Raw genomic sequence first — 69,937 nt, 5'->3', positions numbered from 1 at the left:
GACGAGAGGTCCCGCACAGCCCCGGCAGGTCTGGGCTCGCTGCAGAGCCCGAGGAAAAGCCAGCCGCCGTCCCGGCACGGGAGGAGCCGGCTTCGCTGGCTCCCCGCAGAGGCTGGCGGCGAGAAGGGCTCGTCCCGCGCCATCCTCTCTCTAAGCCACGAGCAACACGCAGGCACAGCGCTACACGTCTGCGGGATTGGGCAGCCTTTCGGCAGCTGTGGCACAGTTCTTCGTAACTCCTAAGGGGCTAAAAAATACGGAAAACGAACCGAAAAGAAAGAAGCAGCAACTAGCTGGAAGTCTATGGCAAAGCAAGGAGCAAAACCTTTTTTTTTTCCAAGCTGCCAGATCCACAATCATAGAATCATTCAGGTTGGAAAAGACCTTTAAGATCATCCAGTCCGACCGTTAACCTAACACTACCAAGTCCACCACTAAACCAATCAAGGGTATGAAACAAAATGCAGTAAAAAGCTCTGTTTTTCCAAGGAAAGAGCACACTGAAAACGTAGCTTTGCTGGGCGGTGGCGGACACCCAATGCCGCGCCTGGGCTGTGCTCCGGGCCGCACCCCACGCCCGCTGCGGTTGCTCTCCCGGATTCACTGCGCATCCGCCGAGCCCCACCACACGCGTGCCCGCCGCTCCCCCGCATGCCGCCGCCGCGAGGTGGCTGCCCCGGACACAGCGGGGCCGTTCCCGAGGGACGTTCACCACCCCGCTGCTTGCAAGCCATTGCTCGATCCATCGCAACGTGAACGACGCCGCTCAGCGCACAGGGATGTATCTCACGGTGGAACGTTCCCTGCTACCTGCACAACGCTGTCGGGCTGGAAAACAGGCTCCGTTTCTGAACGACAATGGAAAAATCCCTAATTCTCCAAACGTGCCCAAGTCCTTTCTGTCCCCACACAGGAGCACGACCCCGCTGCTCAGGTGAGCGGCTCCAGCCCATTCAAAGCACCCGGTGGCACGAGCGCCGGCAAAACCACCCCGTTATTGCTGAACAAGCTTTGGGCTGGCTCAGGCCGATGAAACCTGGCACAATTCCGTCAGCTCAGGATGCGGCTTCGTGTCCGGTGAAGGGCAGCGAGGGAGGGAGCCCTTCCAGAGCCACCACCTGTGGCTGCGGTAGCTGAAAGACCTCGGGGCGAGACGGTGTGGCCGTAACGCGGCAAAGCTCATGAGGGAACGTGTCTGCAAACACCGCGCTCGCCTGCTTCTTTCCCGGTTTAAAACATCTGCTCAATCGGTCTATTCCGCCAAAATATGACTGCGCGTTTTCCTTTCTTTTTCTTTTTGGCTTTCATCAACGGTAGGGAATGAAATAACCACCGTTCATTTCTCTTCACTACGAAAGACTGCGGGATGCTGGGATCCTGCCCTGGAAATCACCGCATTTGCAGCTCCGGCCCTTCCCTTCTCCCTTCCCTTCCTCCTGGCAGTTATCCCTTGGTGTGCTTGGCATGCATAGGGATGGGAGGGTTTCTCTGATAAAGTGCAAGTGCTGTTGGTCCTTATAAATAAGGGAAGATTGTGCATCTACTTTTGTTCCCCGGTTCACCGCTCATCTCTTGGTGACCAGGACGTGTCCTTCTGCAGACTATGGGGGAAGCTCACGCGCGTCCTGCTGTCAGAAACCTGCTCCCGTCGCCTGGGGTCAAAGCTACTCGCCTTCGCTCTCTTGCCCTGACACACACACACACACACAGACACACACTTCCCCCTCTGCCCCCAGCTCCGTGGGGAATTTCCCGGGAGCCGGGTGCGGGGCTCGGCACCTTTCCATCACCGGCACCGGCGCTGCCCGCGCCGCCCTGCCAGCCCCCGGCTCCGCCTGACGACTCCCCTTCAGGCAGCGGGTTCCAGACATGCAGAAATACAGAACGATGCTTCAAACGCTCGGGAACGAGGGAGTTGGGATACATTTTATGATGTCGAATTGCTATCGAGGCTACACGGGAATACCCACAAGCACTACTGGGTGCAGCCAGCACGTACAAATAAATAGGAAGATCAACGGGTGAAGCACAACAGACGTGGCTCCCGAGCTGGAGTGGATTGATGCCAGCGAAGTCAAACAAAGGAGGATTGAAATACTGGGCCGGAGAGGGTAATTTGCAGGGGCTGCACCGTTTACATCAGCGAAAGACAAAAGCCCCAGTATGCTGAGACAACGGATCGCGCTGGAGCGCTTGCTCAGAACCTGCGCTCCTTGCACGGGTTTTGGCTGCTCTAGCGGCACCCGGGGGGGAGCGGCACCCAGGATGCTGCCCTGCACACCCGCTGAGCGGGGGCATTTGTAATCCAGACAAGGTAACACGCTCCGCTTTTAATCGCACCCCGCCGCATCCCAAAGCCCCCTCAGCATGCAGGTGAGACTGGCAGGACCCCACGCAGCACCACTGTGCCTCCCCGTTTCGGGGCAAACCCTGGGACACCCCGCGGGCAAACACAGCCCGAGTTTCCCGGGGAAGGCAAAAGCTTCGGGGGTTGCTCCTCTAGCGGGACACTGTCCCTGCCGCGAGGCATCCCGGGGAGGCATCCCGCCCAATGCCCCGAGAGCCGGACACGAGAGCTGCCCAGCAGACACCCCTCTGCCCGGTGCCCAACCCTGTCGCGGAAAGGTTTGCTCTCGTGAAACACAAAAAAAAAAAGCAGATCCCCGCTCCACTGCAGAAGCCTAAGGGGACTCAGCCCTGTTAAATATGCCCCAACACCAAAACCCAGCCCGGGGGGCGCGCATGTCTGCTGGCACCTACGCTCACCCGGCTCAGCGCTGACGAGAAACCACCTTCGCAGAAGGTACGGCTTTGGTTGTGGACTAAAACCTGGCCAGGAGCAACAGGAACCCCCTCCTCCTCTCCAGCTGCCGGTCACCAGCGACCCCGGGGCAGAAGGCGCCCGAGGCGATGCTCGAGGCTCATCAGAGTCGCAGGGAACGTCGCCAATGCCTTCGGAGATGTTTGGTTCAGGTCTGCAGGTAATCGCCAGGTCTGGCAAGGAAGACTTCTTCCCAGGGCAGCTTCCAAAAATTCAAGAAAAATAAACCCGACTGTGCAATTCCATCAGGAAAGGAGAGAAAATGGTACAGAAACAAGAGACTGCACATGTGGCTATGCACTATACCAGAAGTTTCTACTTCTTTTTTTTCTCAACTGCACACTCATTATAATAAAGAAATGGAGCCAAATGATTAGGGAATGAGTAGAAAGGTGTATCTGGACAATTCTAAAAAAGGGCTAATAGTTACGAAGGGCAGCTTACAAAAAGAACTGGAGGACTTTGGTCTGAACGCTGCCATTGCTCCCACCCACATAATGTTGAAGCAACCCAACCAAGACCCGTCCCAGCGCCTGATGTGAAGCAGACCCTCGCACGACGCCATACGGTGCAGCCGCCCAGGAACCCTCTGCAAGCTTCACCTTGGCGCGATCTACGTGGGCAAACCGGGGCTCGGAGCAGGGCGCGTGTTAAAGAGCAGAAGCAAACGGTGGTGGGACACCGGGCACGTTGGGAGGGGCACGGCATGGCACGGCACGGACTGCCACACCGATGGCAGCACCTGACTCTGCAGAAAGACTGGGACAGGGGGGCTTGCAGGTAGGCTGGCGTGCTCGTCAGCACCCACCAAAACCACCCACCCCAGCAGGAGCTGGACGGGTGATGGGACACGTTTGTAGAGCAACACACCAAACCGGAGTCAGCGGAACCCTACTTCCCCGGCAAACTGCTGGGCAGAATTCCCTTTTTAATGCTACTAAATGATGCCCATGGCTGTGGACAGTGGGCTGCACCCTCTCCCGCCGTGGCAGACCCAGCCAAGAACACGAAAGCAAAGGCAGAGGCTCCCCGGAGCTCGCTGGCCTTGGGCTGGGTCGGGAGGCAACCGGCTTGTTCCTTTCTTGTTCCTCACAAGGGGCTGAGCAAGCTTTGGTGTCATGGTCAATTTAGAAGCCATTTTCAAAAAAAACCTCCCACATCCCACTCCTGAAATTTAGCCTTTGTGCTGAGAGAGGCCCATCCTTTGAAAGCCCATGCTTGAAACCGTTCCTGGCCAGCCCTAATACAGCAGGGACCACAGCGCTGCGAAACAAAGGACGGGCACAGCCTTTTGGGCTTCTTCCTATCTACCTTGACGATGTATCGGGCTACAAAGTCTGGAAACACCAGAAGACTTACCAGTCTTCACCACCACCTTGCGCTGCTGCAAGCTGCCAGGAGCCGGGGGACCTGCCTGCCGCGAGCTCCCCGCTCGCCCTGCCCGCGCCGCAATCCGCTGCCCTGCTCCTGGGAACACAACGGTGCACGAGCACCGCCTCAGACACGGGGCCCGTGGGGAGCGGGAGCCGCCCTGCGCACGCAGCATCCCGCATCGGGAAAGGGGCTGGCAAGGGCCGAGAGCCCCGTGAACGCCGGGGCCGCCGGGAGCTCCCCTGCTGCCCGCTCCTCTCGCCGCGGCGTTACGCTTCCTCTGACCTCCTACAGCAGGACCGCGCGGCGCGAAGCTGACCCAGACGCATCCTTCTAGCTATAATCCCGCCATCTCTTCCGGAGCTGGAGGAGCCACGGGGCAGCGCAGCCACGCACTCCCTGTTTTTCCAGAAGCCTCTCTCCCTCGCTCACCGCCGGCAGCCTGCCGCGCCGGCAGCACAGCGCACGCCGACGCCAGCCCCAGCCGTCCCCCACCGCCCGCTGCCATGGTCCAGTTGCTTCGCTGCCACTGGAGACGCGTTTCCGAAAAGAACCAAAACTATATATATATATATATATATATGTATACATACATATATATGTTTATACATACACACACACACGTATATATATGTATATATGTCTACCTATATATACGCATATAGGTTTCAAAGGCAAGCTGCCAAAGTAGAAAACATTGGTTCACCAAGTTTGCATTATGCATGTTAAAGAAATGAGACTTTTAGCCCATGACATCTTCTTTAAAAATGAGTATTTAAGATCTTCAAAAATTGCTACAGTACAAAAAGTGTTTGTGTGTGTATATATATATTTTTTTTTCCTCTCTACATATATTGTATGTATGTATGTATGCGTATGGACCGGGATGAATGACCCCACCAGAAGAGACAGCCCACTCGTCCTCCGCAATGTTTCCAGGCGTTATCGACTTAGCTTCGGCTTCTCGCAAAGTCTTTGCATCGGTACATGGCACATAATGGTATTATTGGCACAGGTTCAGAGTCACAGTCCACGTCCAGGCTCCAGGCGCTCAGTCCTTCCCTCTCAGTCCCTCGCCGGTTCCTCTTCCTCCACGGGATTCTTTGCTCACGCTCTTTTCTCTCTCCTCTCCAAAAAACGCACTCTTTGAAAAACGCAGTTACCTATAGGCGTGTTCATTTTTATAAAAATATATTTGGCCCATAGAACGCTGCTCTTTGAGTCTCCTACTGGTAAACAGAAATGGTAGGTACAGGTAACCCATTATTTTTTTATATTTTTTACAGGTTCACCAATGGAATCCTGTTAAGGACGAGAAGAAAAACAAAGATTAAATCATGGCAGGGAAACGCATCATGACCCGCACGGCTTCTCCGACGTGCCCAGGAGCCCGCAGGCTGCCCCCTCCTCCCGGCAGCGGCAAGGCAGGGCTCGGGAGCAAACGCCGACGGCAGCGGGCGAGCGTCCCGGGGGAGCGGGGCACGGAGGGAGCGGGATGGCGGTGACCCCCCCCTCCCCAGTTGCCGGTCTGCGTCTGGGACTGGGACCGCTGCTTCTGCCTGCCCGGAGAAGCCCTGGCCTTGCCCGGCTCGCCTGGAGCCGCGTTTCGCGGGGCTGCCGCCTGAACGGGCACGCAACGCTGGGACGGGGACGCTTTTGGTGAGCAGGGGGAGTGACTGAGAGGCTTCTGCGGGCCTTACTGCACCCTTCGACCTTCTCAGGGCGCCTTGCACAGCGTGACTTATTTCTGAGCATCCTTGCATTCTGGGGCTTTGCATACTTGGGCTAAGAGCAGCGAGTGCTCTGGCAGATGAGAAGACGATGATGAGTACTAACAAGATTTTCTCAAGTTAAATGCCCTAAAGAAATCAATAGAGAATTGGTTACGCATCAGAACCAGAGCTCCTATTGAAGTTCTTCTTATGCTATTTATTTGCCGCCTTCTGAAATACCTCTCCCTACGTAATCTTTAAACCTTTATGCAATTACTCCCCATCGCTACCGTGCGGCCACTTGCTTTACGTGTATGTGACTTTACGTATAGCGATACGTGCTGTAACACAGCTAAGCGTGCCCGAGACAGCTACCCACGTGCGGGCTTTATATTCAGCAGATATACACACGGCACGCGCAGGAGCGCTGCCCGTAGCGTGCTCATGACGTACACGCCCTCATCTACGCTATGACCTCTGACTAGCTGGTTATCAGCATCTAGAAATGCAACATGCTTTACGTTCAAGGGTTCTCTCCTCAACATTATTTTTAAGCAAGATGCCACCTCCGAGAAGAACACTGAAGTCTTAATTAGCGAGACAGATTTTGCAGAGCCCTTAATCTCCTGCACCGGGGCTGTGCTGGGACCGCCGCTATTCCTCCAAAGACAGGCCTGGATTTTTTATGATGACTCATTATCTGTTAATGTTAATACAAACCATTTGCTGTTGTTAGGCAGAACGGGGCCATCACAGCAGCTGCTTGCCGTGTTCAAAGCAGGGAATTACCATACAATACTGTAAATTTTAGCTGCCTTGTGCAAAAGCGAGGGTCAGATCAATGTTACCGTACCGACACGATTTCCAGGTCTCAAATCGCCACTTCCCTAACAGCGACGCTGAACATTTACATAGTTCTGGATGAATACTACTTAATGCATGCATTGCAGGATGTAAAATTTATATTGTATTCCAAATAGCCTCTTTGTGCAAAGTAGGTCAGCGCTTGATCAACCTCACAGATTTTTGTATAATCTCATTCCGTGGGCTTTTCAGTCAAAGAGAGTGGGATTAAGGACAAGAATAATGCGAAATCTCAAACTTCATTTCAGAAAGCCCCAAGGCCACTACGAAATCAAACCAAAAGAGCCACAGTTTGCCGTGGTGCCTGGCCAAAGCCACTCGAGCCTTCAGCAAATTCACCTTTCACTTTGCAAAACGGCGGCCGTTCCTGCCTCTGCCTCGGCACGGCGTCTCCTCGGTCATTCACCGCCATCGGGGCACAGATAGTTTTGCTTCTTACGCCTCCGTGCAGATAATTCCCCAGTGAGCTGCCTGGCACAAGCGCTTTAATTGCTTTACTCTTCACCTAAACCGTCCTTGGGCCACGCTCCTGCTGCCGCCGCACGCGCACGCCGGGCTGCGCGGATGGGCCAGGTCCTCTCTTTGCGGAACAGCTGCCGGGGTGCCGCATCCATCCTGGCCGCCGGCTCCGGCAATCTGCTGCAAAACTCCAACAGCTGCTCACCGCAGGCGACATCGCCCACTCCCGGGAGAGCCAGCGCCCCGGCAGGGACCGCGCCGGCGGCACAGGAGCCCTCCCCGTCCCTCCCGTTGGCACGGGGTGAATCTGGCCCTGGGAAATAACGTCAGCATCTGCTTGCCGTGTAACTAGGTGATTTTCACCGGCTTTCCTGACGCGACCTCAGGCCGGCGACTGCTCTGCAGTGCTGTCCCTTACATCTGCTCCCTGCGACCGCTCAGCCCGGCCTTACGATGCCATCGGCATCGTCAAACGCCAGACCGCCGTTCAGGCAGCACGACCTTCGGCACTCACACGATGCTGGTGGACTGTTGTACGTGAAGTCCACATTAAACTCCAACCAGCCTGCTGCTGCTCATCTAGTCGAAATGGCCTGTCCTGGTTCCAGCTGGGATAGAGTTAATTTTCTCCCTAGCAGCAGGCACAGTGCTGTGGTTTGGATTTAGTAGCAGAAGAATGCTGATAACACGCTGATGGTTTAGTTGTTGCTCAGTGCTGCTTATGCCAGTCAAGGACTTTGCAGCTTCCCATGCTCTGCCAGGGGCACAAGGAGCTGGGAGGGGGCACAGCCAGGAGAGCTGACCCCAACTGCCCCAAGGGCCATTCCATACCATACGGCGTCATGGGCAGTATGGAAACTGGGGGGGTTAGCCGGGGAGCAGCGATCGCAGCTCGGGAACTGGCTGGGCATCGGTCGGCGGGTGGGGAGCAATTGCATTGGGCATCACTTGCTTTGGATATTATTATTACTATTATTATTATATTGTTATTATTATTATTTTACTTTATTTTATTTAAATTATTAAACTGTTCTTATCTCAACCCAGGAGTGTTTCTCACTCTCACTCCTCCAATTCTCTCCCCCATCCCATCGGGGCAGGGGCAGTGAGCGATGGCTGCGTGGTGCTGAGCCACTGGCTGGGGCTGAACCGCGACATGGCCGCACGCCCTCCCTGCCCTGCCCTGCCCCGGCCACATCGTCCGCCTTGTGCTCCAGCCCTGGCTCTACGCAGCCGGTAGCACTGATGTGCTCGTTAGACAGCTAAGAGCTGTGAAGTGCCATCAGTTAAAACTTGCAAAGTGCTTTGAGCCTTTCTGAGGAGAGAGGTTTCTGGCGCGGAGGCCGGCGCAACGCCTGACCCCTCCCGGCGCGTGGCCGCGCGCCGTCGGCTCGCCCCGGCTGCGGGGGTGCCCCCCTCGTGCCGCCCGCTGTCCCCTGCATGCGCCGGGAGAAAGGGGCTGGGAAGAGAAAGCCGTGCGTAACCCCGCCAGCCGGGAAGCTCCGTGTGCCCCAGAGCACCCTTCCACCTCTGCCAAGACGCAGCGGGTCGACATCGACTGTCACCTTCAGCCTACATTGCTGCTACCGTAAAAGCCAGCCAGGAAACCGGCCACCCTCCAGAAGAGGTGCAGCCCGAAGCAGCCGCATCTCCTTTTCCATCGGCCTCTCCTCTAGCAACGAGAGCTGGAAAGGCAGCCGCAGCCCCACCGCTCCTCCTGCGCTTAGCAGCGGCTGTCCGGTGACAGCACAAGGCAACCGCAACGACAGGGGACAGTCTGCCAGGGAGCTTCTCTCAAGGCCACCTGCTCTCGGAAAGTTTTTACCTTACAGGGTGGTGCCTGACACTCGAAACATCCGCTTTGTCTGCGGGATGTCCCAGCTGGCACATACGCGTTCATGCAAAACGCTGTTTGTGTGGGGTTGCGACGCCTCTTTCCACCGCAGGCTTCTAGGAAGCTACGGAGAGCTGCGCCGACTGCCACGGGCTGCGGGGCAAACACCGGGCTGCGGGGCAAACACCGGGCTGCGGGGCAAACACCGGGCTGCGGGGACAGCCGTGCAGCACCGCGGCGCAGAGCAAAGCCCGCTCGGCAGACAGACGCACCGTGACCCTGGAAGCTCCTCACTCTATCAACCGTGCCCCGGCGGAAGGTGTAGGCAAACGTGCATGGGAAATAGTGTGGAAAAAGTATTCAGTGACCTCTTTTGAACTGCTAAAGGATTTGGGTTGACCTGTTTTGGGACGAGGGCAATTTCTCCTCCTACCTGCGCCGTGGTGACATTCTCTACGTGCCTCCCCACATACCGTAGGGATCTATGGCAATCACCTGGTTTTTACCGTGACGTACCAGTTACGCACGTGTATTACAAAAATGCCCTGGGGCAAATACACATATGCATGCGTACGCATGCAGAGAAGGGTTTTTGGATTAATCTCATTTTGTTAACGTTAATGAAACCAAACATCAGCTTCCAGAACTGCATAAATAATTGAGACACTATTACAGAGGTAAAGCTCCAGGTACGACTCGGATAGATTTTTCCAGAGCACGTCAATAGGTGTTTTATGGATTCCATGAAAACGGGTCGATGAGAATTTCAAGGATTTAATAAGGCATAATGGACCGGCTTTGGACTATTTCAAGAAATCCATGGAGATGACCAGGGCACGGTCTTTGGCACGGAATTTCACAGGACGTCGGGCAGGAGCGGTGGAAATCGCACAGGCTTCCCAAGCGGGCAACAGCTCAGAGCTGCTCATTCTCCTTCCCTCTACGTCAGGCACGAGAGCTGCTGACGGCATCCATGTGTGACCGGCTTGGGTTTTGGGCTGTGGGGTTTTTTTTAAAAATCATTTTAAGCCAACGGATGGACATCACAAATTCCAGAGCTCACGGTGGCAAAGGTAGAGCGGATTATTGCTGTTTGCTTCCTGAAGCACACGCTGTTGAGGAAGACCTTGCAGAACCTCTCTGTTTCTCCTCCAGCTGCCCTCGCTCACTAACACCGGCTCTCCGGCCAGGTACCTTCGCGCTTTGTCCCCCTGAGACAACGGCCGTGATGAGAGTCAGAGGAATAACCAGAGGACGTTAACAGATGGGGAGTGAGAGCCTTTTAAATTCAACAGGAAAGCCCCTCCAGCCAGGAGCGGCTCTGGGGGGGCAGAGCCGCCCTGGCTGAGCAGCGGGGTCGTGCCAGCGGGACCCTGCGGGCAAAGACGCCGGCGGGCGGCCGGCTGAACCCTTGCTTTCTGCTTTCTGCTTTCTGCTCTCTGCTTTCTGCCCTCTGCCGCGCAGCCAGGCAGGCACACACCTCACCTGGCCTGCCCAGACACAGCCAGCCCCGAGCACAGCCGAGACCATTAACTTTTTATTCCCTTCTATTCTAATCTAATTATATTTCTGTGTTCAATAGCTGAGCACAATGTTAAACAGGCTATTCTGAGTAAGCTGCAGTCAGGGAAGACTGGAAATTTCATTTACGCTGAACATATGATTCATTACAGCGGGGACTTGGGACAGACCAATTAATTCACCCGAGCGCGTGGCTCGAACGGGCACCGCTGCCCCACGCTGAGCGGGCACGCCGTGAACCCTAATTGCTTTTCCTGCCACCGCTACGGGCCCTGCCACCTTCAAAAGCAACACAAGGAGGTGAAAACGGCTCAAGCCAACTCAAAAAGGAAAAAAAATATCCCCAAACAATGTACTGTTGAAACCAGCACAACGTCGTCGTACTCCTTTGGTTGCAGCAGCATCCGAGGCGTGAGCCCGGCTGCTGGGGGTCACGCACAAGGGCTTGCAGGGTCGGCTTCCCGCAGAGCAACGGTGGGGGGGGCATGGGAGGAGGAGGGGAGGAGGAGGAGGAGGAGGAGGAGGAGGAGGAGGAGGAGGAGGAGGAGGGGGGCGGGGGGGGTCCCCGGCACGCTCGCAGCAGGAGCATGGAAGTGGTGATGACAGCAAACATCATCAAATGAGCTTTCGGGTACCGATGGAGCGTGCATGCTGGAGGCATGACCCTTGAACGAGACGGGCTGTCCATCATGCAACAAGAGGTTAATTACAGATCAGGCCATTTCACAGCACAGATATTGCTATCGCTTGTCGAGGTTTTAGAGGTGGGCTGGAACCACAAGATCAGGCCGAAGTTCAAGGCTGCCCCAGGGACCTTTTGCTCTCAAGTCCACATCCATCCCAGTCCCTGACGTTTAGCTCGTGCCTGTCTGTAATTCACCTCCGTGGAAAAGCCATTTTGGTACCCAGCGTCCCATCCGCGGCGGGAGAGGCGTCCGGCCACCCCGGCCGGGGGAGCCACCCCGCTGGGGTCCGACGTCGCAACGGAAGCGCGAGCGGGGGGCAGGGAGAGAGCGGCCGCTCGCGGGCAGGGCGCGATGGGCAGGGGGTGGTGGACACGGGAGGGGCGCGGGGGGAGCGCGGTACGTACCAGGAAACAGCCCGATGGCGTCTGCCCTGCCCCCAGAAGTCAAACAGGCTTCGGCCAGTCAGCAGGAGATTTCAAACCATTTCTCAGACACAAAGGCCACGGGAATAAGATGCCGGTCAGAAGAAGAGGGTCTGCAGCGAGCAGAAAAAGGGGCTTGCACGTGCTGGCTTGTAATACACAAGGAGCAAGCCGAGGTGGCCTGCTGCAAAAATCAGCTTTTTTAGAGGGGGAAAAAAAATATCTCTGAAGTAATGCTTTGAATGGGCTTATTGGCCTTGGAAACCAGGCTGGCGCAAAGCAGAGAAATAAGAAGAAAAAGATGGACTGCAATATCAAACTTTACCCCTGTGCACGAGCACCTTTTAACGCAGCCAATTGCTCGGGGGATATCTGCCCCCAAAGGGCAGCAGGGCATCTCCTACCTGCCACCTCCCCGTCCCTCTGTCCCAGCCACCCAACGGCAGCGCCGCCCCGCGCCGCGGGGTCTGCCGTGCCCATCGCCCGCGCAGGGCTCGCCGGGCTGCCTGGAAACGCACCGAGGCCAAGAGGCTCCCAGAAAGCATCACCTGAGGGCAGAAAAGCAACGAACCCCTTCCAGCCAGAACAAGGGCACCCCTGCGTCGCTTGGCTGGGTTCGCGTCAAAATCAGCGCGCGCGTACGTTGAATGAAATGGTTTGAAAATCCCTGCCGATTCTCTGCCTTGCAAGAGCTGAGGAAACCCTGAAAAACGCGAGGTAGCAAAGCCCCATGCGCGCGCAGAAACGATGGTTAGAAAGACGCCTATTAAGCTGTTGGCTTGCGGGCTGCCGCCCTTCGTGCAGCAGACATCGGCTGCGGGCGGCATGCACGCCGCGGTCCAGCCAGGCTGCGTGGAGCACGAGTCGCTCCTTTTCTCCCTCCAAACGCTCCTCCTGATTTTTCCTCTAGCTTTGACGGGGATCATGCATTTAATGCTTGGTGAACCGCAGCAGCGCCCAGTGAAAGGGCTGTGGGAGCCAGCCCGGGGCGCGGGGAGAGGCCACGCACCCAGCCCTCCCTCCCCGCGCAGGCACGGGGCGTGCAGAGCCAGGGCTCGCATCTTTCGCACCGCGCCGCCAGCTGCCCTTCAGCCCCCTTGTTAACGCGTCATTATTTCACGCCAGCCAAACGGTTCATTTGGCTCCCGCCGCCCGCTCCTCCGCTAATCGCCCCGCTCGTTCACAACCCGGCGGCTCTTTTGATGCCGCTTAGGAGACAGCACGAATGCTGGAAGATGGATCCAGTGGCATTTACGTGCTGGCGGCAGCCGCCGGGAACTGAAAAATGTGCAGTGCCCACCGCTGCCAGGGCTTGCCGAGCCGACTGTCCTCGTCGGGGGGATGAGAGGTCCTGCGGCCGTGCCGGCGCTGAGCTACGGGGCGGGCGAGCGTTGCGGCAGCTGGGGGAGCCGGAGGAAGGCAGCTCCACCACGTGCTCCCAGGGCCTCTCCCGGAGGAAGAGAGGAGCAGCGGAGCCCCGGCGCGGGACAGCACAGCCCAACCTGGGACAGCAGACCCCAACCCACAGGGAAACCGCGCCGGCCGCCTCACCTGTTTCCATTGAAGGTTGTTTTATAATCCCCGGGCGAGTGCAACGCCTCCTCCGCATAGACGGGCACGGGGGTCCGGACGCACTCGTGGGAGCACTGCAGCGTCTCGTTGTAGGCGGTGAAGATGTCGAGGGTGCTGGGCACGCGGGCGGGGGCGAAGTCGGTCAGGTTCTGGCAGCTTTCCTCCTGCTGGTCCAGCTTGCGCTGGTGGCTGTTGCGCCGCGGGCGCCCGCTCTGCGCGCAGCTGGGGCGGCGGGGGAGAGAAGAAGGGACACGACGCACCGCGCGTCGCTGACGCTCGGCAGGGGAACGCGCGCTATCGGCCATTCATTATACATCGCGCAACGGTAGATCAGAATTCAGGCACTTTGGAAAGATCAGCCCCAATCAAGCAGTCATTTGGCGTGCCTTCTTTTTTTTTTTAAGGATCAAATTTAAATTTTAGATACACGCTTTTTACCACCAGAGGAATTACTTAGCAAGTCATCCGTTTATACCTGCAGGAAACGAAAGCCTTTTCATAAGCGAAAAGACATAGGTGAGAACAATGAAGTTAAACGCTTTCCTTTTGGGAGGCACCTAAAGGTTTTAGCTTATCGGGATAAATAAGCTCAGAAACGGGTCTGGCATGGCAGACGCGCTCCGCCGCGGCCGCGGGACGGCTGGCGGGGCAGCCCTGCTCCCCGGTGACTCCACCGGCTCCACCGGGATCCCGTGGCCGTGCAACACTTCTGGTTCGGTACGTGCGAAACAAGGAGAACGCCAGCTAGCAGGAGCCTGCCCCAGACCAGGCTGTTCCTGTTTAAGGCTCTAGTTGCTGATTTAATTAAGATGTCACTTTTTTCCAAACAGGACCGGCAGTGCCTATCGTAATACTGGAGTTTTGGAAGATCGCAACTCCGAGGGCAGCAGGAGCCGGGGATGCCGGCGCTGCCGGGGGTGCCGGCGCTGCCGGCGCTGCCAGCACTGCCTGCACTGCCTGCACTGGGAGACCTGTGGGGCCAGGAGCATGAGGCTCGCCCGGGAGCAGCCCCGGCCGCGGCAGCATCTGCCAGCAGCGGGGCACAGCCTGCTCTGCACCGGCTGACGCAACCAAAAGAGACAGCCGCTAAAATAACCCCCAGCTCCAGCGCGGCACGGTCGCAGGAGGAGTAACGACAAGAAGGGCGCGTGCCTGGCGCACAGCCGTCGCTCACCCGTCCTGCCCGAGGGGGACGAGCGCCAGCTGAAGGACAGGGGCACAGACCGCGTCCCGTTCCAGGCCGGGGACTAAGCGTGCGATCTGGGTCAGCTCCGCCGCGGAGCCTGCGGCCAGCGCGCGGCCGGCCCTCGCCCGCACCGGCAGCGCCGGAGGTAGCCCAGCAAACCAAAGCGGTTTGGCAAAGGTCAGAGCTGAGCAGACTCCTCGGGGCGCTGCTTTTCTGCCCGGGACGCGTCTGCCTGCTGACTGCGCTCCCCTGCAGGTATTCTCCGGTGATTTCACTTATTGCAAACAATGTCTATTCTACACTGATAGCTGTCTTTATTTTTTTTTTTTTCCCCTTTTTGGCTTCAGCATTAGGTTACTCGAGCTGTTCTGCCAAGCTGTGGTCAGCCGGATCAATGATATGTGCTACGCCTAGGGAAGTTTAGTAAAGCAAATCCTGCCTTAGATCCAAAACTGAGCATCACCGGCTGCGCTCCCCACGCCTGCCCGCAGGCCCGCTCCCAGCAAAGCAAACTTGTCTGCGGGGTAACTCAGCGCTCTCGGCCAGCTGCAACGCTTCGTTAAAGCTCTGCTGAGATTAAGATGCCTGCGTAGCCCTGCAAAAGGGTTTTCCTCTAATCCTGGGAAGTGAGCGGGCTTCTTGTGGCCAGCAGGAGCAGGGAGGTGATTGTGCCCCTGTGCTCGGCGCTGGTGAGGCCGCACCTGGAATGCTGTGTCCAGTTTTGGGCCCCTCAGCACAAGAAGGACATTGGGGTGCTGGAGCGTGTCCAGAGAAGGGCAGCGGAGCTGGGGCAGGGTCTGGAGCACAGGGCTGGTGGGGAGCGGCTGAGGGAGCTGGGGGTGTTCAGCCTGGAGAAGAGGAGGCTGAGGGGAGACCTCATCGCTCTGCAGCTCCTGACAGGAGGGGGCAGGGAGGGGGTGTTGGGCTCTGCTCCCAAGGAACAAGCGATAGGACGAGAGGAAATGGGCTCAAGCTGCGCCAGGGGAGGTTTAGGTTGGAAATTAGGAAAAATTTCTTTACGGAAAGGGTGGTCAAGCATTGGAACAGGCTGCCCAGAGAGGTGGGGGAGTCCCCATCCCTGGAAGTGTTCAAAGAACGGGCAGAGGCGGCACTTGGGGACATGGTTCAGTCTGGTCTGCCCTTGATTGGCTTAGAGTGGGCTTGGTAGTGTAGGTTAATGGTTGGACTGGGTGATCTTAAAGGGCTTTTCCAACCTAAATGATTCTATGATTCTATGATTCTTCATCAACCTGGTTTTCTAATTTCCTCCTGGGCACAGGAACTGATCTGCCGCAGCACCCGCGGAGAGCTCGGGTGGGCAGGAGGTGGCCGGGCTGGAGGAGACCGCCGGAGGAGAGACCGGCGGCCGAGTGCGGCAGCACCGCGCGGCAGCTCTCCCACCGGCCCAGAGCTGCAGCCGCATCGCCACGCCAGCAACGCTGACCTCAAAGTAGGCCAGTTTCCCTGGGAAAATAGGTAAAGCCACGAGCGCCTGAAGCGAAAAGCTAACCTATTTTGCCATACGCCCAGCCATGCCGAGAGAATAAACGGGAGCAAATTAAGCCGGAGGAGCGCACGAGCGCTCCGGGGGATGGGGCGCGCTTCAAACGGGCGGCATCCGAGGGGCTCAGGGACGCCCTGCGGTCCCAGGAGTCATAAGGAAGGTCAGAAAACGCAATCGTTGCTTGCTGAGCCAGGCTGGCGTCTGAAGGAGCAGCAGCAAAGCTGCTCAAGCCAGGCGGCAGAGGAGATGCCACCCAGCGCGGGGCAGGTCCCGGCGCCCTTGCAGGGACACCCGCAAGGCATCACGTTGCAGCGAGGCGATCCCGAGCGGCGATGAGCACGTGTCCCGCGTGGGACTCAGCCACCCGACCCCGGCCACGTGCTGGTCCCCAAAGCCGCCCAGTGCGCGGTGAGAGGCGGCGGAGCCGCAGGGGCACAGATGAACCCAGGTGTCTCAACCCCCTTTGGAGGTTTCAGTATAAAAAACCCCCGTTTTCTCCCACGACGCCTTTCCAAAGCCATCCCGGCGGATGCCACGGGCTTTAGCGCTCGCAGCTGGAAGGGCACCCCCGTCCCCACCCGGTCCCTGTCCCTGCGCCACCCCCCCACGCCAAAGAGACCCAGGAGGGACCTTACCAATTTTTTAAGACAAGAGTTGTTATCAGAGCGGCTATGACCATGATGAGGGACACGGTAATAGTGATTATCTGATGAACCGCCAGACCTGCGGAGAAAAGAAACGAGAGAGAGTGGGGTCGGGAGCCGAGGGGCAGCGGCGAGCAAAGCCCCCCGCCGCGCCCAGAGCCCCCCGTCGCCTCCCCCCGAGCCCTTCCCCGGCACGGGGCTGCACGCAGCCCCCGGCAGCGGCGCCGCAATCCTCTCCCCTGCCTTAGATAAAATAATCTTTAAGCCAGGCTTCTCATTTCCTATCCTCTCAAGTATGTTCCTTGTCAGCCCGAATTAGGCACGAAGAACGGAAGAGATGTGAAGCCGTATCCCCTCCGGGACGGAAAGGGAAACTTGAGCGCAGCCTTGCAGCGGGTGCAGGATTAACCAGAGATAATAATTACTGCACTAACTGCTGTTCACGTAGAAGGTCGGATGGGCTCATTTTCTCCTAATTCACCTTACACAGGGTATAATTTTGGCTCGTGTATCGTTCCTAATGAGCAGTTTGGAAACAAAAGCATCTCAATGTACAGTATGTTTGTGATTTTGTGCTGCTTTACAGTTGCAATTTCGTAATGAAATGATTTTCCTGGCTGCAGCCCAAGGATGTGCTATTTTTCACAAACAGATGTTGCAGCTCCTGATGGATGGTATTTTTAATAAATAAGTAAGTGTTAGCATGGCAGGAAAACAAGCAGTTATATATATATATGTGTGCGTGCATCTGTGCAGTACATGCGTAGCGCTCCCGGCTCGTGCGGGCACGCGTGGCAAGGAAATCATCATCGCTGCTGCTTCCCACGCAAGAGCGTGCGGGCTCCCAGCTGGCTGCCCGAAGGCAGGGACGGTTTCCGTGCAGGGGCTGCGGCTTGGCCGGAGCCGGGGATGCCGGTGGGGCTGCCCCGGCTGCAGACCGGGAAGGAGGTGGGCAGACAGCAGCCTGCCTGCCTGGCCGTGGGTCTCGGCAGCAAACCGGCCGCAGCGGCTCTTCCAGCGCCGGCAGCCGTACGCACACACACCCCTTCCCCGGCAAAAGCGGCGTGCGTCCCCTCCTTGGAGGGTGGAAAACCCTCCCGGGAGAAACGCGTCGGGGGCGGCGTGCCCACGCTGCAGCCCAGAGCGCTGCTCTCCGCAGGGACCTTGCGCAGAGCATCCCCATGCTCCCACGGGAATGCCGCCCAGGGCTCTCCCACAGGAACGCCGCCCAGGGCTCTCCCACGCTCCCAAGCAGCGGATTTGGGGCCATGCCGCGGCTCCCCAGCTTTCGGCCCAGCATACCCCACCCTCAGGGCAGGCTTGCAGAGACTCTGAGCAGCGGCCCAAGCACCAGGCTGGGTAATTAGGCCAGACGAGATTTATCAGTGGTATTTTAAGCCACGGATCACGCTTGCTGCTCCGCTGCCTTCTCTCAAAGGACAAAAGTTTTGACTCCCTTGAAATTTGTTATCTCACCTCCCCCTGCTCATCCCCGTGCCCCAGGGGTTTTGGGTCCCTGCCTGCACGCCCACACTGCCAACAAAACTCATCAAGGTCGAAAAGCCACTCGAGCTTAGCCGGACTCCCAGGGCAAAGCTGCCACCTCCCAGGCGTGCAAGCGCTCGACACCTCCCCAGCCCACGCACCTCCAAAGAACGCCTAATCCCCCAGAAACACGACGGAGAATGCTTCTGGCCTGGGGAAGAGCGGGAGAAAAGCCGCGCAAGGCTGCCGCGACCCACGAGGGCTCCCGAGGGGAGATGGGAACTGCTCTGAGCGGGTGCACGAAGAGATGCACGAAGAGATGCGAGTCACCTTTCGAAGGCCACCTCCGGCATGCAGCACAGCAGCCTCCCAGCTTTTGGGAGCACAAGTGTGCATCACGCCACGGCTCCGGGGGCTACCCCGGCTTTCCTTAGCCCTGCCGACGGGCTTCTGCACCGTGCCTCGCCACCTGAGCATCCTCGCCGGAGACCCACCATCAACTCGTCCTTGTCGGCGTTACCCTGCCGCCCACGCCGCAGGACCCAGGCTTTGCCGCTGGCCGCCCCGGGAAGGAGGCACGGATCCCTGCTTGGGATGCGGAGACCCATAAAACCCCAGATTTTGAGCAACGAGGCCAGCCAGCAGCGGCACCTTTTTAGGAAGCGCTGCGGACTCTGCTGCCAGGACGCATCCCGGGTGTAAATCAAATGCTCAGAAATGTGAGTCTTGACAGTTTAATACAACGAAACCAAGGCCACCTTTGGCGAGCCTGATTCACCAAAACACGCCCAGTGCCCAGCACTCGGGCGGCAATCGCTCTCCGGGAAGGCTTCGCTCCCAGCCCCGGAGCTGGCGTGCCGGCGGGGCGGGCAGCAGCCAGCAACCGACAGCGGCTGCCGGGGAGTGAGCTGCTCGGCAGGACAGGCGCGACGGGGAGGGGAGGGATGGCCTGGCACCCGCCCCGGAGACCGCAGAGCTCCAGCATCTGGCGGAGCAAAAGCACTCGCCTCCAAAATAAAAGCAGAAGGGTTTCTGGAAGGAAGCACGCACCCGGCATCTTCTAGCGCTTATTCCACTTTGCTGGCGGATGCACTATGGAGGAGATCTGGGAGAAGAGCAGCAGAAAAGAGCAGGGGGCCCGACTGGATTTAAGGACAGGACATGGTCCGGAGTGGGAGGCAGCGGCAGATGTCAGCTGCACCACGGACATCGCTGGCGACGGGGTTTTCTAGAGGCAGGGCCAAGGAGAAATGACTTTGCCAAGGCCAACGCTGCCGAAATGCCGGCTCTTTGGATCCTGGCGGGGTCCCAGTGCCGAGCCAGCAGAAGGCAAGAGCCCACCAAAACTTGGGGAGGTGCAGAATGCTGCGAATCCCCCATACTTTGGGGTTCTTCCTCTGCTCCCCAGGGCTGCAAGCCGCACATTCCCTCCCTGGGGAGCCGTCGGACGGACAGACGGCTGCTTGCCAGCCCCCGCGCCCTGGCGAAGCCGAGCGCAGCAGGATGGGATGCGGCAGGGTTATTTTTCTCCCTCGACTCAAGCACCTATTTTGCAAATGACCCATTTCCTCCGTTTACTCCCAATTACGCTTCAATTGGTTCAGACACGCTGTGACAAGGCTCCTCCGGAGAACGGCTGGCACGAGCAGCTGCCAGAACAAAGAGCGGGTCAGGGGAAGCGAACGCGAGGGCTGGGGACGGTGGTGGCAGAGCACGGGGGGAACCGGCTCCGGCTCTGGAGGGGTCCGACACTGGGGAGCAGCTGCTGGGGGCTTCGTGCCCTCGAGGAGGAGACCCGGCAGGGCCTCGCAGAACCCGCTCGTGGCTCCGCAGGCTGCAGGGACTCCGAACCGAAAACCAACACCCGCGGGGACACCGTTCCCGGTGGGCAGGATCGTTTCGGGTCCCCGGAGGATGGTCACGACGGGGGCCGTGTCCCGACAGACCCGAGGAGCACAGCCGGCGGCTCCCAGCCCCCAGTTCACGCCCGCCCCGGTGCTTCCGTGCTCCCGCGTGTGCCGGGTCAGGAGCGACGCCCGCCCCGGCGCAGCCAGCCCAGCCGTATCCTTCGCAGCAATCTTGGAGCAGCTCCCAGTGGGACACTGCCGAAAAAGATAAAAGGAAAGACTCTAAAAATAAAATAAAAACAGCCCAGTGCCCGATTCCTTTGAAAACAGAAGCGGCGTCGGAAATGAGACCTTCTGCAAAGATGGGAGCCGAGGCGGAGGCGGCAGGGACACGGGAGAGCCTAACGATGCAATTAATCCTTGCACTTACGTAACGGGAAAGGCGCAGGCAGAACAGATTGCGGGTGGCTGAGCACTGGGAAGGATGGCAGCTCTTCGGAGCAGGACGCATGGATTTTAAGAAGGGCTGGATAATTTTAGACTCCATCACACACAGAAGTTGCCATATGTACCGGCACAGAACAAGGTTCCTTTGCATCGCATATTAATCCTGCACTAGAGCCCGGGGGGATTTCAATGGGACGGGAAATGTTCTTCCCAACAGCGTTAACCACGGCAGCGATGGGAAGAGGGAAAGGGGCCGGATGGGTAACTGGGATGATTCCCTGGGAAGCCCTCTAGCAATACCCACTGCAATAAAGACCAATAGGTCTTTATTCTTACTTTGCAAATATATCAGATCCTTCCCTCTAGGCCTTCAAAGAAAGCGCAAAATCGAACAGAAATATCCAATCTGCAAGAGAAGGTGTTAATGGACGGGGCATCCCGGGAGAGGGGAACATCCCGGAGGAGACACCGCCGGGGGACGAGGCGAGAGGGAAGAGCGAGGTGGCTGCGAAGAGCGAAGCATTGTTTCAAACGTGGCCCTAGGAGCCCAATCTGTCTGGAGGAAAGGGACCTGGAGGATAAAATCAATAGCTCATAAAGCAAAATTACCCTCCTCCTCTGGTGTGAGAAGCCTTCTGGCGCGCGCGTAACTCACAGTGAAAGCCTGCGCCCCCAGAACGCGGGGCCGGCTGCAGGAGAGAGCCTGGCAGCGGGAATTATGGTGGCTCGGTTTTGTTCGCTCCTCTCCATGGCAAACACTTCAAATGGCAAAGCTCCGATCCCAGCGAGTTACAGAGCCCGGCGGTCATTTAATTACGCGTTAATAGCCGGTGAAGAAACAAGCTGCAGGAAGGGCAGGGGCTGGCGCGGGATCGGGGAGGGACGCCGGCGAGCTGCCGCCCTGTCCGGTGCCGGCCGCGGCAGCCGTAAATGCCTCATCTCGGCGAGGGGGCTGCGAGCGGTTCCCTCTTACAAGGCTTTTACTAGGCAATTTGACGCAGTGACCATTTAACTCGAGGGTAATTACAGGAGAAGTATTTAATGGAATTGAAAGCGTGTCCAAACCCCTGCGCTTCTGCTAGTGCAGCAGAATTTAATGTGTCGCCTGCCAGGAGGGAAAGCTCTTCAAAGGCGCTCTTTGAACCCTTGGAAACACTGAAATATTGCTGGGTTTTTCCACTCTCGCACTGTCCGAGCACACTCCGCTCTCGCCGGGGACTTCTCGTCCCCTCCGGCGGTGGGAGACCCAGCCTCGGCATCCCCGCGGGCAGCAGCCCGGCATCAACCCGCAAAACGCAACTCCAAATTCCCCACGTCCCGAGGAAAAAAACCCATCTTCTCAAAGCAAGCAAACGCCAGGGCTTTTTTTTTTTTTTTTAATGCGTTATTTTAAAGGCCATATATTTGCCACCAAGATGAAAGCGCTGAGTTTTGGCCTTTCCGGCCACCTTTTGAAACGGCTCCCGGACAGCTCTGCATCAACAGAATTAATTCCGGGAGAAAATCCATTCGAGACTAATGTCTTGCTACTGCAGGAGTGCGCAACGGCAGCGAACAGGAGATATAAGCTCTTAATTAAAAACAAAGAGAACCTCTATCCCCCAAGGCCTTCACTTCAACAGCTCTGGTTAGGGAGACCATATTTTTCATTTTCCCAATAAAAACAGCTACGAGCCGCAACTCTTTGAAGACCCTCGTCAAGGCCTCTCAGCTGCATAAAATTAAAAAAGGAAAAAACAGCTCCGTTCCATTTTTGCAGAGCATAATCTTGAGTTACCGTTAGTGGCAGAAAAACAACAGATGCTCCGAATACCTGCGACGCCCCAGCCGGGAGGGCTGCAGCGAGCAGCAAAGCCCCTTCCCGCGCACGTGCCGTGCGGATCGCTCCCTTGCTCCTCCCCTCTCTGCCTCAGCCTTCCCGCAACTCCCGATTTAAGTCGGAACGCCGAAAGAGGGTAAATCTCCTAAAGAAGCCAGGGCCGGGTCTGCCGGCACGTGGCGGGGAGCAGGGCAGGCCCGTCGGCACCGTGGGGGTGAGCCAGAGACACGTCCTTGATTCCGGCAGGATTTCCACGTGCACGGCCAGGCCCTAACGCCTCTCCCTCTCGCTCCTCAACCCAAGCATCGCAGGAAAGACCATCAGCCCAAATGGGCTCCCAGTAACGACCGTCGAAAAGCAACTGGCTCCCGGAGCGGCTGAATAGCTTATAGGGAGGGAAACGATGGAAATGCAGATGGAATCGGTGCCGTGGCAATTGTTGCTGGCCAAAATAACCTTCTAAGGAACTTCCACGGTGAGCATCGCAGCCGCGCAGAAGCCAACAACCGGAGCTGTCGCCACCGCCTCCGCCCTGCCCCGTGCTCGGCTCGGCGCGCGTCCGGCAGCCGGTCACGCCGCGTCCCCCAGCCCGACGGACACGCCAGTACCTGCTGCCCGCAACGGCCATACCAGCGAAGGGTTCCTCTCAGGTGGCTTAGCCACCATCCACGGCACTTGGCCTGGCTCCCTGCCTGCACCCCAAAATACAGCTGGAAGAGGCACGTCAGCCTGGAATGGGGAACGGCCGGGCTGACGGGCTCCGCGGAGCCTCCCCGGTCGGCAGCAGCTGAGCATCGGGTACCGCATCTCCGGGGAGCGGAGTGGGCAACGCGAGACGGCAGCCACCGGCGAGGATCCGCTCCACGCCAGTCAATCAGGCACAGGAGCCTGGCAGCTGGCCGGCTGCCCGTGCCGGGCATCGTCCCCAGCTGCCTTTGGATGTGGGGACATCGGTGCCGGCGGCTGCCCCAGGAGGGGCTCTCTCTGAAGCGGGGTCTTCTCGCGGGGCTCGGCATCCCGTCCTCATCCCCACCACGAGTCTCCTTCCTCCGCTCTTGCACGCCACGGGCGCCGGGACGCCTCCGCCTCCTCCCAGGCATCGCGGAGAGGCTGGGGAAAACCGGCTGGACTTGAGGCATTACAGCTTCCCCAGCCATCAGAAAACCCATCTGATCCCCAAAAGCCTCATCTAGCCGATAAAACCGCTTTCGGACAGAAAAATTCAATCGGGAGCGTTGCGTGGCCGTTGTGCCGCAGCCACAAATGGCCTTTCCCGGGGGGATCGGTCAGCCTTTGCCATAACACAAACCCTACTGCCGTTTAACAGCTTGTAAGAGGAATAATTTACAAAACTCACGAGGGTTAGATGCAGGGGAGGAGATACGGCAGGAGTCGTCTTGGAAAAGCTTGTTCTGGGGCAGAGCTGGTTCATCTGCTGCCCGACCTGCTGGGAAACCGCCTTGGGGCTGCTCCTCCTGACACCCCTCCTGCCTTCGCAGCAGTTTGTGCAGGCAAAGCCCCTCGGTTTTCCACCTGGTAAATCAGGGCCATCAGCCCCAAAATCCAGCCCAGCGAGCGTTAGTCATCCCAAAGGGAAAATGCAGCTCTTCAGCACAAAAACCCAAGGTTCCTGGAAACCTCCCGGTGTTTTGGGTTGGACTGATGAAAGGAGAATATCCTGCTGCTGCTGTGCAATATTCTTGCCAAGAACAAAGATCCTAGAGGCTTACGCTAAAGACGCTGGGACTTATCTTCTCAGGTGTTACAGCAAGTATCACCGAGCAATAAATATCTCTGAGAGCAGCAGAGGAGAGCTTCTGGCTCATGTAGGCGCACGTGGGCGAAGGCGCACAGGCACACACGACACTGCCAAGCCGGGCGAGAAAGAGAGCCCCTTCTGCTCGCCAGGGAGAGCTCTGCTTACGGCCACGCTCCTTCCTCGCGTCAGCCCTCACCCTCCACTCCTAAGGAAGCCCACCTTCTCACGCAGCCCATGCATGGCCTTACAAAGAATCCTTCGGGAAGCTCCCGGGAAAGGCGTCCGGCGGGCGCTGGCCCAGGAGACGCCGTCTGACCCCCTCGCCTCCTCTCCGGCCCCCGGCCGCACCGGCTCCCCACGCCTTTGCATGGCGGATCAAAGCGGCGGCTCCATCCCAACCGCCCAGGGTCTTCTTTTAAACACATTTTATCTTTAATTAATTCCTTTGAAGCCTTTTGCATCCGCTATCTCCTTGCATCCAGCGCCCCCTCTCCTGCACCCTCTTTTTGAAGGCAGGGTCATCTCCCAGCGGGGAAGCGAACGTCTCTCTATTATTATTTATTCCCGATACGCTCCCGGCCAGCGGCGGGGAGGGAGCAGAGGGCGGGCTGGGGCACGCCACGAGCTCGGCTCCGGCTGCCGGCATGGCGGGTGCCCACGCCAGCACCCACACCTCCACCCCGGAGCACCCCCGGCCGGCAATCCCCCCCACCCCGGGAACGCACCTCAGCACCGGCTCCTTCCCGAGCACGCTGCCTGCCGAGCACGATGCCAAACTGGTTGCGTACAGGCCATCAAATCACTATTAAGAGCGGCAGACGGCACATAAAGTCTTCTGCCTTATAAAGCACTTAAAGGTTTAATTAAAGATGGCTTTATTCTAATAATACTGAGCGCAGAGCCTCAGACAACCCAGCGAGCGCAATTCATGCCTTCGCTCCGACAGCCTCCGATTCATTCTTCTCTTTTCTTCTGTTTTTTAGCTGAGCCCATAGGACAGGAGGATGCTCTGCCTCGGCCGAGGAGCCCAGCCCGCACGGAGAGCGGCCCCGCGGCTGCCCCGGCAAAAGCTGCTTCCAGCCCTTGCCTCCCGCAGCACACTGGAATTTTAATTATTTCTCCCTTTCCGTGCTCCACTGTAAAGCGATTATGACAGCCCCCGAAAAAGGAAGCACGGTTTTGAACAGCGTAAGCATAAACTACACCTGGGTGAACATATTGCGTCCCCATCTGACTGCCATCAGCGCTCTGCCAGGCGCCGGGCGGGCAGAGGTGGCACCGGGACAAACGCCCCTGCGCTGCGGGCTGCCCGGCACGGCGGCACCCACCGCAGCAGCGCGGCACGCACCGGCCGCTCTTTTCTTTCCGGACAGCGCAAGCAATCGCTCGCCTGCCGTTTCTCCTACCTACACGCAGAGCATTTGCTGTTCCAGGGGAATTTTTTTAAGCCTGTTTTTGCTGCTAGTGAGTCACGGAGATGTTGTTTCTCGCTTTTTTCCCCTCTCGCTTCTCCAGCACGGGGGAGCAGGGCGAGAGGAAGATCTAGCTGAGCGGGATTGCTTTAACCGCGAGCGCTGCTGCCTTCGCCGAGGTGCCCCCACCCCGTGCCCCCCCAGGACCCCCACGGTGCCCCGGCATCACCCGGCGCCCGGGAGCGAGTCCCTTTCCGGCAACGCTGTCGTGGTTTAGCCCCAGCCAGCAACTAAGCACCACGCAGAGGGACGCGAGCGCACGGCGCAGGAGGGACACGGGGGGCACGCGGCACCTTCGCTAGCACGACAGCAGCACCCGATCCGACGGCAGCGTGGTCCTGCTCGGCTGCGGGAGCCCTGGGGCGGCTCCGCCGGCTCCCAGCACGGCCCCAGCTCCCTTGGGTGCCCAAGCGGGACCACCCCGACCCCCGGGGCTGCTGCCGGAGAAAGCTGAGGGACCACAGGCTGTGAGAGCAGCATCCCTCCCCGCCCGCCTCGGGCTCCTATCGCGACGCGCGGTGCCTTACAGGATGGCAGGACGGGGATTTTCAATGCTCGCTGAGGCAAATAAAGAGCACAGACGAGTTACCTAATCCTAATTTGCAGCCATATGTTTTTCCCAGCAGAGAACAAACACTTCCAGCCGCTAAAGCTTATATAAGAGAGAGGAGCTGGGCTTGAAAAATGCACGGCCTCGCACAGGCGCACTGCCAGCAAAACCAGCGACGGCACGGCCGGTGCTTTGAGACGCCGTCGGCCGCTGGCTCCCGAAACGCTCGTCCCGAGGCGCTGCAGGGGCGCGGCGCTCCTGGCCGGGAGCTGCCCTGGGCGCCCAGCCCCGGCAGCGGCAGGAAAAGCAGATCGGAAGCTCAGGCACTTTTCAATTTAGGGTGGGTGGGCTGAGATCAAAAAGGTCCTTTAGCCCCGGGAAGGAGTTTATCGCATTCACCGCTCAGGGAAAAGAAGTTAATCAGCAAAAACGCCAATCCTGGAAGAAGCCCCTAACGAGAGCTAAGAGCCGGCAGTTCAAAGCAGCCGGACCCCCGGGAGGCTGCCGGGGACGCGGGGGCTCGGGGCTGCGGCTCTCTGCCGATCTGCTGGCCCGGGGGGGCAGCGGCGGCGATGCACCGGCAGGCACGCGGCAGCGCCGGCAGCTCGTCCTCGCCTAATCGAGGCAGCCGACTCCATCAAGCTACAGCACGTGCCCGGCGCCATCCTCCCACGTGCTGCAAACGGAGCAGGCGGATGCTGCCGCAGCCGGCAACAAGCCCACCGGACCCGGTGCACCCGGACCGGCCGCCGCCGCCGAGCCCGGAGGCACCGACCCACGAGGGCTGGGGGGATAAGGCTGAAGATCTCGTCACGCGTGTCACGCAGCGAGCAGCTCACGCCGGCAGTCGTTATCGATACTCCCTCGCTAATTTATCCAGCTGATTCCAGCGTTTTTTTAAAAGGTGTGTAGGTCGGGAGGGTTTTTTGCCGCTATAAATAACTCCGTTAAGTCAGGAGCAACACTATGGTTGCCTGCCTTCTTTCTGCCACGCAGGGCAGGTGAGATAAATTAATTGGGATTAAGATTAGGCCATAAAATTCTTTTTCGATTTGACTAGAAAATCACTGTGGGCTAAAAGCAGTCGATGCACAGTGAATAAATTCCGTAAACTACACAACGGTATCCCACAGTTTAATACTGGCAATAACAAATAGAATTTGAAATAAATGGGAAGCAGCTTTCCCATCCACGTCCACGCAGCAGACAGCGCTGGGGGAACGCATCGCCGTGCCCGAGCGCCGCGCTAAATGCGATTACGGGAGATGGGCTGTGGATGGATGCCGCTAATGGGAAAACCACAGCACGCTGCTGGAAAACGCCTCGGATAAAAGCGACGGATCAGAGCTGCCGTCTGCCTCCCGAGGGCTCGTGTTTAACGCCACGCGCTTCTCTCCGTCCTGGGCGGTGCTGCCGCCAGGGAGGCTCGTGCCGCAGCGACCCCTCCGCTCCGGGACCCCCCAGCCCCCCCGATTTGCCCGCCGCCGCCCCCGGCAGACCCTACCTGTGCTGTCTCCCAGCCCGCGGGGCGGGCGAGCGTCCTTGCCGCCGCTGCTGTGGCCGGCGGCCGGCTCGGCGGTGCTGGTGCGGCCGGGGCTGCTGCGAGGCGTGTCCCCGGCAGGCGCGGGAGCCGGGGTGCTGGGGGGCTCACGAGGCGGCGTGGTGGCGGCGGTGGCGGCGGCGGTGGTGGTGGTGGTCGCGGCGGCGGTGGTGACGGTGGTGGTGGCGAAGGCGCCGGGCAGCGTGCTGCTCTCCAGGGAGTCCTCCTCGCCCGTGGGGCCCCAGACGATGACCTCGGGCAGCGTCGTGGACCGCCCGTCCCGCGGGGCGAAGCCGCGGCCGCGCAGGTGCCGCCGGCCCCTCCGGGAGCGGGGCCGGCGCGGGGGGCGGCCGGCGGGCAGCGGGGCGGCGGGGGGCGGCCGGCGGGAGCGGGGTCTCTGCGGGGGGGGGCGCGGGGGCGCAGGTCCAAGGGGGGCCGGGGCGCCGCAGCTCCTCCCCGCTCCCCGCGCCCCACAGCGAGCCGCGGGACAGTCTGTGCCGGAGCGCCGGCCGCGGCGAGAGCCTCCCCCCGGCGCCGCTGGCTGGGGGCTGGCAGCTGGCGAGGTCCATGGCTAGGTGGAACATGGCTATTAAAATCCAAGCATGGCTTCCGAGCGGGCAACTTGACCTGCAGACAGACAGCGACCGCGTTAGAAAGGCAGGGGAGCAGCCCCGCGCTCCCTCCAGGCATGGCACGCCCCGGCTCCCCAAGCCCGACACCCGAAACACGCCCCGGCAGCGCAGGAGAGCGGTGCCGCCATCCTGCCCCGGTGCTCCAGCCAGCGCCCCCCAAACCAGCACCGCAGGGCACCCCGCGCCCCCTCCCCACCCTCCGCCCACCGCGAAACCCACCACCAGCAAGGCAGATCAAGGATCCCCATCCGAAGATCCGACTTGGCCGCTTTTCAGCGGATCTGTGAATGCTGTGAATGACTCGAGGATGGGGTTTACCACGAAAAGCCCCAAGAAAGCGGCCAGCACCCGCGTTGCCCAAACTCAGCCGCTTCAGACGAATTATCTAAAGCAGATGGCACAAGCGGAGCGCCGGCAGCGAGAGCCTTTGCTCCGGGGTCTCTAAGTCGCAGGGGTTTCGGGGAGCCGGGCCCTGCTCCCCAGCTTTCCAAGCCAGGGTACGAGGAGCGGTACCGCAGAGGGCGGCGGTATCAGTCCCTCGACGAGCTGAAGCAGAACCCGCGCTCTCGCGTTTGCACGCGTAGCCCAGCTCCTACTGCCCTTCCTCAGCGGCACCGCACCCTCCCCTAAGATGCTGCCCCACGTGAAGCACGGTGTTTCACGGTAAGAAAACGCGCGATACACAAATTCTTCCTGTTCCTTTTTTTTTTTTTTTCCCCAGAAAAAAAAATTATTAGGCCTAAGCCCAAAAATCTTTACTCCATTTTATTCAGCTTTTACACAAGAAAGACTTTTGTCGAACTCAGCAGGAGTTAATGAGAGCTTTATGTGGCTAAATAGACTAATCCTCCGCAGCGCTGCGCCCCGTAAAGTCCTTGGTAGCACTGCAAAATGTGCATCTGGTTGACAGAAGCATTTGTACACTCCCTCCATGCGTGAGCAAATGAAGCTAAAGGAGCTGACCTGGATACTCTCAGGCACAGCCTTTTTCTGCTCAGAGGATCTCTTTTTTTTTTTTTCCTAATTGGGTATTTTTTCAAAACGTAACAGCATTTATTTTGGGGAGGAATAAGGCGACGCAGGGAGAGAGCGCAGAAGGAGAAAGGGAAGAGCTACAAACAGCCAACAGAAACCAAAATAGTTCAGGCTGGGGGAGGAAGGATTTCAAGGCTTCAAAAAACACCGAACCACCCAAAACATGTTGTTGGCGGGTTTTTTTAGAGGCCGGCAGAGCGGTGGCAGTGCCGCGGGGGGCGGCACGAAGAGCATCCCCCACGCGCCATGCACCAGCGGTGCCGCAGGCAACCCCACGTCTCCGCCGGCGAGGAGTCGGGAGCTCAGGCTTCCAGCGAGAGCATTAAACACAGATTCACCTCAGCAACGCCCACACCTGCTCCAGCGGCACGGCAGGCTCGACTGCAGCCTCTGCCCGCCGCCTCTGCCCGCCGCCCTGCCGCCATCCGAAACGTCTCCTTGCAAGGCAGGAGAGGTGCCGGGCAGCTCCCCGGCGCTACAGCCCCGGGACCACCTCTCGCACACCCCAAACCTCCTCCCTGCCCGTCCGGCTCGCCGCGAGGAAGCAGTGCACGAGGCACTTCTATTCGCAGCCGCTGAACGAGGCGAGTGAAGACGTGCCCAGCCCCAACTTGGTGCTCGCTAAATCCCAGCTGCTGCACGGAAGCTTCTGAAAGACAAAACGCCAGTCCTTGGCGCTTGGGAGTGGCAGCTCGCAGGAAAAACAGATTTTTCCCCTCTTCCCATTTCCTCCTGCTTGCTCATGACATTCTCAAGCTGTGGCAATGGCAGCCCCGAGCTTGCGGGGGCTTGCTCCCGAGCGTTCCTGCCTCGCTCCCCTGCAGCATCGGGCAGCCGCGGAGGAAAACGCAACGCGCAACCCCCGGCTTCCCGCCGGCGCACCAGAAGCGCCGTGCCCGAGCACGGCCAGGCAGCGCCGGGTGACACCCGCGGGCAGGGGTGTCCCTCGCTCCTGGCATCGCTCCCCAGGCCAGAGGCTCTGGTGACGGGGCGGGACGCGGCGGGGGACACCCACGGCTCCATACGGGGCAGCACCGGGCAGGCAGAGCCGCCGGCAGCACCGTCCTGCCCCAAGGACGGCACGCTTCACCCTCCCGCCCGCGTTCCTCCGAGCGACTCCGGCCAAGGGGCTGTCACCCAAGGAGCATCCTCCCGGCCACCCCGCCGGCTGGCACGGCCCCAGGAGGTGGCTTTTGGGATGGGAGCAGCGGGCCCGGTTACCTCGGAGGAATTTTGCGTGGCATGCAATCTTTTGAGGGCTTTGCAACAACAGATAAGAGCAAGTGTCCTTCAGCATAAATAGCAGTGTGTAGGAGTTGCCGTTGTCTAGGCAACGCAGCGCGATGTGCTCGGCGGCGGCGGGGATGCGGCAGCGCGTGGCGGGGCCGGCGGCAGCCAGGGACCGTGGGCTCGGCCGCAGGACCGCTCCTGGCACCCCTCCTGCTCCCCCGGCCCCGCTCGAGCACCCTGCCAAAGCTGGCGGTGAGAGACACGCATCCCACGGGCAACCCATGGCGCAGGGCACGTCCAGCCCAGAGGTCCTGCTGCCTTGTATTTGCCCCAGAAAAACGCGCGCCGTCCCACGCGAGCCCACCGCGCCCGAAACGCCGCGCCCGGGGAGTTCCCGGGTCCCTGCCTCCCCATCGCCGCAGCAGGCAGGAGAGCACCCGCTCGCCTCTCGGGACGCGCGAGCAGAACGTCGCCGCTGCTCGGAGGCTGGGAGGACGTTCGAGCTTTGCCGAGACATCAAATGGCACAAACCCCCCTCCAGCTGCGCGAGCTGCACCCCACCGGCCGGCAAGCAGAGGCAAGAGGAACCGTCGCCGCTCCCAGCGCACGGAATAACTCGCCCGCTGCGCTCAGAGGGTGGGTTTCTGTCGTAGGGAAGGGGATAAATCGGTCGGCCGTGCACGTAGCACCCGTATGCCTCGGTTCGGGGGCACGGACCCAGCCCCGGCTGGGGTTATGTGGTGGGTTGGAGGGACGCAGCAGGCAGAGCTGCGAGTACGCTGCTCGCTGAGCCCTCTGGAAATCAGGATTTTGATTATTCGTGACTGCCCCCGTAAGCACACGCACAACTTTGTTTCCATCGCAAGGAGAGATGGGGAGCGTGGGCAATTTTCATGTTATTTCTTTTCCCATCTTGAAGGTGAATGGGAACGTTATCCCAAAACACTTCACAAATTCCAAGAAAAATTCAACAAAACTTTGAAATTGGGTTAAAAAAAAAAAAAAAGAAATGAGCAGCAGAGATATTTGAGAAGATGAAATCCCTTCTTCGCCCTCCTCATCCAAAGCCTTTGCTCCCGCGAACCACAAATCCCCTCCCATGGCTTAATGGATGGAGAGGTGGCCGCATTCTCACACAGTAAGGGAAACTGCTACGAGTATTTACCCGCGCTTCGCGAGAAGTACAAGAGCAGATTTCAAAGAAACTACTCGGATAATTACAGGGATCGCGTACAGTAAGCGCTCCAGGGTTGCTTTGCCGAGCTCAGCCGAGCCAATCTCTGTTTCAGAGGCGATGGAGTTACGGGCGTCAAAGGTGTTTCAGCTGGCGCCGCCGCAGCCTTCCCACCGTTTCAGAACTCTCCCTGGTATGAAAATCCCTTCTCAAATCCTTTCAGGTGCAGCCGTTTGCTTTGAAGAGGAGGAAAGTTGGCACTTAAGAGAGAGATTAATTTCAAGGAGGCTGGAGGACGCGAGCTCGCCGTGCTCTTCGCTGCTCGGGAAGAAGCCGCCGCAGCTCTTTCGCCTCCGGCTCCTCCGGCCTCTCCGCCCCACGGGCAGCAGCAACGCGGCTCTTGCCGCCAGCCCCGCGCGCCTTCAGCTCCTTCTCCACCAGGAAAGCTGGGACAAGTGAATCCCTCCCGCCCCGACAAAGCTTCGCGGACAGGCAGAAGCCCCCGAGCGTTTTGAGGAGCACGCACAAGCAAGAGAAATGCTCCGGCAGTTAGTGTTCTCGGATTGCCGCAGAGCTGAAAATGCAAGATTATCTCTGCCCTGGGATTACTTTATAAACACATGAAGCGGCGGCCTGGGAAAGGCAGCCCGTGGCACCCCGGGACCCGCATCCCGGCCATGAGCCCAGATCCGTGCCCCTCAGGCATCAGCCGGGACCGTCGCCGCAGGGCTGTCGCTTCGCAGGCACGGCTCCCGCAACGCCGCTGCAGCTCTGAAGCACGTGCACGGGCCGCACGGGCGTGGAGCGCTGCTTGCATTGACTGCGCCATGTTGTTCCCAAATCGGTAAGGAGCACTGGCGGTCGCTTAGCGCTTTGGGAACGGTGGAGCTGCGTGCACGGGCGGAGCGGCACAGTATGGAAGTTGGACAGAAATCCACAGGAAAAACAATGCACAGACAAAAGATGAGAGCAGTCAGGGCAAATGGAGTAAAAGCCCTCTTCTGCCACCCGCCACGCACGTTATTTTGCATTTCCACCCACAGAGGCAGCCGGCACGAGCACCCCCAGGGCAGAGGCGGCTGTGGGAGCACGGGGTCCGGCAGCACCATGGGAGCGAGACCCCCACGAGCCCAGGGCTGGCAGCACCCCAGTGCTGGTCCTTGGCTCGCTGCCACCTCACCCTCGCGCCAGGCTACTTCTCTGCTGTGCCCCAGCGAGAGCCGGAGCTTCCAGAGAAGCTGCCGCCTCGCCGCAATGCCTGGGTTTTTAATTCACTCGGCTCTGAAGGCTGCAAAGCCCAGCGCCGCTTTGGGATGCTGCCTTGGAAATCGGCCGCTGCCACTCGCGCGCACGCAGGAAGGGAAAGCAGGAACACCCAGCGTGGCCAATGCACAGGAGGAGGTGCACGGAGTGGGAGGGAAACGCCTCCGCCCCGGTCCCAGGGACCCTCGGAGGACGGCGGCGCCGCCAGTGAACCCTGATGCCGCTGGCAGGACACGGGTTAATCCAGCGGCTGCAAAACCAGGCGACCGCTGCGCGCCCAGAAATCCCCGAGTTCGGTAATCTGTCTGAGCAATTAACTGGGATCAGGGGCAGCGAGCGGCTCTGACAAACTGCAAAGCAGAAACCGGCAGCAGCTCGCAGGGCGCTTGCACGTAACCCGCTTCCCGAAGGCTCAAAAGGCTCACTCGAGTGTGGATCCCAGGGCAGCGCCGGCGAGAGGTGCCTGTCTGCGGCCCTTTCAGAAGGTACTTGGTCGCTCTCCAACACCGGCCCCTTTCTCCCCTGGCAGCGGAGACACTTCACAGGCAGCATTAAATGCAGAATAGGCTGATTTTTAATGCAGAATTATACAAATGGCACCATTCTTCCATTTCATGCCTCCTGTTAGGTAATCTATTGGTACTGCACAGGGAATCAAGGTTATGTCCTTGTTGGGATGATTTACGAACTCTGAGCGTTTCATACCTCCAAACAGCAAGTGAAACAGCGACAAAAATAGTCTGGTGAGCGCCTGGAGCGCGAGCGGGAGCCGCGGCCGGAGGGACGGGGCGATGTTCGCTCGTCCCAGGCAAGACACGGCAGGAGAGCGGGCACCACGCTCTAGGAAAAGCGTCCCTGGCAGCACGGCCGCGTGTCCTACCACGGCGTTGGGAGCACGACCCGTTGTGAGAGTATTTGCAGGAACGCGCCGGCTGGAGGAAGAACGAGCCCGCCGCACCTCGGCGGGTGATTTTCACGCTGGAGCAAGAGGAAGAGGGGAAAGCTGTGGTGGTGGCAGATACTTGGCCCGCAATCTCGCGTCCTCGCCGAGGTGGGCACCGCAGACCCGGCGCCGGCCGTGGCCGCTCTCCCCTCCAGCCCCGCTTTCGCGTGCCACGGTCCCCATGGTGCAGCGACTGTCCTTTGCCGTGACACCACCGGCCGTCGCCATGGAAATAGAGCATCGCCGTTTCACTCCGGGCCGGAACGGGACCCTGGCCGGGGCTGGGAGGAAGCAAGCAGCGCGCTCCCATGCGAGGCGGCACGGACGGGTGCCCAAAGGCACGTGGCGAGTTACGTCGCGGGATCAGCAGGAGACCCCGTGGCCCACCGCATCCCGCCCCGCTCCCCCGGGTGCCGGCAGCGCAGGCGCGGGACCGCGGGCACCACCGACCGAAGCGATGCTTTGCTCCGGGACAAGTCGCTCTGAACCCAGGCCCAACAGGGACTGGGGACTTACTACTCGCTGCGCTGTCTGCAGCCGCCACTTCTTCCAGGATAATTATAAATTTGAGAAAATATGGCTGCCAAGCTCTTTAAAGCCAGGGCTGGGAATTAAGGCACAAATGCTGACACACAGTAGCACCTAGGTAAATTAAATGTGCCACATCGCTACCTATCTATATTACAGAACTGAGCTGCAGGATTACCTACTAATAAAAGTGATATTTAAAACAAGTCCTAAGTTCCTCCGCTCTCCCCCTTCTCCCCACAAGTAATTAAAGCGGCACCGCTTCCCGCGGCGGAGGGGGTGGGATTTATCACGGAGGGGAATCAGCGGAGGGTGAAATAGGCTGACTCCGCACCACGGCGCTTTCGCAGCCAGGCAGACGCCACCCGCTGCCCCGGGAAAACGGGGCGGACAGAGGCCGGCCGGGGCTGGGGCGCAGCGGGTCCTCCCCGGGGCAGGGGCGTCAAGACGGAGGCGGCCGGATCCGTCCCTGCCTGCGCCTGGGGAGCCGCGGAGAGAGGGGCAGGAGGGCGGCCGCTCGCGCGAGGCTCTTCTGCCTCTGTCTCGAGCTCGCCCAGCTGCGAATAAACAATTTTAACATTTGAATAGCCGCGAGTGCGGAAGGCATAATTAATACCCAGCGGTACCGCCAATATGCTGATGCGGTAGGCGCAGACCCTGCCAAGGCTGTCAGGGAGCAGATCTGGCGCAGCGGCCCCGGCTGCTCTCTCCTTCGGGTCCTGTCCTTCGCTGGAGGCAGAGAAAGGGCAAAGCCCTGAGCGCAGCGGCCCGGGGCTCGTGCTGGACCCCACCGGCGCGGGACCCCGCCAGTGCATCCCTCGCCCACGCCGCCAGAAGCGGCACGGACTTGCAGAGCCATGCAGGAGAGAGAAAAAAGGAGAAAAAAAGAGAAAACAGGCGCGCGTGGCACTGCTGCAAAGGCAAAAGGAGGTTTGCTCCACGGCGGCCACGTGCCCGGTTGCTGCCAAAGCCCAGCCAAACTTCAGCCCTGGGTTTTAAGTTCATTTCCCGGTTTTAAACACTTGAACGGATGCTGACAGGACCAAGGGGCGCTCGGTGCCCGCAGCCGGCCTGAGGATGAGCGCAAGAGCTCGGCTAACGCAGCAAGCTGGCGCACGTCGTCCCAGGCTGCCCACCTAGTTCAACTCGCTCTGAAACGGACGTAACATCTGCTGTAGAGTGTTTTCCCTGGTCTGGTGGGATTATTTCAGATAGGATTTGAAAAGCGCCAGGGGCGGGAAGCCCAGAAGTCGGCATGCGCCTTCAAGACAGAGAAGCGTCTTCAGCGAATTTCCGTGCAGAACCAGAGCTCGGCAATTCCCCCGCTGCCGCTCCGGCAGAAGGAGCTCCGTGCACAGTCTAGCTCCCCCAGGAAGACCCAGCGGGCCGCGGTTTCGTCTGCCAGACGTCGCGAGGCAGGGCTGGGCAAGCTGCCCCGAGCTGCCTGCGCTGCTGCCCGCGCGCCGCAGGCAGGGGACGGCGGTCACGCTGCCTCCCGCCCCGGCCGGCTGGCAACCCGCCCCGAGCACTTGCCGGGGGCCACGGCTCAGCTGCAGCCCGGGGTACCGCAAGCGCATCCCCCCCGGCGGGCACGGCGCGGCCGCCGCTTCCCCCGCCGCCGCTCTGCACGCTGCCAGCGCCCGGCCAACCCAGCCGGCAAACACTGCGCGCATTTAGCGTGGCAGGGCCGGACAGTGGGGCGTTTCATCAAACCGTCGGAACTAACACTCGGCTTTTGTCCCGCTGGATAAAGGGGGTTTGTAAGCGCTGGCTTTCCAGCCCAAACCTGCACCTGTCTCCGACTTATTTCACTCGTCCCCCCCGAATTCTGCACCAGCGCCGGGGACCAGGCAGCAGCAAGAGCTTCAGGTCAGGCACAACTTGCTGGGAAGTTTCTCTTAGATTTCCAAATCCACTAAAAATCTCGTCAAAGAGTCACAGCCTTGAGCTCCATTCTTGGTCATATTAAAAAAAATCCTGCAAACCTAAGGAAATTAGGGGGTTCCCCCTTACCTGAGCCTCTATCTAAGCGTCCGCGTTATTCCTCCGTATCAGACCCAGCCCTGGCAGGAACCGAAGTATGGCAGGAACCGAAGTATGCCGCAACAGCGGCACATCTCACGTTAACCGGATGGAAGAGGGAGCCAGTACCGTGGGGCTTCATCGCCACCCCGTCGGAGCGAGAGCAAGGCACCAGCACGGCAAGATGGGGAGCAAAAGGTACGTCGGGTCAGCGCTGCAATGCAGATAAGCACAGGAGGGGCTGAAAAAGCAAGAGGACCCTTCCAGAAGGGGACACCGCCTGAAGACCCTCCGGGAGCCGTCGCGCAGCCGGTTGGAAGGATGCATTTTTGTGTTCAAAAAACGGGTAGTGTTCAAAAAACGGGCAGAGGTGGCACTTCAGGACATGGTTCAGTCTGGTCTACCCTTGATTGGCTTAGAGTGGACTTGGTAGTGTAGGTGAATGGTTGGGCTGGATGGTCTTAAAGGGCTTTTCCAACCTAAACGATTCGATGATTCTATGATTCTATGAGATGCGGTGAGGCTCGCACCACCACATCAATTCCCGGCTTTTCCTCGCTAAGAGCTACCCGGGAGGTGCCCGGGCGCGTGGGACCGCGCTGCCCTCTCCCATCACCGTCATGAGAGCAGAGGACACCCCCCGCTTTTAGCAAAGGAGTTTAAAAACCAGCGCTGCTGAAGGGAAGGGACTGTGGCATATATACGAGCGCACTGAACTTGGGAGCTTAGAAATCGCCCCTAACGCTGTACAGAATGAATAAGGACGGCCGTTCGGTTTAGCAGCTCCCCGATGCGGCCGCGGGCTCGGGGAGGAAGGTGCGCTTCCCCCACAGCCACCAACGAAGGAGTCGCTCGTTTCCCTGCTCTGCTCATGAATTTTCTTCCTTTGCCACACGTCTCCCCCCGGTACCATTGATCAGTGGACAAAGGCGGGTTTCTGCAGGACGATCGGGCCTCCCCCTCTGAGGAAACGAGCACGATGGGTGCGAGAGCGGGAGCAAAGCCCGAGCGCTGCGGGACGGGATGGCAGGAGAGGGGCTCTCCCCGCCAGGAGCTGAGTGGACGAACACTGGGATCGCGATAATCCTGCCTGATCCCAGGCTGGAGCAGGAGCCTTACGAGGGGTTTTCCTCCTCCGAAGCTCATATCCACAACGGCACGGTGATTTTAAGAGACAGAGACTAATTCAAGCCAGCCCTCCAGCTCTGAAGGGACCTACGGAGAGGAAGACCATGGTACAAGCTACCGCTCACACCGCCCTTTAACACCGCCGCTTCACCAGTAAATAAACCAAGTGGTTATCTTATTTTCTAAATTAATGTGCTCAAGCATGTCATTACAACGTATGCAGGAAAGACTTTGATCTAAAAAAATGAGATAAGTTCGCTCAGTAGGTATAAAGTAGCATCTTAATGAGCTTTAAAACAAAATAATTAAAATAGGTCCATTGCATTGTTGTAATGCAATACGGCTCCGCAGGAGCCACACTTCAGAGGCCACCGCTCTGCCCACCGAGATATCTGCGTTGATGGGAAATGCCACCACGGTGGAAAACACCCAAGGAGAAAATATCTTCCAATGGGATTTTTAATGATGATCTCCCAAAGAGCTCCACTTCCCCGGGAGCGTTGACCCCGCTGGAAACGCCGGGATGACTGGCACAGGGCCCAGCCCTCCCCTTCCCGCGGCGAGGGATGGATGTCCGCATGGGAAATCCCACCGACTCGGTCTTAACTCCAGCACTGTGGACTCCTGGGAGAGCCGCTCTCGGTTCACGCTGGAGTAACCGAGACACAAACCTGGCTTTCTGCTGGGAAGTCCCTGGCAGCCCAGGGATGCACAGCCTACCCTGGAACCTCAGCGGCCGTACACAGGAACGAAGACAGGGAAAGCGTAAGGAATTTCAAAAGGATCCGGTAACTCTTACAGAAATGGAGAAGACGAGAGAAAGAAAGCCTCTAAAAGCAGACAGATAGACAGACGGCTTTTATGGAGCAAGAAATACAATAAAAAGAAAAAACCCCAGAAGCAGCAGAGCACTCTTTGAAGGCGCGACACATCAATCGGAAAGCCTGCAGAAAGCAAAGGCAGGAGAGCCGGGATGCCAGGGAGGGGAGCACAGCGCCGGGCCCGGCATCGCCCGGCTGAGGCTGCGGCGTGGTGCTGGGAGCTCCCGGCCCCCGAGCCAGGCGCCGGGGCTCTGCCCAGCCCCGCAGCGGGGACGGCCCGCTGCTGGAGAAGGCTCACGGCTTGACACGCTCCATGGGGAAAAGAGAACAAACGGCCCAAAAAGCTGGAGAAAAAAGCCAAACCAAAATAGAAAGCGAAGGCAGCGAGAATGAAATCCAGGGAAAAGACTTGATCCTTTCATACGGAGGTTTAAATCCCCTTTTAGCACCGAACAATTTCTTTTCCATGGAGAAGAGCAGTTCTCCCTGCCACGGCCACCTCATCACGCAGACAGCATCCAGGCAGCTCGCGGGCTCTCCCGCTCCAGCAGCCGCGGGAGTGAAATCCTGCCGGATCAAGGTGAACGTGAGTCACAGAGGCACTCTGAGCGCCTAGAAAACACTGCGCTGTTTGTGGGCACACACCCTCCGGAGCCTAATTGCCAGTGAGTCAGATATCGCTGTGCTTTGCATCTCATTAAAAAAAAAAAATCCCCTTTGCGGGAGCGATTAAACTTTTCAGAGCGTTATCTCCAAAGGAGAGCTGGAGGTCTCTGCCAGGCGGATCGGCGGCGACAGGAGACCTCCCACAACCCTCGCTGCTTTCCCCAAACCTCTGCAATTTATTGCATCTCCCACGGTATCTCGGCTTCTTGCGAACACCCCCCGCGCCAGCTCCACGTGCCAGCAGCCTCGCACCGCGCAGGTCCGGACCTCCGGAAGGACGAAAGGGAAGAACGCAGAATCGCATCCCCTCCCACCAGACGCCTGAGCAGAACATCCCCACGGAGCTGCCCGTAAGAAACGCTTCCATTCTCATCCCTCAAAATTAGCAAAATTGATTTTGCCAGAGAACACGTCACTTCGACAGGGACCCAGAATAAGTCCTGAATATTTCACATCGGAGGACGCTCAAGGAGTCGAGAGCCTCTTACGAAGCCAAGGAACAAGAAGATGCGCAACTCATCCTTCCCAGAGAAAACTTAATAAGACAACCGATGAGAGGCAACTACTTGTAGAGAAAGGGTTTATTCTTCTCAGGAGCTCTTTCTAAAATAGGGCTTGCCAGCATCTGAAATGGCAACGCTTTCCCTGCGTAACGCCCAGCCGCCGCGGGCTCCGCCGAGCTTCGGCTGCTGTCGGGGAGAGGCAGAGCCCGGCTGCGCTCCCGGTGGGAAGCACGGCCACGTGGCCTCGGCTCCCGGCATTAATCACCCACGTTTCGGTGGGTACTTAAGTGGATGTCCTAATCCATGTCAATTAACTGACGCTTCATTACTCGAGTCCTGCAGACGGAGGCGGAGATGCTATCGCAAGCAGCGGGAGCGGGGCTGGGGTCACGCACGGGGCTCCGGCAATTAGAGGAACGAGTCCCCGAGGAAGCCGCGCGTGCGGCCAGCTCGGCTCGACGGGAAGGCAAATCCCGGAGCGGGGGGGAACCCGGGCTCCCCCCCGACCTTGCCGCGTCTTTAACCTGAATGACAGGCAGTCAAGTGGCAACGTCAATTAGCGACGTTTGCTCTTAACGGAGCCTCAAACGCCGTCTGCTGAGCGCCGAGCCCTCAGCCCTCCCACACCCAGCCACAAAAGCTGTGCGCAGCTCCCGAGCCAGCATCACGCAGCCACGTCTCCTATTTATAGGGCCATAAACCACGGCCGGGGCGGGTATTGCAAGCAGACTCTCTGAGCATCCCGGGATGCCGCAGAACGGGAGGCACGGCCACAGCCCCTTACGGATGGGAGCAAACAGTCCCTGCAAGGTCGTAGCTCCGCTCCACAAAGCCGCTTTCCTGCACGGAGCAGCACAGTCCCTTGCACGGCATGCACGGCTCTGCCGGTGCCGCGAGCACACGGTCACCCCCCCGCCATGGGTGCCTGCGCCAGCACGTCCCCATCCCCTTGTTTCTCTCGCGTTGGGGCACGCGCGCTCCGGCAAGCTCCAGTTTTCCCACCACGAGGATCCAGACTTGTATTTCCCTTGCAGGAAGCACGTCACCGCTCCCGACTACGTGTTGTTCTCGAAGCAGCTTTTACTTGGCCTTTATCTGGAAGCCAGCGGAGTTGGCAGCGCTCGCACCCCAGCCAGGCGGAGGAGAGCTTCACCGCTCCCACCTCTCCACTTCGCAGCGGTCTCGGACAGAAAACCAGACCCGGGCTCGAAGGCATTGCCAGGGGCACGCAACCCGCTGCGCTGCCGGGAAGGACCTCGGGCGAGCCCCCGGGGGTGCTTGGGCCTCCTGCCTCGGTGCTCACTGACCCCATCCCTGCTTATTTCCATGCAACTGCGCACCCACTGCCAGCCAAGCCGGATTTCTTTTCCTTTTATCACTGTCGCTTGGTTCCAGAAAGGCTGAATCGCTCGGCACTGGTGAGAGGACGCATCCTCCTGCACTTGGGGTTACTGCCACGGCTCTCCATCTCGCTCCACGAGCATCGCGCGCCGCAGCCCCGGCCGCGGGCGGGAGCTTCACCACAGCATTGCCCGGTGCTTTGCCTCCAGCATGGGCAACCCGCGCGAGAAGCGCCGGAGAGAGACGAAGCCTCGCCAGAAACTCCCACCGATGCCTGCCGCGTCCCGCGGCGCGGCTGCAGGCAAAGGCATCCGTCGCTGCGCGGAAAGGCAGAGCCGCTGAGGCCAAAGGAAGGACTTGATAAACCCAGCAAGCAGTAGCAATTCAGTGGCAGACAAAACCTCATTTCGTGAAGAATCCTCATAAAACCAAATTAACGTTGAAGGATGAAGGCAGGTAAAACCTCCCACGGTTAAGTTCAGGCCACAGAGACTCAGTTTAAATCCCCCAGCAGTTCTGATTTAATCAATGCATTTCAAAGTGAAATTAGATGAAGTACATCTCCATCACAGGAAATTATGTAAGCTATCGAAGTCTGTAGGTGCAGGTCCCGGTAAGAAGAGCCACAGGAAATATTCACATTAACTCGAACTCCATCTTCAAGGAGGCAGTCCAGGTCCAGAGGTTTACATTATTCCAGCGGAAAAAACGCACTCTGATGAAAACCGTGGACCCAAGGCGAAGAAGGGCCGAGCGGCAGCTTCGGGGGCCTCCCCCAGAAAAGCCGCGGTGGCTGCCGGGCTTGGCCGGGAGCCCCCTCCCAGCGCTACCATCCAGCGCGGGAAGGAAGGAAAAAAACCTTCGCCGAAAGCGCCAGTGCGGCCGCTCCATCCCCCCCGCCCATCCTGCCCAACACGCTTGGCTTCCGGGCGCTAGCCTGCTAGAAGAGTTTTGGTCTCAAACCCAAGCTCCGTTGGGCCCGAGTCGCTGCAACGCGCTTCCCCGCGGCCGGCCCTTAACGCGCATAGCGATGCCGCAGCCCCGAGCGCAGCAGCCCCAGCACGGGAGCCGCAGCTCCCGCTCCTCCGGCTCAGCGTATTGATTCCCATAATCTTTCCTCCCGGTCCTTCTCCTGTTAGCTATATTTAAAGGCTTAAGCATGCATATATTTCCATAATGAACCTCAGACCTGTCGGAAGTCATACGGATTATTCGCACCCTATGGAGCTGTTGTGCGAAGCCGCTCTCGGCGCTCGCCGCCGCCCCGTATACGTATGCGTAGCTGGAAATGTAAATAAGCCGTGCCGGGAGACCTCGCAGATCGAACTGGGGCGAGGAGAGGTAGGAACAAGGTTATCGGGCCACCTGCAGAGCCGGTCTCTACCTCGCCCTGGTCCCGTGTGCAGGCTGGGCTTTGAAGGAAAATTAGCAACTCCGTATTTTCAGCAGAGGACTGTAACAGCAAAGCCGAGCCGCGGCGCTCCGACGCCCGGAGCAGACGGGCTGGCGGTGAGCACGTGCCGAAGGCAGGCGGGGCGGCCGGCGACGCGGGGCAGCCCCCCGAAGCATCCGGAGCGAGCGGCAGCTCCGCGACCACGGCGGCTCCCATCCGTCACCCCGCCGGAGACGCCACAAAGGCAACGCGGCGGCGGCGGCTCCGGCGTTATTGCAACAATTATTCATGCTCTGGGGAAGAGGCTGCTAAAGGCCCGCGCCGCTCCCTTTGCCTCATCTGTGAAATTGCTGCTGGTTAGGAGGTACGAACCGCTGCATAAAAGCGCAGTTTATTCAAGCATTATTGTGGCTGTTAAGTATCATAGCCGGTGACACTAGATGAATTTCTGTGGCAATCAATTCACCTGGGAGCAGCCAGCTCAGCCCCTGCGTGGATGCGGGATGAGTAAGGACTCCTCGGTGGAGGCCATTAACTCCCGCTGCTTACTGCTCTCATTACTTTCCAGACTGCAAGGCTTGCATCTTCGACGAGCGGCTGAGCCTACATTTGACAGCGCGAACTTGATGAGTGAAATTCACAGAAAATGTTTGCTTTGGCAGTAACTACAAGGCCCATAAAGTTTCCTCGGCGCCAATGCGCAGGGATGTATGCTTTTAATGAGTTGTTTTATACAATCGGGAAGAAATTGCAAACGGTGTTTCTACTCGTACTGCAAATCACTCCGGAGCTAAATGCTGTAAAAATCGTGGCATATTGCTTGAAATATTGTGTTGATAGCTACGGAAGGGAAGTCCTCGGCACAGCTAGAAGCCAGGCAGACGGCACGCTGCAGAACGCTGCCGTGGCCTTACAGGCAGGCACCGGCACCGACGCAGCCCCACGCACGCACGTGTACGCCGGCGCACATTCGGGAGGCGACGGAGTAGCCGCCGTCCCGCCAAATAACAGACCTTTGCCCCGCGGCGCCCGTGCCGCGAAGGGGATCTGGAGCATCCCTGGCACCGCGCAGGGGCTTCAAGGGGGAACGCCGCACAGCCGGCCCGGCTCCTCGCAGCACGCGGGGCTGGGGGAGCGGCGAGCCCCCCGCCACAAAAGCAAGGGCAGAATAATTCCGAGTGACGCGGGTTTGCGGGTCGAAGAGTGGGGCTCGCCTACAAGGTCGCGCCGCGGCCGCTGCCCCGGGCGAAGGGAAGCCGGCTTGAAAGAAGCAGTAAGGCACATCTCCCCGCGGCAGGCAGCAGCTCCGGGCAGAGACTGCGCAGGGTGAAACGGGCGCTGGAAAGGTCTGCTGCTTCTCCTGGAGCTATTTTTCTAGCGGTCTTCAAGAAAATGAGGGGAAACGACATGGGAAATGTCAGAAATAAAGCCAGAAGCAATTAGAGTTAGAGAGAAGTGAGAGCAGCAGGCAAGGTTAGCAGTAAAGTTCTCTCTTATTAAAAATAAAACGCAGAGGGACTGGAAGCTGGCGAGGTGGTACAGGGGACAGCCTGGCGCTGCGGATCCAGGAGACACAGCAAAGAAATTCGCCAGGCGAATGGAGGAGAGAAGCGAGCGGAAGGCTCCCGTTTTCACTGCTAAACTCTTCACAAAAATAAGAAAGCAGAGGGCGTCCTCTGTTTCCAAGATTACAGTCTTCTGCCGGCTCCAGCCTCGGGAAACAGCCCTCCGGCTCCACCGGGCTTTTCATCTGCCACAGAATAAATCCAAGCGCCAGGCACCCTGAAAAGCGTCTCGGGGGCTTTCCCTAGGAGCAATTCCTAAGGTCGCTACAGCACCGCAGGCTCCCCGGAGACTCGGTCCTGCCTGCCACGCAGCAACGCTCCCTCGGCAGACAGACAGACATCTCCGGCAGCGGCGTGAAGGCGCTCGCGTGCCCGGGCCATCACGGCGCGGCGGCCGGGGGCAAGGGCCGAGGCCGGGGGGCATCGGGAGCTCGCTCGCCACGTGCCTCTGGAATACGCCGCACGGCACGGGCGAGCGTAAAACAAAAGCCGAGGGCCTCCCCTGACAAAACCTCAGTTCAAGTTTCTCCATCTGGAGCCGAGGCAGAGGGACAAAGGCTCCAGCGGCTCCAAAGGGTGACGGACGCCGGCCTTTCGCATCGCCCGCGGCGTTCGGGGGGCCCTGCCCGCCTCCCCTCCCGCGCCCCCGAAGCAGCAGCCATCTTCTGCCGGAGCGCAGGGGTGCGGGGAGCGGAGCGGGCTGATGGGCTCCCCTAGTTGCTGCGCGGGGTAGGGCTGCCGGCGGGGACGCATCCACCCGCTCGCCCCGCAGCCGGCCGGGGTGCCCGGTCCCGCTCCCCAGGGAGCTGGCGCGAGGTGCGGGAGCGGGGTCGCCCGCTCGGGACCCCTCGCCTCGGGACCCCTCTCTGCAGCGGCGAGACGCTGCGGGCAGCCGGGGAACACGATGCCGCACCTGAAATGCTCCGGCACTGTGCAGAGGGGAGGCCGGGGCAGGTGGCAGGGCTTGGCCCCGGCCCCGCAGGAACCACTCGCCCGCTCAAAACCGGGACTTTTTAAGCAGAAAACCGGGGCTGGGTGGCGGGGAGGGGGGGGGGGGAGAGGAGCGGAACGCGGAGCACGCAGCAGCGCGGCGTCCCTCACGATCTCACTTGTTTCACACGCTGCTGCTTTGGAAGCGTTCCACCGAGGCGGGATCGGCGGCGGCGGGGCCGGGCGCGGGCAGGGGCCGGGGGGGGCCGGGGGGGGCCGGGGCTCGGCCAGCAGCGCTCGGCGGGGCCGGCGGGCTCCGGGCTGCGATGACTTCGCAGCGGTAATGAAGCGGCGTTACGCAACACTTTGCCTCCCTCTCCTCCGCTCCGCAAATTCCCCGTTTCATCTCCCGAACGCATCCAGCCGCCCCCCCCAACCCCGCACCGGTCCCGTCCCCCGAGAGGCGCCCGCCGGGACTGGGGGGGGAACCCTTGCCGGCAGCGTGCAGGCAGCGACGGGCAGGGGGACGCGGGTGGGGGGCGGCAGCGGGCAGGGGGGCAGGGGGACGCGGGTGGGGGGCGGCAGCGGACAGGGGGACGCGGGTGGGGGGCGGCAGCGGGCAGAGGGGACAGGGGGACGCGGGTGGGGGGCGGCAGCGGGCAGGGGGGCAGGGGGACGCGGGTGGGGGGCGGCAGCGGGCAGGGGGACGCGGGTGGGGGGCGGCAGCGGGCAGAGGGGACAGGGGGACGCGGGTGGGGGGCGGCAGCGGGCAGGGGGGCAGGGGGACGCGGGTGGGGGGCGGCAGGGGGCAGGGGGACGCGGGTGGGGGGCGGCAGGGGGCAGGGGGACAGGGGGACGCGGGTGGGGGGCGGCAGGGGGGCAGGGGGACGCGGGTGGGGGGCGGCAGCGGGCACGGGGGACATGGGTGGGGGGCGGCAGCGGGCACAGGGACGCGGGTGGGGGGCGGCAGCGGGCACAGGGACGCGGGTGGGGGCCGTCCCCGAGCGGGGCTGCCGGTGCCGGTGGGAGCCAGCCCCGCCGCGACCCGGGGCCCGGAGCCGCCGGCGCCCGGCGCTGCCCGAAGTTCCTCCCCCAACTCCCCGAGCGCGGGGCTCGGCGCTGCGGGGCTCGGCGCCCCGGCCCTACCTGCTTCCCGGGAGCCGTCGCATCCACATCGTCACGTCTCCCGGCCCGGCCCGGCCCGTCCCGGCCCGGCGGGGCTCACCGCCTCAGCTCTCCATCCCCGCTCCCGCGGCGGCGCTCGGCGGCGGGGCAGGCGGCGGCCGGCGGGGCGGGCATCGCCCGGGGGCGGGCGGCGGAGGTCGGGCGCTCCGGCTGCCCCGGCCCCTCAGCGCCGGCGGGGCGGCTGCGCGGCCGCGGGGGCTGCGCGGCTCATGGCTCGGCTCGGCTCGGCTCCGCCGGGCTCGGTTCGGTTCCGCCGGGCTCGGCGCGGCTCCGCTCGGCTCGGCTCGGCTCGGCGCGGCTGGGCTGGGCGCGCCCCCGCGTCTGTGCGCGCACCCGCGGGGCGGGGGCGGGGGCGGAGCGCGGCCCCTCCGCTCCCTTCCGCGGCCGCGGCGGGGGCGGACCCGCAGCCGGACCCGCAGCCGGAGCCCGGAGCCCCCGGGCAGGGTCCCCCCGGGGTGCCCCGCCGGGAGCGGCCTCGCCCCCCGCCCAGCCCCCGGGACGCCGCGGCTGCTTGCCCCGCTTGCGGCCCCCGGGGCGAGCGCTGGCTCTGCCCCGGGGCCACGCTAGCCCCAGCGCCGGCTCAGCTAGCCATGCCTTTAGCAGCCCCGGGCGCAGCGCCCCTCGCACCTGCCCGCAGGCCGGCCGGGAGAGCGGTGCCCGCCCGCTCCCCAGCAAAAAAAAAAATACGAGAGGAGTTCCCACTCCTGACCCCGCACATCAGCTCTGCGGGGAAAAAGCGTGGAGCGAGCCAGAGCGCTCATCGGCCGCTGGCGAGCGGCATCTCCCAGCCAGCCGCCGCCCCCGACTCCCGCATCGGAGGGATTTGCAGCCACCGCCACCGAATTTCCTTCAGCTGAAAGTTCGTGCCTTTTTCCCTCTGTGCTCGGTTACAGACAATAGAGCACAAAGAGGACGAGCGAACGTGTTGGGAAAGGCTTTGGTTATTTTAAGAGGTGTTTCATCAGAGCCTGATACGCTTGCTCTCTTTCCAGGGGTGCTGCCAGGGAGAAGCCAAGTGATTCCTACAGCTAGCGTACTGAAAGAGAAGTGCCTGTCTTGAAAAGACGAGCCTCCTTGGGTGGCTTCTGTTCAGTTCCTGCAATAAAAGAAGGTTTTTGTATGAATTTGGGGACAGATCCTTCGAAGCTGCTCCTGGCTACGAGTGGGAAACGGGACCGCAGCTGGCGGCGGGAGTGCCTGGGGGTCCCCTCGCAGGAGCCAGCCCCCGCCGCGCCGCAGCTCTGCACGGGGCCCGCCGGGAAGGGGCATGTCAACCACCACCGCTCGCTTTCTTCCAGACAAGCGCGGCAGAAAGCGAGGCTTAGGGAGAAACGAGTCTCCCTCCGCTGCCTTCCTGAGTCACCGGGTTTCTTTTCCGTCTCCATATAACCTTATTCCAGAAGCAGAAGGAGCCTCCTCTAAGCGAGGCAGCCCACCGAAAGGTCGGCATTGCCCCTGCGATGCCTCGCAAGTCCCCGCTCCTCGCGTCTGCTCCCGGTGGATCAGCTCCGGCTGCCACTAGAAGTGCTGTAGTTCAGCATCCACATCCCCACGTTACTTGGAGCTGGATTCCCGGTCGGAAGGGACGTATTTTGGGAAGGGTGAAATCTCGGGGGCTGGCCTGAAGAGCCGCTTAGCCTGTGAGATTTCAGCGGCTGGGGAGACAGACCTCTCCTATGCAAGCCCAAGCAGAGCCAGGGCTGCCAGAGCATCCTAAATAACGGCCAGGCTGATTTTTCCTTTTTCCTAAGCATGCTTCCGGCCTGCTGGGGCAGTCTGGGCATGCTTCCCTCAGAGCCACCGATGAAATCCCGACTTGCGGGCCAGGCAGCCTGTGCTCGGTGATGCTGTAAGGTCGATGACGGTGCCCTCTCCGTCCCCCTGTAATGAGGCCGGTTACAAACCGGACCGCAGCTCTGGCCGGTCAGACTTCTCGTCCCTCCACGGCCCGGAGGGAGGGAGCCGCGAGACCCAGGGACGTGCGTTACGTGCAAAACTCGTGCGACTTTACGCATGATGCTCGTAGCTGCGAATCGTAACAGCTTCAGCAGAAACAGATGTCAAAGCACAACGCTCACCTGGACGCAGTCTTTCAGAGGCTGTACGTGTAGTGACTTGAAAGAGAAACCTTACTGCAAGCCTGGTGACTTTGTCATGCGTTAAACCCAGCTAACTAACACGAAAGGGAAGGAGGGAAGAGCGTGCAATTGTCAGTCTTGTAAGAGTCTGTTCTGGAGCCCGAGCGATACTGGAACGCAGTTAAGTAGAAGACAATCAATTAAGGCTTAAATAAACCCAAACGAGCAAACATTAATGAGAGCTATCTGGTACCCGAAACAAATCCTCTTAACTCATCCCCACTTAAAAAAGTATTATTTCCCCATTTGCGCCGAATGTGCGGAGCCGGCGCAGGGATTGCGTGCGGGGGGACCCATCCTGGGGGGGGGGGCGCAGGACCACGTCCGGGGAGCTCAGGCGCCCGGCAGCACAGCTCAAGCTTGGGTGAGGGGCTGAAGTCAACAGGAAACTGTGCCTGTATTTATTTGGCTATACCCGTCTGTTACACCGCTATATGCATTGGTGAGGCAAGTGAACGCCAGTATTGAACGCCCCCGCGCCCTTGCCATCAGCTTTCCTCTGGCCCCGAGCCTCTTCTACAGCTTCTGGCCTCTGCCCTGCATCGCAGCGTCGCCAGCCAGAAGCTCCCAGAACATTTTTGAACCAGAAAAAAAGAGGTATCAAAGGAGAGTTGAGGCTTTCAACAGTGCCAAAGCAAGCATGCACACAAAGCTGTGATATATACGCCATTATTTGGGTTCAGGGCCGGTTTGAGATGCTTGGAGCGTAAACCTCGCGGGGCGGGGAGATGCTTGGCCAGAGCTTGGGCATCCGAGCTGCATCCTCGACGCTCTCCGGAGAGCCCTGCCCGCTGCCTGCGCACCGCCGGGCCAGGCGACACGTGAGGCGCTCGCTTCTGCGCCTTCTAAAACAGCCAGCGCGCCATTCTCAGCGGCGTTTTACAAGGCAGACTGATGCCCACCGGCAGTCTTGGCCCCCTTTGTCTGGCTCCCTCGCTCAGCAGTGCTGCTGGGGCTGCCTCGCACGGAGCGGGTGGCGGGCAATGGAGCAGCCTGCTGCAGGAGCAGGAACTGTGAATTATCCCACCATTTAAGTAGGAGGGAAGGAAGTCATTAGCGAATTCATTTGTCTAACCTGTTCCTCTCAGAGTCATCTCTCCAAGAGAGTGAAGTTCCTGACGCTGGTGCAAAGCCATAAGTGCTGCCTGGAACTGGCTGCCGCCCTGCAGCTCATGGATCCTCATGCAGACCCGTATTCTGGAATAAGAGAGGGGTTTTCCCTGCGATCCGAACCGCGCTTCCCAGGTTGCCCATCACAGCACCTGCATTATCACCCACCCACCCACTGGAGCTTCGATAGGGGTGGGCACCGTGGCTGGCGAACGTCGCCGGCTGCACGGCACATCGCCCATCATGTTCTTGAGGAAAAACCTGTTAATTTGCCTCTGGGTGGAAAGAAAGATGCTGCCCGGGCTAAACTTGCCAAGGAGGAGTGAAAATTGCCTCCTCAATAGAAATAGGTTGTCATTACCCATTTCCCTTTCGTATGGAAAAAGCAGAAGTGTTACTTAGAGCTTGTGAAGAAGAGAGGAGCATAATGTAATTTCTACCTCCTTGTAACATCATACTTTGGTCTTCAGACGGGTGCTGACAGGGAATAGGGTTCTGGAAAGCACCTAGCAGATTTTATACTCTGAGCAGCTCTTAGGGGACTCAGAGACTTGTATTCACCCAAGAAAGCGTCCCCCAAGGTCTCAAACTCCTCTAACGGTCTCGATGGGGCCGCCCAGCGAGGTGTAGCTCCAGCGTGCCAGACCCCTGGAAGGAAGGAGTCAGGAGGCTGGGGAGCTGGAGGGGAGGGCTGAGAAGGCGTGAAAAAGGTGGTGGAAAGTATTCAGTGGGGCACATCTGAATTTTTTCTGATGCCTGATCTGAAACACTGCCCAGAAGAGTCACCGCAAGGTCCGGCAGCGTCACGGAGCCTCCCTGCAGCGCAGGCTGCCTGCCCTGGGGATGTCACCCAGCTTCCCAGCCACAGCTCACTTTTCCAGGGAAGCATGCTATCTAGCCACTTCTGTCCCCAAAGTCCTTCCCCGAGGAGAGAGGCAGAGCGTCCTGCCTTTGCTGACTGACGCCGGCCCTGCTGCAGAGCCTGCCTCGCGCTCCTGGCTCCGTGCCCCCAGGCCGGACTTGTCCAGTACTGAGGACCGGCGCAGAAGGCACGGCAGTCGCTACCCAGAAGCGTAGTATTTGTCTGGCTAGGCTGCTCTCATGCAATTTCTTCTTTTTTTAATCCAAACACTGCTAATCAGCTTCTTCAAGCTCTAACATATGTCCTATAAATATCCCTTGTGGAAGCAAAATCTGTCTCATATGTGTATGCAAGACAAAAGAAAAAATTAGAAAGCATGAAGCCCTGACTTAGCAGCCCAGCAGCATAATTAAGCTAAAGCCTGAGAGATTAATGAAAGACGGAAAAAATGCCTACCTTCCCCCTACCCCTAGCAGAGCCCCTGAGCACGCCAAAGCCCCCGAGCACACCAAAGCCCCCGAGCACGCCAAAGCCCCCGAGCACGCCAAAGCCCCCGTAGCCTCAGTCCCCTACAGACACAGAGTTTGCCCAGGCTCAGGCCCTCGTTGCTGTCGCCTGCCGGTCTCTCATAAGCCGCCCGCAAGGCCACTGCCGGCCGTTGGCCCGAGGACCATTCGGGGGCTGATGCAGGGACGGAGCTGGCGGGGCGGAACTTTGCTCTTGGAGCTCAGCAGCGAGCTTGGTGTTTTCTCCTCCATCTTCAGCAGCAGCCCTGAGGTGCTCTCCCAATCGTTATTTCAAGCGCTTGCTTAGGAGATTTATGGGCCGCTGGTAGAGCTCGGGGTGGGATGGGATGTCAGGGTTCTCAGCTGGCCTCCAAAGGGGCTGGGATGGGGCCAAGCTCCGCGGGCGAGACGCCTCCAGGCACAGGTACGCTGAGTGCAGCAGCACCGGGCAGACGGAGCTCCTCTGGCTCTGCCTCTGTCCCAGCACGGCCGGTGGGAACGAGCTCGGGTCAATCACCGTTCTCTAACGGGCTTCCTAGCCGGCATCCGCCAGCCTCCCGGCACGGCTGCAAAGCCCTAACTCTGAAGCAGGACCCCGAGTCCCAACGAGTATCTGAGCAGCTTAATTGCCTTCAGGGCAGGCATCCAGAATCCACCTGCTCACCCCACGCTTCGTGCTCAGGTACCTTTTGCTTTGATGGAGACGCAGTCAGCTCTCGGCCAGCTTCATCTCCGGCACGCCGAGCCCTCGCCCTCTCTGCCGCGCGGCTGCCGGCACCTCTGTTACAGAGGCGGCAGGGCAGGCAGAGCCCGGGGGTCAAAAGCAAATGCCTAAGAAACAGCACTTGCAGGAGAGCGGGAGCTGTGCTTTTAACAGCTCGAGAGGTAACCTGCCTTTGTTAACTCTGCCGAGAAATCCTTGGCATCATTAGAGAGGTGACACTGACTTCAGCATTGCCATGGTTTCCCCAGGTTTCACATCGAGCCGCTGCAAGGTGAAGCAAGGTGGCTCTCCTTCGCACCGTGGCTGTCGGCTGGGAGACGTTAACAACCCAGAGACGTGAAACTAAAGCCGAGAGCTCCTCTGCCTCTCGAAGGAGAGGTGCCATTACAGGGTGCAATGCTTCGCACCGTTTCTCACAGAGAAAGAACAGCTAATCCAGTCCCGGTTTGCTAGGTAGGATAAAGCAAACAAATACGACGAGAAATGCAGCAAGAGGGGTGTTCTTTCTGAACCTTTGCAGAAGCAGGGCTTCAAGCTATGGCAGGAGCCTGAGCTCCGGGTAAATGAGGTGTAGTCAGGGCACTAGCAAAGATAATTTTGATTCCGCTAACTTGCCGTTCCCGTTGGCCACGCGGCCACTGCATCGTGCAGAGCAGCTGCTGCTTTTGGACTATGGCCCCTAGCACCAAAAGACGGCGTTAGCAAACCCGGCGCTTGGCAAAGCTTGAACGAGCGGGCTGCCGGCTTCGTGGTTTGCCCGTGCAGGTTCTTCCATTGCTCTCAAGTGTGCCTGCAGCGGGTTCCTTCCCCGGATGCTGATGCACCTGGGTTTTCACCTTGATGGTGGTGCACAGCACGTGCAGGTCCAGCCCTAGGGTTCCTTGTATAAAGAAGTTTTCTTACGAGCTGGTTTCCAGCTCTGGTGCCGGTGTAGTCATCTCTCACGCTCCCCTGGCTGACGAACTTTTCTGGTTCTCCATTGCTGGGAGGTGGTACGTAGGATAACGAGATTGTAAGACTTGGTTTCATAAATGGGATGTGCTGCTTAAACCCTGCAAGTGTCTCTAGCGGGGCTGTTATAGATTCCCTTTGCTTTGGCTATATCTGTCTTATAAATCTCAGTGATGTTGACAATTGGGCATGGTTTAATTTTGCAAATCTGAGGAATGATCAGGCCAATTTGGTTCACATTTAAAGCATTTGTGTTCACATGCTGGAAAGCCTTTTTTCTTCCTTGCTCCTTGCCTAAGGCCCTTATTATCTGCCGGTGCTATTTATCAATGCGCAGCAGGTATATTACAGTAAGGTCTCTTTCGTGAAGTGATACAAAATAATCATTCCCGTTCCCCATCTGCTCAGCAAGAAAAGTGAGCCCGACTCTCATGCATGTCAGTATTCCTGAGCCGCGGCATTTTTATGTTACTGCGGGAGAAGTGATTTAACTCAATAAGCTTTTCTCATAAACGGCAATAGTTTTATCAAATGAAAGGAGAGGCGTGTAAATTAATGCAACGTTCCCCTCCGGCTCCACCGCTTTGAGCCCTGCCCCGGCTGTGGGGGATGCCGAGGGAGCCCCCTCCCCAGCAGCCGCGGGAATTCTCCCTCCTCCGGGTCCTGGCTTGCATGCGGGGGCTCCATCCCCGGGACCAGGAAACCTCTCACCAAGCGGGAGACCTGGGCGGCACTGGTTTTAGGGCAGATAACTTCAATTTTCGCTCCTGAAGCGCGTGAGCTGAAAGAGCCGTCTCCAGTAATGGCTCGTGCCTCTGAAACAACCCCTCCTCCTCCTTCGCACCCGCACAACGGCTCCTCATCCCCTTTTCTCCATACGGATTTGTCTGCCTTTAGCGAAGGAATAGGCAGGTCTATTATGGCACTTAATTGACACAAATGCATAGACCTGCGCTGCGCGCCGTGGCCTGCGGGACGCTGCCGGTTCGTAGCGGCAGCCGAAGCTGTCGGAGTAGGGCAATTCTTCCTCTGGCGTATAACGAAGTGCTCGGCAAAGTGTCTCGAGATGCCTGTGCGCCTGAAAAGCACCACAGAAAGTACAGTCGGGGCGCGTATTTCCCCACCGAAGGAAGATCGTGCAGACCCGGGAGCTGGAGAGGACCAAGAAACGCTGACCTGCGTGCCCCGGGCATCGATGCCGGGCCGGCTCCTCGGTGCGGGAGCCGCAGGAAGCCCTGGCAGAGCCGGTGCCGAAGCTCCGGGGCTCCTCCGCGCTGCCACTGCCCTGGCAGCGATGGCCTCTGCGGAGCAAAGGGGATGATTTAATGGGCTGCCTTTCCCTGAGCACAGGGAACGTGGGTTTTGTTTGGCTTTCTCCTCCCCCAGGGACTGAGGTTTAATATTACCTTCCCATTAATTTATACGAGAACATTTCCAAATAGTAAACTTCCAATAAATTAGTAACGCTGATCTGTAAAAGGGAAAAAATGGTGTGTTGCGAGTTTATAGCCCTGTGGAAAAGACATTAAAGAGAGGCTTCCTTAGCACGGAGCGCTCCGGGGAGACCGGGGGGGCTGAGCTCCGGGCTGGAGACCGGCCTGAACGCGGCGCAGCTGCGGGCAACCGGGCTCGCCCCGGCTGCAAGGGCGCTCGGCATCCCTTACCTCTGCCCGCGATAAGATCTGGCGCACGGCGGGTTGTCTCGTCGCAGATCTTTGCTGCCTTTATCGCTTATAAAACTCTCTTACCGCAAGAGGTTTGCAGGCACGCGCCGGGTGACACGAGGCTGCTGGACGCCTGTCCTCAAATTAAAGTCATGAACCTTGCAGCTCCTTCCCTGCGACGGGGGGGGCTACGGGGATGAGTTTCTGCACGTGTGAAGCTTTCCCTGCAACAGCCACTTTAAATATAAGCTGAGCTGATCGATCATTTTCCCGCTGAGGAAACCCAAAGTGGATGGGATTTGGCGCGGGAGGCGGCGATGCTCCCCTGCCGTTCCCCATCGCGGCGCGGCTGCACCCGCTGCGGCTCGCACCGGGCGGGAGCTCCGGTCTCCCCCAGTAACGGAGCAAACAGGGAACAGCAACCTCGTTCCTTCCGCGTTTTTCTGCGCATTTGGCACGTGCCTTGCTTGGCACCAGCGTGACGGGGTGCTTGGCACTCCCTGCTTCCCGGAGAGGCCTCTTCCAGCAGAAGCAGCGATGGCTGCAGAGAAGGTATTGAGGCGAACCCGTCGTGAAATCTGTCGGAAAAACCTCCACCCGGGTTTCGCCACCCAGCCGAGTGCCCTCTTACCCGGCGGCGAGACCCGATTTCCCCCAGCTGCCAGGACGAAAGCAGAATTACCCTTTCTGCTCCATTGCCCCTGTGCTTGCAGCTTTTATCCCGTGCTCTTTATCCCCGCGAAGGGAGCAGCGGACGGGCAGGTCTCCGGTTTGGGCGCAGGCGGGCTGGGATGCTCAGGCGCGCGGCTCTGCGCCGCAGGACAACCGCGATCCCTTCTCCAGCTTATCCCTTCCCCATCCGAGAGGCAAAGGCGGACGTTAGCCAGCCCGGGGGGATGTGGAAGGAAACTTTGTTCTCTGCTGTCAAGGCCCCTGACGGCACAGAAGAAAAGCAAGCGCTTTCTGGTTGTTTTATAAACGCGCTCCCCACCAGTATCTCTTTGTCAGAGCCAGACAGGGAAAAAAGCACAAAAAGATTCCCAACGACCAAACCAAAGGCGATGAAAAATGAATGAGAAGACAATTCAGCCTGGAGAGTACAAACAAACTATCTGGAGCAAATAGTTTATTTTAAGATGCTAACAAATTTGCTCCAGAGGCTTGTAGAAAAAAGCCAGGTACCACACAGCCAGCCTTTCCCTTATTTATAGAATAATTACGATGATTTATTAGCTGTGATCAGAAATATATTTACGGCGTGGAAGTTTTCAGCCATCTTTCAAGTAATTCACCTCCTCACACGACTCCCCGTCGCTGTCATCCCAACTCCGCTTTTTCTTCCCCTTGAAACCTGCTTGCACGACAATTTATGGCTTTGTTTGTGGGAGAAGCGGGTGCCTTGCTCCAGAGAGCAGAAGCAAAACAAGTGCTCAAGGGTAAAACCCTCTCGCCAGCAGCCCCCCGAGCAGCTCGCGGTGCCGGCGACGGCAGCGCCCGCCTGGGCTGCCCCTGCCCCGCTCCCACGGCGGGCACGCGTCCCCGGCACACCCACGCTCTCACCGGCACCGTCCCCCGGCAGAAGGACGCGGCTGTCTCGCCAGCCGCGGCCGCTCTATCCCGAGCGCAGCGGTCGCCCTGCGAGGCTCCCGGTCTCTGTCCCCCCCGCGCCCACCGGCACCCAGCTGGCTGGTGCGGACGAGGAGGTGACAGCCAGCGTCCCATCCCCGGCAGCTCTCCTTGGAGCCGGCAGCTCCTGCTCTCTGTCTCCGAACCAGGCAGAAAAAACATCTTCATGTTCTCGTGCTAGCCTCTTAATACATCCTTGTCCTCTCTCGACTCCCGCTGCTTGACATGTATCGCTGTTTTCAGCACAGGGAGAAAGTAAATGCGCTCCGAAGAACTCCAAATGTAGCAAGTTGGGGAGAAACACCTAAATATTTGGACGCTGCTTGACACGTATCGCTGTTTTCAGCACAGGGAGGAAGTAAACACTCAGAACACCAGCAAATGTAGCAAGCTGGGGAGAAACACCTAAATATTTGGTTGCTGCTTGACATGTATCGCTGTTTTCAGCACAGGGAGAAAGTAAATGCGCTCCGAAGAACACCAAATGTAGCAAGTTGGGGAGAAACACCTAAATATTTGGGCGCTGCTTGACATGTATCGCTGTTTTCAGCACAGGGAGGAAGTAAACACTCTCGGAACACCAGCAAATGTAACAAGTTTGGGAGAAACACCTAAATATTTGGCCTCTGCCCCAGCCAAAGCACTAAATAGTTTTTTTCTGCGGCTCCCGCTGTTGTTTTCCAGGCCAGCAGCAATGAGGCGAGCGAGAGCCGGGCAGGGCTGGGGGCGCGGGGGTCCCCCACGCTGGCCTTCAAAGGGCCGCCCGGTTGCGCCGAGGTGGGTGCTGCCCGGCGTGGACCGAGCGCCCGAGGCCGCAGACAGACAGACGGACGGGCAGGCAGACAAGCGGCCGCAGGATTTGTGCGCCAGCCCCCGAGGGCAGCCGAGGCGCCCGGCCCCGCAGTTACCTGCTTCGATGTCTCTGCCTCTTTCTGTTACTCCCAGCCCGAGCCGCAGCGTTTTATTTAAGCGCTTCTCCACTCTCCCCCTGTCTTCTTTTTTTTATCTCTCAATAAAAGTAAGCTGTTATTTCCAGTTTGTTTCATTCCACACTCATTTATCCCCCTGGTACCTGCGGGGCTGGCAAGCCGGGGACTGCGCCAGCACTTGAATACTGAGAGGAGAAAAATGCTTTTAAAGTTTGGAGGTCCTTAGGAGCGAATGAAGTTTGATGCTGCTGGAAATATGAGCTGCTGCAGTCGAGGTCCTGCTGCAAACCAATTGATTCTCATCAACTCTTATTTGCTTGCCTGCACGGGCTTAGGGCCGGCTTATTGCACAAATATCCCCTCCCGCTGCCTGGCTTCTCCGTGCTGTGCTCCTGTTCAGGGTCTGCCGTAAGCCGCCTAGGAAGCTTTCGGCCTCCGCTTTTAAAAGGCAATCACATTTCACCGGCCGAAACGCCAGATTTTATGACAAAGCCGGGATCACAAACTTCATAAAAGGGGACTAAGCCTCCCCCCCCGCCCCCCTCCGGCAGGGCTGGCCTTCGGGCCAAGGGCAGGCCAGAGGAAATCTAATTGGCTAATTGGCGTTAATTGGCCCCTCCCGCCCTTGGCAGCCCTGGTGCAGGAAAGGGCTTCCAAGAGCTTTTACTTTGTGCCCCCTTAGAGTAACCGGTGTTTCACGCGCCCAGGACCAGACGCGAAGGCTGGCACTAACAGGATTAATGACCGGAGACCAGGAACAGCTCCCTCACGCTCTGGGAATTGGATGTGTCTGGCAGCAGCCAGGCTATAATTTGGTTCATTTGCTAAAACAATGTACAGAAAAAGAAGTCTAAAGCAAGCCCACTCTCGGGGCCTGAGAAGACAAATAAGAAGGATGGCCCTTGTCCCGGGTGGCATTTGTTTTCATTAAGCGGGTGGAAGAGACCTGATGGAAGCAGAGAGCTCGATCAACGAGCAACCTTGTTGACTCCAGAAAAGTCACAAGCTTTCAAACGGGAATTAGCAAACCAGCTCACCTAAAAAGAAATAAAAACCAACCGAAAGCTCTGACTTCCCCATCCCTCGGCTTCTCACTCGCGTTGATGAGTCTCCAAGCGCCAGCTTCGCACCCGAAGCCCACCCGCAGAGGACGTGTCAGCGTCGTGCGAGAAACGCGTTTGCAAGCCCGGGCGCTCCTGGAAGCCCTCTGCACGGCTGGAGAACCGGCTGCTGGCGCTTCCTACCTAAAGGGCCGGAAACCGAGGGAAATTTTTAGTTCCTTATCTAATTCTCCGAGCTTTGTTTCGCGTTTGCTCCCAAGACACCAAAACTAAAGGGATCTGTGCACTGAAATGGCTCGGAAATTTATGACTTGTGGCCTGATGTTCTCTGGGAGCCATCTCTCGACATCCATCTTCCTGTCTCTGTCTGGTTTTCCCAGAAGCAAAACCTCACCAGCCTCTTGCCTGAGCTAAACGCCTTTTCCAGCCCTAATCCACCTGGAAATATTCACTGCGCAGGAGCCTGTCCCGCGGGCACCAGCAAACGGAGCTGCTGGACTCTGCGCTCCCCGGCAGGCTGCCGGTGAGGCTCGGGAGCTGTTTCTGATCGCCGGTAGCCTCGCGCCTGGTCCCGGCCGGAGGCAGGGGCAGCCCCGAGAGAGGCGCGTGCCCTCGCTTCCAGCCCGGCAGCTCCTCGCTCGCTCGGCCAGCTTCGGCAGAGCTTCTCAGCTCGTCCTCCAAATCGTCTCGGCAACGAAGTCATCCAGGGCAGTTTAATGACTTTTAGAAGCAGGTTAAAGAGCACGCGGCCCTTTTGCCTCCCGATCAGATGTCCCTAATACTTTCAAGGTCATGGCTCCTCTCCCCGTGCCTAATTACGACTCCAGGCTTACGTGCTCTTTGGCTAGTCCGGCTTATCCACCTGCGCTCGCTTTACTGCGGCTCCTCCGCATTACCTAAAGCAGCTCCTGACCGGTCCCGCCATCCCTACGTGCGTGCCTCGTGTCTGGATAAAGGAGGTACCTGGGATGCCCCTGCTGCAGGCTGCTGGCAGGACTTCAATCCAGGCGGGATGCAGGGCGGGGGGAGAAGCTTTTCTTGCTTGGGCTGAGGATGCTGCACAGTGAGGAGGGGCGATGGGGGCACGGACCCCACTGCCTGCTCCTCTCCCTGCATCTCTGGGCCATTTACCCACTTTTTGCTGCAGGAAAATCGCCGTGAAACGTTGCATTTTCCCCTGTTTCTTTGGCTCCGGGCTGCAGTGCTGGCCCTGAGCACCCTGTCAGTGCGGCCGCTCCGTCTGCTCCGGCTCTCACAGGATCCAAACTGTTAATCACGGACGCCGGCGGTTAATGAGAGCAGCCCTGCACTGCTTCGGAGACCTGTCCTTCCCCGCAGCAGCGCCTGGTTATGCGCGGCAGAGAGAAAAGGTGCCTCCCCGGAGCCTCTGCCATCCCGGCCCTCTGATGCCTGAGATTTTTGTGATAAGCTCCTTGTTTCCCAGGCATAGAGTACAAAACTATTCTTCTTGCAGTGAGCAGACAAGATGTTGAAATGTTTTTTCCTGTGATAACTGAAAGTGGAAGAAATCCTGCCTGCGATTCTTGTCAAGTCGAGGCATCTCTTTGTAGTTCAGTGAATTATTTCATCCCCAATGTTAATTTAAAAGCAAACAAACAGAGCTGAATGCATTTGATAGTAGAATTATTTCCAGTACATTTCAGGTTTTGTCGCGCTGCGTTGTCAAACGTTGCAGCACAGGTGCTGCGTGGCAGAGCTGGTGGGGATGGCCCAGCTGCTACCCCTTGCACCCCACGGCACCCCATTGCACCCCATTGCACCCCACGGCACCCCACAGCACCCCACAGCACCCCATCGCACCCCACGGCACCCCATTGCACCTCACGGCACCCCATCACACCCCATTGCACCCCATTGCACCCCATCGCACCCCACGGCACCCCATCACACCCCACGGCACCCCATTGCACCCCATCGCACCCCACGGCACCCCATTGCACCCCACGGCACTCCATCACACCCCACTTCACCCCATCGCACCCCACTGCACCCCACCACACCCGGGACGGATCCCGCAGGGCGGCAAAGTCCCGTGCTGGGAGAGCAGAGCGCGCTGCCGCTCCCAGGGCGCAGCCCCCGGGCATCCCCCTTTCTGCGGGCGCAGCGGGAAAGGCTCAGCCACGCAGCTGCGACGGCAAGCCGAGAGTTAAAAATGCCTCTCGAGAAAGGGGAGCTGCAAAACATCAGCCTTGTTCCACCTCAAAAGAGCAAGAACGAATCGGAAAAGGGCAAAGTGCGTGAAAAGGATGAATTGTAATAAAAACGGCGTTTAAACGTGCCACCGAGAATTAATCACTTTTCCCTTTGTAGCTTCCCCTTCGTGGGCTATTCCTGGGAGCGTGTGGAAGGAAACGTGAGCAAGGGGTTGGTTTTATTTTGCATGCCAACGAGATCAGGGGGTGATCGCCCTGGTTTACAGGCACAGAGCTCGTCTGGGTGGCCAAAAGCCATTCGCCCCGCTGGCCCCCTGCCTGGCGGCTCGTGGAGAGGGGAAGAAGTCCCAGAGGCCAATTTTGGCTCCCCTTGGGGCTGGCGGCCCCGGCAGCTCACCCGGGGGGTGATGGAGACCTCCTGGCCCGTTTCAGCGGGGTCGGGGTTGGGGTGGGAAAGGCCACGATGCTGGGAGAGCAGGAGGTGGCACCGCGGGGACCGGGCTGCCCTGTGGGCTCGGTAAACGCCTGAGATTGGGAGCGCTTATCCCCTTTGAGTCAAGGACTGGAAATAATGCTTCCTAGGGAGAGGCAAAGCGCTCCATCTGCTCGGCTCGTCGGGAAGGAGACGGAGGGGCGACTCGCCGGCTGCCTGGAGGCGCAGCGGGCGCAGAGGGGCCCCGCGGAGCCGGGCAGGGTCCCAGCCAGCCCAGAGCCGGGCAGGGTGGGCAGCGAGGGCGGGCGACGGCAGAGAGCCCAGGGAGCCGGCGCTTTCCTCCCCACCATCTCATCCCACCTCTTCCCCCGCTCCCTGTTCCCTGGGCCGCCCACGACGCCCGGCAGCCGCTCGGTCCCGAGCAGAAGCGGGACGCGTGGTATCGGTGGGGAGGATCTGCCCCGAAGATGCTTTGTCACCGAACGCCCCGCTCGCTGGCGAGCCCAGGGAGCGTCACCTTTTCAGATGCATAAAATCAATGCTGTCCTATATCGCAAAACCTTTACACGCCGGACAGGCAATTTGTCTTCTTTTATGGTGGCTGAGAGTGGAAAGGAACCTGGCCAGATTAAATAATCCAGCAATAGCAATTTGAGGTCATTTTCATCATATTAATGGTTTTCCTGCCTATAGCAAAAAAGCGAGCCGAGGAGCTGGGCTCGGACCGCCTCTGCAATGGCATCGCTCTTCTGCGGAGAAGCGGGTTTTGATGAACGTCGCGACAAACTGGAAGCGATCGGGGAAGAGGCAGCCTCCGTCCTGGACGCATGTGGCGTCTGCCGGGGCCCGGGGGAGCCGCGTCCTGACTCCTGCCCGGCAGACGTCACGCGCTGCGTTGGGACCGGCATTTGGCCTCTGCAGGCTCTTCATCTGCTCTGCCGAGGAAGCAGCAGCAGAACTATTTGAAACTCTGCTTTTTTCCCCCCCCTTTTAATGAAGAAGTAAATAGAGTTGGAGCTTTGCGAATCTGTTTGAATGTTGCCGTGCAAAAATGCGGCTCAATATTTTCAGAGAGATTTTGGTGAGAGGGTCTGCGGATGCGCTGCTATGTAATTATGCATCCAGCACACCGCCTTACTCCTCCTTACAAACCCAACTCGCACGCTGCAAGCGGGGGAAAAGGGAGGGGAGGAGTTGAAAGTCTGAGTATTCCTTAGAAATGGAGAGCAAGTTTGCGATAACATGAAAAGCGTCATTTGACATATCTGAAAGCCTTTCGTAAGCGCTTTCCAGGAATATTTTACGGCCTCAGTTTCATACTAAGAATACTTGCAGAAAGCAAATTCTCAGCTTGAGTGCTCGTGCATTTGGTGCTCGCAAGCGTTGCATTATAGATTCAGCTGTGCCACACACAACTCGCGCTGCGAGGTAACTCCCGCCAAGAAGCGGGAGGAGCCGCATGTGGCTTGTGGGATTCCCCAGCACAGCCAGCTTCGCCAGACCGATAAATCCCCTGAAATTCACTGCCGGGGGTAGTCTCGGGAGTACTGGGTGTGTTTACTGGAGGGCTATTTCTGTAGCTCACCAGAACTGCATTTGCACGCAGCCACGGGTAGCACGTAGGTAGATGTTTAGCCAGGGAAGGAAAAGCGACTGCCCCGCGCGACACCGACTCTGCACGCAGCGCAAATCGCAGTGTTTCCGGGAGAAAGGCAGAAAGCACCATGGATCCGTTCGAGAACGTCACTCGCTTGTCACCGGCGATTTGTAAAGACTGAGAGAAACCAAACGTCCCAAGTAAGCAAAGCACTAGGAACTACTTGCAGCAATTTAACTGAAGCCGTTTCTGCACAGGGTGTGCAGGAGGCTCCCTGCGTCCCTCCAGCCACGCCTGCAGCAAGGCAGGAGCGGGGTGCTCCCTCCGCCCGACGAGGTTTCGGGGTCCCAGCCCCTCTCCAGCTTCCCGAGCAATTCATCCTCGAAGTTTTTCTGCTTCCCAGCTGCCTCTTGACGGGCAGCATATATCACGCCGTACGTACTTGGAGATCCTTGTCCACAGCTCCTATCGGCCTTTGGCTCTGCAAATGTCATCAGGCTCTAACGAGCTGCTGGCCGGGGCCAGCATCCCCGTCCTGCCGAGCCTGTGCGCTGCCAGCTTCATTTAACCGGATGAAGAAGTGACTTTTTTTCAGCCTATAAGAACTAGGAGATTAAATGTATTGGCGTTAATCCCTTTTGTTAGGTGAAGACGGTGTAAGAAATAAACCCCAAAGCTCAAACCACGCATGCTGCTGCTGTGTTCCCTGAATAATTAGAGAACTTGGTGATGAAAAGAGACAACAAAGGAGCCCAGCCACGGGGCGCGTTATCAGTTTGGTTTGTTCCCAGAGGCCCCCGAGTGTTTGATCAGCCCTTGTAGAGCTGTCCTTCGGATGAGATACGCACCCCCTCTCAGGTAAATATTTGGCCAGCAGACGGGGTTTTCTTCCCATGCGCAAAATCTCTTATCTGTCCCGGTGCAGGCAGGCACAGCCCGAGCCACCAGCTCCTGCGCCCTGATTGCTATTCCTGCGGCAGTGGGAGCGCAGGCAGCGGCAGCCGCCAGCCGAGGAGCCGGTGGGATAGCAATAACAATTGCACGTCTCCGATATTGCTTTCCGCCCATGGAACGTAATTGCTTCTGCAGAAGAAATTAAGCATCGTAACGAAACGACCATAAAAAGAGGCTTTGCTCTCCATCGCCAGATCGCAAATACCGCAGCCTTTGCACGCAAGGGTGCTGAGCCCGACGGGACTCGTGCACCGCTGCCCAGCGGCTCTGCCGTGCTGCCGCCTCCTCCAGCTGAGCCGCTTCCCATACCGCCGCAGGCTCCGGGGCCTCGGCCGTCCGAGCTTGCTGACCTTCAGCCACAGAAGGGTTCAGGTGGAGCCAAGTGATAAACTTGACCCCAATCTGCAGCCCTTTTCTGCTTTCCCAAACTTCTCGGCTTTCCCTTAATTCCCGGTGTGTTGGCTGCCTTTCGCTTGGCTTTATTTCTGCTCTTGAAAAGCGGGTAAGGGTCTCAGGAACGTCGCGTATGGCTTTGAACCCAGAGTTAAGTCTCTTAAACCTGGAAAGGGAGGAAACATCATTTTCTGGAGAAGCCACATGTATCTGAATGCAGCGTTTGCAACGCAGCAGGAAAGATAACTTTACCAGAAGGGTTCAAAAAACGCCTGTTTTCCCAGCTGGAGCCTTGCACTGACCCAAGCAGTCCCCGGGTTTCAGCCCAGGGCCCGGGGCAGAGCCTCCTCCCCGCCGGGAGCTGGGAGCGATGCAAAGCCGAGCTGTGACCATCGCTGCCTCTGCATCCACTTTATTGATGTTCTCCAAAAGCATCTCAGACACATGGAAATCTGCTCTGCAATCTTCCGCTGAGTGAGCTAATGCCCTCGCAATTACCGGGGAAGGGGACGGTCGGCGCTGCTGGCGCTCCTGGCTGGCAGCCGCGAGAAGCGGCTCGTGCCTCCGCGCTGCCGGGGCACGGCCGGGCAGGGCCAGCCGGCTTCGGGAGCGAGCGCTCTGCGAACGGCCGGAATGATTTTGTCTCCTTCCCCTCCACAGCGCACACATTCCTGCCCGAAGCGTCCTTTCGCTGTTCTCCACCTGGGTTTTCTTCCTCAATTCGTCGCCCACGCTGGGACGCCGGCTGAAAGCGTTGCGAAGGCGTCGGCCCCCCGCTGCAGCAGCCCCCATTAGATGAGTTTTGTTCGTGCCAGAGGTCCCTACAAGGGAGGCCCGGGGGCCCCTTCGCTGCTGAGAATTCACTCCAGCAGAACACCGCCCATTCACAGTCTCCGTGGACGCTACAGAAGAATCTGCCCACTTAAAATAGGATTATTTCTGGGTGGCAAACCACAAAGTTGATTTGGCTCTAATCCCTTTAAATGGAACCAATTATTGGAGCGCTAATGACTCTCCTGGAGGTCTCTTGCGGGCACGGGAAGGTTTGCAGGCAGATGAGCCCGACCTCCAGCCCGGCGCGGCGGGACGGCACCGGCGGGACGGCACCGGCGCTGGCAGCGGGGAGGGCACCAGGATGACATCCCCACCTCCGCAAGGGCCGCGGCGTTGGGGTCGGGAGCCCGGGCGGACCCCCGGCGCTGCGGGTCCCCTCCTGCCTGCCCCGAGTCCCTCGCCGCCTGCTTTCGGTGAAAGAGCCCGAGAATAAACAGCTTTAATCATACAGTCCCCGCTTCCTATTGCTAATAATATTATCATCATGATATTAAGCCAGTTAATTCTTTCTCTCAATTTATTTGCTTTTGTTTTTGTACTCCCATGTTGTAATTTTCAATTTAATTAGTTTCAGCGTTTCTGAGGGCAATAGGTCTTGGTTTATCTTTGCAGCTAATAGTCATAATTGTTTACCCTTTCTTCAGCAATATCTCATTAACTTTATGGGCCATCATTTCTGTGGCATCTCCAGAATTAATTCTCTCACTATTTGAACCGTATTCCTAAAATCTTCCCCCTTTTCACTTCTCCAAGCCTGCTTGCCCTTGCCCACCCTCGTGCTCCTGACCGCTCCCGCAGCTCGGCGCTGCCGTGTTCCACCAAGCCCGCGGGCAGCGGGTAGAGGATGGAGCCGGGGGTCCGCAGGCAGCGGGGCAGGCAGCGGGGCTGTGCCTTCCCCTCCTGCATCCCGGGAGGGTCTGTACCAGGGATCCCCTGTGGCAGGCGGGAAGGGAAGAGGAGCGCACGCCAGCCGGAGCCAGCGTGCTGGCATCGCCGGGTGAGGCTCGGCAGCGGGCAGGGCGAGCAGAGCGGGGGCTAGGTGCCGAGCCGTGCCGGGAGGCAGCCCAGGCTGCTGCTGAGCAAGGATCGGCGCTGGGTGAGGAAACCGAGAGGCTCTGGGTCATTTCTTACGCCAGTGTCGGGTCACAGTGGCAAGAGGAGCTTTGTTCCTCAAAGTGCGCTTCTGATACATCTAATCAAGCAGGCAATTTAGAAGAGAAACCAAATCAGGTCCCTCCTGAATACAAATTTCACCGATGCTGAAAACCGGCTGCGCTCCAGGGACCTCAGGGACAGGGAAACTTCTGGCTCCCCGCTCCGGCGCTGCAAGGACCCTGGCCCCGCGCAGAGCCCCCTGCCTCCGCCATCCATTATCTGCAATCACATTTCCCCTCTTTTTGCATCTTTCCACAGTTGGTCCTGCTCTTTGGAGACCATTTTTGGTTGTCGTTTCTACCTTTAACAGCCCAGGGTTGCTTTTCCTGCCGACGGCGAGGTCTGGCTGTTCCCCTCGGCTCCAGCGAGTGCAAAATTTCTTCTCTCCAGTGAAGCTGTTGGAAAACTAAAGCGCTGCGTCACTTTGGAGGCCGCTAGCACGGTGCAGAGCTCCTCATCCCTCCACTGTTTCCACGGGTGAGCGTGGATGCCTTGGCTTCAGGAGCGCGGGGCTGCTGCCGTTCGGCACGGCGCTGCTTGCGCGGGTTAAGCAGAGGGCAGAGCTTGCAGACAGCTTCGCTACCCCTGACTTCTGCCTTCAGACCCCATTAATCACCCTCCTAATGAGTTTGTGTTCACAGATGAGATGTTTTTGGCTGCAGAGATGAGCCGCAGATTATATCTCTCATTGATTGTTTCATCCCGCTCGAATGATTTGTACCAGGAAAGGGTTCTGAATTTTCAGCTTAAATCATGCTCGGAGAGAGGGCTTGGCACGTGGAGATATTCATTCCAGAGGTAATGACTGCAATGACTTGGGAATTTTTTTCCTCTGCGTTCCCAGCTTTACGCTCATCTTCACCTTCAGGGCTGATCTCCCTGGCTTCAGAGGGCAGCAGCCCCCCGAGCTCCCCGTGCCCCACTCGCCGCCGGCAGCCCCGGGCCCCCGGCTCGGCAGCGGCTGCCTGCCCACGGGAAGGGTGCTGGGAAGCTCCTTGGTTGCGGCTGCCGGCTCCTCGCCCGCGGATCGCTGCCTGAGCTGGGCACCGAGACGAGGTTTTCCATTAAGCAGGCAGGGAGGGATCGGCTGGTGGTAGCTGGGAGGGCACCTGAATTATTGATAGGTACACGGGTTCCAGCAGAGGCGATGAAGACAGCGAGAGCGGTTCCCTTCCCAGCAAATGTCATCTGGCTTGCAGTAAATTAACTGGCTAAGCCCACCGCGCGCTTGCAGTTCTGCACACCTCATGCTTCATGGCTTGCTAGGAGAGCTCGGGGAGTGCAAAAGCCACGTCAGGGCAAAGCCAGCTTTAATTTTTCAAGGTGATCAAGGTGGTTTGGATAAAAGGCTTTGAGGAACAGCCGAGGGAAGGAAAGCGTGCCTAAAGCTCCTCAGTCTTTTGGTAATTTTGATGGGTTTGAGACTATCCCCGGCATGCAAAGCGCACAGGGGGTAAACACACACATGTACGGGCAACATAGAGAAACATGCGTGAAGTACAAATCGGCCGTATGGCCAAATGTTTCCGCCAAATTTTCTTTCCTCTTTCTTTCCTTTGGCTATTTTTCATCTTCCACGGGCTGCCACGAAAGGTGCCCAGTCTCCTCCACATCCCCAGTCGTGGCATCACTTTCTGAGGGCCAGTTTGAGCCATTTCCTGGACGCTTCCATTTCTTAAATTTTCTTGTATTTGTCTTCCAGATTGCACAGAGAAAAAATACCCCCCCAAACCCAGAGAAGGGTGGCTGGGTAGGGCAGCGGGCATGTCCTGCAGGGCAGAGGGTGCCCAGGCAGCCGGCTGGGGAAGGGGCATCGCTGCCCTGCCGCTCGCTCTGGATTTACGGCATCGCTCCCACCTCCCTCTCGGCCCCGTGCATCGCTCTCGCAGTGAGCCTCTGCGGGTAAGGACGGAGCAAGGGCGATGGAGCCCGCCTGCCTGTCGAACCCGACAAAGACAAAATCGGTGCCGGGAAGCAGCTTTGTGCGAGCGGGGTCTCCTCCCTGAGCTCAGAAGGACCCGGCTTGTCCTGGACCGTCTTGAAAATGTGAGACGGAGCAGCTACCCCGAGGAGCACAGCGTCACCTTGGTGCTCGGGTTTTATCGCCCCGTGGCATTGCATTTTGCCACGTGAATCGCCCTCGTGCTCTCCGTTTCTGCAGAGGGCTGAGCGATGCCTCGTCAAGCTACAGGTCTCACCAGAAACACAGGACTTCAAAAATAAAGGTGCCCGAGTGTTGGCAGGTGGGGGGCCAGATACAATCCGATTCGGGAAAGGCAGCGGTGCTCGGGAGGTGCGTGGCAGCACGAGCCAGATGTGGCAGCACGAGTCAGATGTGGCGGCGCGAGCCAGATGTGGCGGCGCGAGCCAGATGCAGCGGTGAGAGCCAGATGCAGCGGCAGAGGCTTCTGGAAGGGAGCCCACGGCAGGCGGCGGCATTGCTCTAACCCCGTATTGACTTTGGCTTCCAGAATCAATTTTCTTTATTAGCTGATGAATCTCCTCAAAAGACTTTCTGTACTGAATCTAGATAAATTATTCAAGCGGTAAATTCTTTCCACTCTAGCCCTGTTACGGCGCGGTGATTTCAGAGGGAAAAGCGGTAGAGAGGGGTTCAGGGACAAGGTCACCGTCAGCAGAACATCGGAACAGGCTTGCTAATAAGTGACAGTGCAGCTAAGAGCTACCGTAAAACAGGAGCGATTAATAAGAAACAGGTTTTTGGCAAAACGCCGGGATTAGCGGTGAATGTGAGGAGCAAGACATAGGAGACGATGGTCTTAATTATTTATGCGAGCAAATTGCTGCAGATGAAGGGAGAGCACGGTACTGGAGGCAGGCAGGAGCGGGCAGCGCAGGCGAGCTGGGGTTGTTTTCTGCCCCAGGCGGGATGTGTCTGCGGGCAGCCGCTCCCAGGCTGCTCCGTGGCTGCCAGCCTCGCCACGAGCTGCCACGGGGAGCGCAGGGCGGTGCAAGCAGCGGCGCAGCAATGCGTTCGCAAACGCCCGCGCAGCGTCAGGGGTCCCGTGCGTGGGCTGCTCCTGGCTCTTGGGAGCGCGCCCACCCGCGCCGCAGTTGCAGCAGCGATGTCCGTGGGCACGGTCGGTCGCTAATTGTCACCCAAAAACCAAGGTGCCGGCGGGGGCTGGAGTCGGAAGGGCGCTGCGCTCCGCTGCCCTGCCTCCCTCCAAGGTCTGCTGCCGGCGTCTCGTTTGCTTTGTAAATTGGGCTTCACGCACTTGTCGGGGCTGGGGAGCTTCAAGGCCAAAGCTAACCTGCGAGGCACAGAGTAAGAAATAATTCCGCCTCTGAGAATAATGCTGGCTCACGAGGTCAGAGAATTCAAACATATTTATAGCCAGCAAAAGAAAATGATTGTGTTAAACGGCGGCTGAAGTACACGGAGGCCCGACAAGGACTGCTGGCTGCGGCCATTCATTATGTTACCAGGAGCGTAATTACGCAGCTCAGTATTCACATCCCGAAGACTGTAGTGCACGCTTCTCAAAAGCCCGTGTTGGGGATCAAAAGGCTAATGTATATTTTCTGCAGAACAAAACTGTAAATCAGAGGCTAACCTCAGGTTTAAGAGGCATTCCCGTCGGGTGGACGCGAGGCACTCGCAGCGTTGCTGAACAGAGGAACGGCGAGGAACGGCGGGGCCCGGCGCGTGAGCATCCCCCCGAGCGTGCGCGCATCCCCCCGAGCGTGTGCGCATCCCCCTCAGCATGTGTGCATCCCCCCAAGTGTGCGCACATCCCCTCGAGCGTGCATGCATCCCCCCAAACGTGTGCACATCCCCCTGAAAGTGTGCGCATCCCCCCAAGCATGCGTGCATCCCCCCGAGCGTGCATGCATCCCCCCAAGATGCGTGCATCCCCCTGAGCGTGCATGCATCCCCCCGAGCATGCGTGCATCCCCCCAAACGTGTGCACATCCCCCCGAGCGTGCGCGCATACCCCCGAGCATGTGTGCATGCCCCCAAGCGTGCACGCATCCCCTCGAGTGTGCGTGCATCCCCCTGAGCATGTATGCATCCCCCCAGGCGTGCGTGCATCCCCCCGAGCATGCGTGCATCCCCTCGAGCGTGCATGCATCCCCCCGAGCGTGCGTGCATCCCCTCGAGCGTGTGTGCATCCCCCCGAGTGTGTGTGCATCCCCCCGAGTGTGTGTGCATCCCCTCGAGCGTGTGTGCATCCCCTCGAGCGTGTGTGCATCCCCCCGAGTGTGTGTGCATCCCCCCGAGCGTGTGTGCATCCCCCCAAGCGTGCGCACATCCCCCCAAGTGTGCGCGCATCCCCCCGAGCGTGTGTGTGAGCGTGTGTGCATGCCCCTGAGCGTGTGTGCATCCCCCCGAGCGTGCACGCATCCCCCCGAACGTGCATGCATCCCCCCAAGCGTGCGCAGCCCCGTGCACTGCCACCGAGCGTGGGCACGACGCCGGGGCCGGGCGGGAGGTGCCGGGAGTGATTCACCGCCTCTCTCCTTATGGAAATCGCACCGAGATGAGTTCGACCTGGTTCCAATAATCAGCTATAAATAGCGAGCTCAATTAAGGCGACCAAACAAAGGAGACAATGGATACCTGCACGGAAGGACCTGGGGGACGGGGGGGGCAGGGAGCTGGCGTTTCTCACCTCCCTTGTGCAAACACCATGTTTTTAGGTAACGCTGCAAGCAGCAGGTCAAGCGCAGGACGAGGACAGAGGTGACCTGGAGGCCAGCACACAACCCGTGCAGCAGATTCATATTCAGGACCAAATACAATTAGCACCCTTATATCCATTTTTCATACACGCTCCATAAACAAAGTCAACGCAAACAAAACATCCAGCCAAACGAGGCCGGCAGCATTGCTACCTTGGTGCGATGCCTGGCCCTAACCATCACCTGCTGGGAAACAGCCCGGCTCCGGCTCCGGCTCTGGCTCCAGCGCCGCTCACTGACCGCCC

The 69,937-nt window shown here is 59.0% G+C and overlaps 1 protein-coding gene across 1 annotated transcript; it reads right to left on the bottom strand.

The window, feature by feature from the left end:
• Positions 1-11,730: 11,730 nt before the first annotated feature.
• Positions 11,731-45,864, bottom strand: AJAP1 (adherens junctions associated protein 1). The gene is given in 7 exon segments (XM_075721740.1): positions 11,731-11,803; positions 13,242-13,484; positions 16,588-16,675; positions 27,480-27,924; positions 27,926-28,195; positions 34,947-35,049; positions 45,836-45,864. Coding segments are annotated over 7 exon segments (1,251 nt in total).
• Between the last annotated feature and the right edge of the window lie 24,073 nt (positions 45,865-69,937).

The sequence above is a fragment of the Pelecanus crispus genome, chromosome 15, assembly GCF_030463565.1.
Source record: "Pelecanus crispus isolate bPelCri1 chromosome 15, bPelCri1.pri, whole genome shotgun sequence".
Classification (NCBI taxonomy): Eukaryota; Metazoa; Chordata; class Aves; order Pelecaniformes; family Pelecanidae; genus Pelecanus; species Pelecanus crispus.
This window is presented reverse-complemented; position numbering and strand designations above follow the sequence as displayed.